The sequence below is a fragment of the Geotrypetes seraphini genome, chromosome 2, assembly GCF_902459505.1.
Source record: "Geotrypetes seraphini chromosome 2, aGeoSer1.1, whole genome shotgun sequence".
NCBI lineage: Eukaryota > Metazoa > Chordata > Amphibia > Gymnophiona > Dermophiidae > Geotrypetes > Geotrypetes seraphini.
This window is the reverse complement of record NC_047085.1, coordinates 27,394,926-27,467,014: the sequence shown is the minus strand read 5'-3', so window position 1 is coordinate 27,467,014 and position 72,089 is coordinate 27,394,926.

Sequence of the window (72,089 nt, the reverse complement as noted above, 5' to 3'; positions counted from 1 at the left end):
AATTTCATTATGTTAACCGCTTAGAAATTAGATTAAGCAGTCAAACAAATATTTTAATAAACTTGAAACTTGATCATAAATATCCTATCTATTCTGAATAATGATATCTTCATAGAAACATAGAAATAGATGGCAGATAAGGGCCATGGCCCACCTAGTCTGCCCACCCGAATGACCCTCCCCTACCTTTCTCTGTGAATAGATCCCACGTGTCTATCCCATTTGGCCTTAAAATCAGGCACGCTGCTGGCCTCAATAACCTGAAGTGGAAGACTATTCCAGCGATCAACCACCCATTCCAATTACAAATATTCTAAATCTATAAAATAATAAAATATAATTATAAATATTTCTATCGGTGAAAATGAAGTGATCAATGAAATAATTTGGCACAAGGCCCGATATCATTTTAAAGCAAAAGCATCCTAATATAAAGACTATCCATGAAATAGGCACCCATTACAGAATCCGGCCCTAAATGCTAACGCTCATTATACTCCTATGGGTATCTTAGCATATAGTATACTCTAAATTGATTAGCACACCTTGATGAATTCTCTCCTAAGTGGAAGAAGTGGTTCAAGAGACAATTGTGTCATGAAATAAGTAAGTTTGAGGGTACCTTTAAACTTTTTTTTTATGAAGGGCATTCCAGAGAAACGGACCTACTACACTGAAAACTCTTTTGAATGAACGTGTTCAAAACAGATGTTGCAATAAGAAGGGATCACCAGGTGGCTTCGATAAGAGGACCATAGGGTTAGAGATGGAGAATAAGATATAAACAAATTTCCAAAGATAAAGCGGTGTGTCAGAGGTATGGATTTTGCAGGCTAGAAGAAGACATTTGTATATAATATGATGAGAAATGAGATGGCTTACAAAAATCAAAATGATGCATCTGCACGGTTGGTATTGCTGAAAAAAAATGCACAAAAAATGTAAATCGTTATAAACTTCACAAGTGGATCTACAATTAGGCAAATGTTCTTACTGCTGCATACAGGGCTCCTTTTATTAAACCGCGGTAGAGCTTTTTACAGCAGGCCAGTGAGGTAGATTTAATTTCTATGAGCGTCAGAGCAATTACCTTGCGGGCCTGCAGTAAAAAGCTCTACTGCGGTTGGATAAAAGGAGCCCGCAGTGAGGTTCATTGCATCTAGAGATTTAATGACATAATGGCATCAAGAGGTGGGTGAGAAAAAAGTTTAGGACTAGAGAATGATACGGGGACAGAGTTATTTGTGTCAGTATACGCTATAATAAAACCCTTAGGGCGCATGCGCACTTGAATCTCCATGCGTTCGTGCTTTGTGCCTCCGCATGCGCAGTAGGAGCCTGCACGAACACAAGGAGTTTCAAGTGCGCATGTGCGCTAAGGGTTTTATTATCCCCATCGCAAGAAGGAGCCTTCAGCATTTTCCACCTTGCCCTCCCAGAGCCAGTGTAGATGGCTGCAGCCTGGCTGGAGGAGGACAAGGAGGAGCTGTGAGAGCTTCGCAGAGACAGGAGGTGCTGGATTCGGGGGAGGGAGTGGGAGAAGGGAGAGATGTTGGACTCAAGTGAGGAAAGGAGAGAGAGAGAGAGATGGATGAGAAGGACAGAGGGGCTACAAGAGGGACAGGGAGAGATCGTAGGGTATAGGGAGAGATAGACTTCAGGGAAGATGGAGGTGGCCGGAGAGAGAGAGAGATGGCTTTGGGGAAGGACGGAGGGGACAGGAAAGGGAAAGAGGGCAAAAGGGGTGAAACAGGGTCAGAGAGAGATGGTAGAGGGTGTGAAAGGGGGAAAGGGAGAGATAGAAATGGTAAGACTGCTGCTGCTTTGGGGCACTGAGGGAGGAGGGGTTGGTACGTCAGGACCGCTACTGCCGCCTCAGGTAAGTAATAAGGGTCCAGGAGGCCAGACCCACACGGAGCAAAAGGTGATAAATGCAATGGAGGATCTATGAGGACCAAAAGGGTACAAAGGAAATGGTGAAAGGTGAGGTGGTGGGATTGGGATCAGTGGGAGGCAGGGTCCAGGCATGTTAGAGGCGGGGTATGGGTGGGGTCAAGGTCAGGGTATAGGCAGGGCTATACTAGCATCCGTTACAGTAACGAATGTAACGGGCTAAAACACTAGTAAAAACATAAATAGGATGTGTTGGTTTGCATGCATATCATTAAAAATGTACATGGCATCTTTGATGTTAATTTATAAATAATATGTACATGAGAGTAAGTTATACTTAATAATAATAAAAGTAGACCCCTAAATCATGTCTACTGTTATTATGATTAAGTAAGGATAACTTATTTAAGTGAGAGAGAGTGGTTTTCTTGTGTATATTTATTTTTCTCACTTTTGCTTTGGTCAATTTTTCATAGAAGCATGCTAATGGAAACATTAATGCATGGCCATTAATACAAATAAATACAAAAAGGCCATTTTTACGCTTGTAGTAAAAATGGTTTTAGCACGCGGGGGAGAAAAAAAAACATGTTGGGGCATGTTAAGGCCATTTTTACCACAGCTAAGGGCTCCTTTTACGAAGGTGCGCTAGCGTTTTTAGTGCGCGCTAGCTGAAAAACTACCACCTGCTTAAAAGGAGGTGGTAGCAGCCAGCGCACCTTTGTAAAAGGAGCCCTAAATCTTAAACTTATATCAGGACCATTGCAGTTTGGAAAAGAGATGACCGAAAAGGGATATGATTTAGGACTAAAAAGAGTGGTGTAGAATAGAGGTCTGCACGGGAACGGGGATCGCGAGAATCCCGTGAGTCCCGCGGGAATCCTCCATAGCCCATGGGACTCCCATGGGGACCCCCCTCTGGCACATGGGACTCCCAAGGGGATGGAAGACTTTAGAAGCAGGATTCGTCCATATAATATAATGGTCACGTCAGCCTTAGTAAAAGAGGGGATTTATAAGTTAATTACCTGAACAGAAAACAAAAAAAGGGCTCCACCAAAGAGATTCCACAAGGAAAACAGCAGTGCAAACATAAAAAAAACTGTGGAATTGATGATCCTGTCAGAAGTAATTGCTGCTTTTTATGGGGACGGGCGGGGATGGAGATAATTCCTTGTGGGGATGGGTGGGGACGGAGAGGATCCTGGCAGAGATGGGTGGGGACGGAGAGGATCCTGGCGGGGTCGGGTGGGGACGGAGAGGATCCTGGCAGGGATGGGTGGGGACAGAGAGGATCCTGACGGGGACGGGTGGGGACGGAGAGAATCCTGATGGGGACGGGTGAGGACGGAGAGGATCCTGGCAGGGATGGGTGGGGACGGAGAGGATCCTGATGGGGACGGGTGGGGACGGAGAGGATCCTGGCAGGGACGGGTGGGGATGGAGAGGATCCTAGAAGAAACGGGTGGGGACGGAGAGGATCCTGATGGGGACGGGTGGGGATGGAGAGGATTCTGGCAGGGATGGGTGGGAATGGAGAGAATCCTGACGGGGACGGGTGGGGACGGAGAGGATCCTGGCGGGGACAGGTGGGGATGGAGAGGATCCTGGCGGAGACGGGTGGGGAAGAAGAGGATCCTGGTGGGGATGGTTGGGGATGGAGTGGATCCTGATGGGGACGGGTGGGGACGGAGAGGATCCTGGAGGGGACGGGTGAGGACGGAGAGGATCCTGGCAGGGATGGGTGGGGACGGAGAGGATCCTGGCGGGGACAGGTGGGGATGGAGAGGATCCTGACGGAGACGGGTGGGGATGGAGAGGATCCTGACGGAGACGGGTGGGGATGGAGAGGATCCTGGAAGAAATGGGTGGAGATGGAGAGGATCCTGACGGGGACGGGTGGGGATGGAGAGGATTCTGGCAGGGATGGGTGGGAATGGAGAGGATCCTGACGGGGACGGGTGGGGATGGAGAGGATCCTGGCGGGGACGGGTGGGGATGGAGAGGATCCTGGCGGAGACGGGTGGGGAAGAAGAGGATCCTGGCGGGGATGGGTGGGAATGGAGAGCATCCTGACGGAGACGGGTGGGGATGGAGAGGATCCTGGCGGGGATGGGTGGGGATGGAGAGGATTCTGGCAGGGATGGTTGGGGATGGAGAGGATCCTGGCGGGGTCGGGTGGGGACGGAGAGGATCCTGACGGGGACGGGTGGGGATGGAGAGGATCCTGCTGGGATGGGTGGGGACGGAGAGGATCCTGATGGGGATGGGTGGGGACGGAGAGGATCCTGCGGAGAAGGGTGGGAATGGAGAGGATCTTGGTGGGGATGGGTGTGGACGGAGAGGATCCTGACGGGGATGGGTGGGGACGGAGAGGATCCTGACGGGGATGGGTGGGGATGGAGAGGATCCTGATGGGGGACGGGTGGGGACGAATAGATCCTGGTATAGACGGGTGGGGATGGAGAGGATCCTGGCAGGGATGGGATAGGGAAGGAGAGGATCCTGAAGGGGATGGGTGGGGACAGAGAGGATTCTGGCAGGGACGGGTGGGGATGGAGAGGATCCTGACAGGGACGGGTAAGGATGGAGAGGATCCTGACAGGGATGGGTGGAGACGGAGAGAATCCTGGTGGAGACGGGTGGGGATAGAGAGGATCCTGGCAGGGATGGGTGGGGACGGATAGGATCCTGACGGGGATGGGTGGGGACGGAGAGGATCCTGACGGAGACGGGTGGGGATGGAGAGGATCCTGGTGTGGTCGGGTGGGGATGGAGAGGATCCTGGCGGGGACGGGTGGGGACGGAGAGGATCCTGACGGGGACGGGTGGGGATGGAGAGGATCCTGACGAGGATGGGTGGGGATGGAGAGGATCCTGCTGGGATGGGTGGGGACGGAGAGGATCCTGGCGGAGACGGGTGCGGATGGAGAGGATCCTGGTGGGGATTGGTGGGGACGGAGAGGATCCTGACGGAGACGGGTGGGGATGGAGAGGATACTGGCAGGGATGGGTGGGGACGGAGAGGATCCTGGCGGAGACGGGTGTGGATGGAGAGGATCCTAATGGGGACGGGTGGGGACGGAGAGGATCCTGGCGGAGACGGGTGGGGATGGAGAGGATCCTGATGGGGATGGGTGGGGAAGGAGAGGATCCTGGCGGGGACAGGTGGGGATGGAGAAGATCCTGGCAGAGACGGGTGGGGAAGGAGAGGATCCTGGCGGGGATGGGTGGGGACAAAGAGTATCCTGACGGAAACTGGTGGGGATGGAGAGGATCCTGGCGGGGATGGGTGGGGACAAAGAGTATCCTGACGGAAACTGGTGGGGATGGAGAGGATCCTGACGGGGATGGGTGGGAACGGAGAGGATCCTGGAAGAAACGGGTGGGGATGTAGAGGATCCTGACGGGGATGGGTGGGGATGGAGAGGATCCTGGCAGTGATGGGTGGGGATGGAGAGGATCCTGGCGGGGTCGGGTGGGGATGGAGAGGATCCTTGCTGGGATGGGTGGGCAAGGAGAGGATCCTGACGGGGATGGGTGGGGACGGAGAGGATCCTGGCGGAGAAGGGTGGGGATGGAAAGGTTCCTGATGGGGATGGGTGGGGACGGAGAGATCCTGACGGGGATGGGTGTGGATGGAGAGGATCCTGACGGGGATTGGTGGGAACGGAGAGGATCCTGACGGAGACGGATGGGGATGGAGAGGATACTGGCAGGGATGGGTGGGGACGGAGAGGATCCTTGCGGAGACGGGTGGGGATGGAGATGATCCTGATGGGGATGGGTGGGGACGGAGAGGATCCTTGCGGAGACAGGTGGGGATGGAGATGATTCTGATGGGGACGGGTGGGGACGGAGAGGATCCTGACGGAGACGGGTGGGGATGGAGAGGATCCTGGCAGGGATGGGTGGGGACGGAGTGGATCCTGGCAGAGACGGGTGGGGATGGAGAGGATCCTGGCGGGGATGGGTGGGGATGGAGAGGATCCTGGCAGGGACAGGTGGGGACAGAAAGGATCCTGGCAGGGATGGGTGGGGCGAAGAGGATCCTGGTATAGATGAGTGTGGATGGAGAGGATCCTGACGGGGACGGGTGGGGATGGAGAGGTTCCTGGCAGGGATGGGTGGGTACGGAGAGGATCCTGACGGGGATGGGTGGGGACGGAGAGGATCCTGGCAGAGACGAGTGGGGATGGAGAGGATCCTGGCGGGGATGAGTGGGGATGGAGAGGATTCTGATGGGGACAGGTGGGGATGGAGAGGATCTTGGCGGGGATGGGTGGGGATGGAGAGGATCCTGACGGGGACTGGTGGGAATGGAGAGGATCCTGGCGGGGACGGGTGGGATTTTTGTCCCCATGCAACTCTCTAGTGTAGAATTGGTAAAAGTTCTACCCTACTCAGGATTAATCTTTTCTGCTTACTCTTAACTTTTGCTCTTTCAACTAGGAAAATCCTCTCCAACCTAACTACTTTCACTTTGTGTCCGGATTATGGTTACCAGATTTTCCGGAACAAAAATCCGGACCCATTGCCCCGCCCCCAGGCCCGCCCAGTTCTGACCGACCCCTCCCCGCTCCACCCGAGTCACGCCCCACTCTGCCCCCTAGCTCCGCCCCCTCAACCTGTTCGCCTTTCAGGAGGGCATCTAGCGCATGCGGTGGTGCGATGCAATGACATCACGCACATACACGCATGCTCCTGATGTCACCGTGTTGCATTCACGCATGCGCAGATGCCATCCCAAAGTCGCTGCTAGCTGGAAGCTTTTCAAAACCTGGACAAAGCGCTGGGTTTTGAAAAGCCATCCAGACCTCCGGACATGCCCTCAAAATGGAGGATATGTTTGGAGAAATCTGGATGTATGGTAGCCCTATTCCGGATTATGGAATGAAATCCCGCCAACGATCAGATGGCTGACAGGAATTTTAAATTGCAGGAAAGCAGTGAAAACCCATCTTTTTTCTCAACACCGACAACAAAAATAGCTCCTACCCTAAACCAATGCTGACTAGACTCTCTCTATAAATTGACCAGAAATTCATCTCCACTGGTTTAAGAGTAATCGTTATGACTTTGTTGCTGTTATAAGTCCAAGCAAATTTGATAAATTTGTCCTGCTGTGTATGGAAATTATCCTGTCGCTGTAAGAAGTTAACATAGTAACATAGTAGATGACGGCGGATAAAGACCCAAATGGTCCATCCAGTCATAGAAACATAGAAACATAGAAGATGACGGCAGAAAAGGGATACAGCCCATCAAGTCTGCCCACTCTGCTTACCCACCCCCTGTCTATGCCCTAATGACCCAATTTCCTTAACTTGACCCTCGTAGGGATCCCACATGGGTATCCCATTTATTCTTAAAGTCTGGCACGCTGTCTGCCTCGATCGCCTGCACTGGAAGCTTGTTCCAATGATCAACCACTCTCTCTGTGAAGAAATACTTTCTGGTGTCGTCATGAAATTTTCCGCCCCTCAGTTTGAGCAGGTGCCCTCTTGTGGCCGAGGGTCCCTTGAGAAAGAAAATATCATCTTCCACTTCGACAGTACCGTGCAAGTCTGCCCAGTACTGGCCTTAGTTCAATATTTAATATTATTTTCTGATTCTAGACCCTCTGTGTTCATCCCACGCTTCTTTGAACTCTGTCAATTTTTTCCTCTCTACCATCTCTCTCAGGAGCGCATTCCAGGCATCCACCACCTTCTCTGTAAAGTAGAATTTCCTAACATTGCTCTTGAATCTACGCTATTCCCGGCACTCATAAAATTCCTATGAGCATTGGGAGCAGCGCCGAGAATTCAGTGTGCCAGCCTGTGCTAAAAAAAGCACTATTGCGGTTTTCTAAAAGAGGGGTTGGGGGTGTATCTTGAATATTGTGCGCAGTTCTGTTCACCACAACTCAGAAAAGATGTAGCAGAATTAGAAAAGGTACAGAGAAGCATGATCAAATCAAAATGATTAAGGGGATGGAATTATTCTTATATGAGGAAAATGTAAAGAGTTTAGAGGAGCATAATGAAAAATAAAAATTTTTAAGTCAGTTGTGAAGAAACATCTTTAGTTATGTTCAAATCAACATTAAAGGCCTTCTTATTCAAGGGTGCCTTCAATTTATAACCGTCCTATTAAGGAAACATAGAGAAACACAGAGTATAACGGCAGAAAACGGCTGACGGCCCAACAAATCTGCCCACTCAAGAAGCCTCCCTCCCTCGAGATTCCATCTATTAAGCATTCCTCTTGAACGACCCCACCTGTCTATCCCATCGTCCCTTGAAGTCTAGCTTGTTACTGGCCTCGACTACCTAACGTGGAAGACTATTCCATCAATCAATTATACTTCCGGTGAAGAAGTATTTCCTGGTGTCCCCATGAAACCTCCCCCCCCCCCCCCCCCCGAGTTTTAGCGGATGCCCTCTTGTCGCCGTGGGACCCGTAGGAAAAAAGATTTCATCCTCCACCTCAATGCGGCCCGTGATGTATTTGAATGTTTCTATCATGTCCCCCCTTTCTCTGCGCTCTTCGAGAGAATATAAGCGTATGTCTGCTCAGACGTTCTTCATATGGGAGATCTTTAAGTCCTGAGACCATCCTAGTGGCCATTCGCTGAATCGACTCCATCCTCTTCACGTTCTTTATATAATGTGGCCTGCCAAACTGAACACAGTACTCCAGGTGCGGTCTCAGCATGGATCTGTATAACGGCAGTATGACTTCAGGCTTTCGGCTGATAAAGCTCCTTCTGATGCAACCCAACATTTGTCTTGCCTTTGCTGAAGCTTTCTCCACCTGATTGGCAGCTTTCATATCTTCCCGGATGATTACTCCCAAGTCCCGTTCTGCTACAGTTCTTGTTAGGTTTTCACCATTCAGGGTGTATGTTCTGCATGGATTTCCGCTACCAAGGTGCATCACCTTACATTTTTTGGCATTAAAATTCAGTTGCCAAGTACTGGACCATGGTTCCAGCAAAAGCAGGTCCTGCTTCATAGTGTCGGGCATGGTTGCGCTATCTGGTTCTGCTGCGTTGCCCACAACATTGCATAGTTTAGCATCATCGGCAAATAATGTAGTTTTGCCACGAAGTCCCTGAGGCAGATCCCTTACGAAGATATTAAATAGTATCGGGCCCAAAACCGAGCCCTGTGGCACTCCACTGGTCACTTCCGATGTTTTTGAGGGAATACCGTTTACCATCACCCTTTGAAGTCCGCCGCTAAGCCAGGAAGCTCTGAGATTTAAATTTATATATTAGATCCATGACAAAGGAAACTTATCAATATTTTAATTGCCTTAACATTACAAATGATTCTCAACAATTGGAAATCCACTCATTTAGGGGGTCCTTTTAATAAGGTACGCTAACCGATTTAGCGCGTGCTAATCAATTTACTGTATGCTAATAATTAGGTGTGCTAAATGCTAACATGTCCATAGAATATAATGGGCGTGTTAGCATTTAGCTCGCTCTAATCGTTAGTGCGTACTAAATCAATTAGCGCACACTAAATCGTTTATCATGTTGGGCATGATAAAGAAGGGAATCACGAGAAGATCGGAGAGGGTTATAATGCCGCTTTATAGAGCAATGATCAGACCTCACTTGGAATATTGCGTCCAACACTGGTCTCCCAACCTAAAGAAGGATATAAAACTGCTGGAGAGGGTACAGATGCGAGCAACAAAGCTAGTAATGGGTATGGAGAAACTGGAATACGAGGATCGACTTATGAGACTGGGATTGTTCTCCCTTGAGAAGAGGAGACTGCGAGGGGATATGATCGAGACTTTCAAAATACTGAAAGGAATCGACAAAATAGAGCAGGAAAAACTATTTACATTGTCCAATTTGACACGGACAAGAGGACACGGAATGAAGCTGAGGGGGGACAAGTTCAGGACGAATATCAGGAAGTTCTGGTTCACGAAGAGAGTGATGGACACCTGGAATGCTCTCCCCGATGAGGTTATTGCGGAATCGACCGTCCTAGGATTTAAAAGCAAACTAGATGCACATCTCCTTATGAGGGGCATAGAAGGATATGGGTGACTACAAATTATGCCAGGTGTACACCTGGGAGGGCCTCCACGTGTGCGGATCGCCGGACTTGATGGACCGTAGGTCTGATCCGGAGATGGCACTTCTTATGTTCTTATGTTAGTAAAAGAGGGGGTTACTTAATAACACCTTTTGGTGGATGACAATTCTCATGATTCATAAATCTGAAATAAAATCTGCCGAAAATACTAATAGGAAATCTACTATCTCCAAAATCTGGGCCCTTCTCTCAAACTCTTTATCAAATAGTTGATATTTCAGGAATCATATTGGTCATATTTGTCATAATGCTATTATGATATTAATCTCATTTTAATTATTTTATTATTGGTGAAATGGCATTGTTATAATATGCTAATATCTACGGTTGTAGCTTTTATAAGTTTTTTTTAAACTACAAATGGTTGGTCTTTCTATTACTTTGACTCCATTGTAGATGGTTTTGGTAGCATATTTCCGCTTTAAAAATTTTTTTTCAATAAAATTTCATGAACTCAAAAAATACACAAGAACATCATTTAATGTGGGGGGGCAAAAGAATAAAAGGTACCAACTTTAGAATTTTGGATGAGAGTAATTTTAAAGCAGGAAAAGGAAGGGAAAAGACATCACATGGTATTGAGTCCCACACAAAGGGAGCAAGAATGCATTATAATGATTCATGCATTTAAAATATTTATAAACCACAATTTCACACTTCTCCAGGCAACATTCATCATCCATTAATAATTTAACATCTCAAGCACTTTAAATTTTGAACAGTGAAAGAAAACTATAATAATTATCTTTACTGGAAATAGATGAGTATTCAGAAGAAACCAAATATTGAAGTACTTAAAAAAAAAAATCTCCCCAATAAAATAGTTTTGATCTCATTTGGTTTAAGGTAGAACTAGAAAATTCTCTCTTAGATTTTAAGCACTTTGGGGTCCTTTTATGAAGCTGTGGTAACCGCAAATGTGCACTTACCACAGCTTTAAAATGGCTTTACATTGCTTTACAATTTACTTATATACCGCAGGACCATGAACTTCTATGCGGTTCACAAAATAAATGGAATAATGAGATGGATTAACTTAATTACCTATGGATTTGGCAAACAAATAAGTTTTCAGATGCTTCCTAAAATCAAAGTAATCCCCTCTTTTACTAAGGTGCGTTAATCGAATTAGCGCGCGCTAAACGATAACATGTCCATAGACTAACATGCATACATTAGTGTTTGGCGCACGCTAAATCAATTATTGCGTGCTAATCGGTTAGCGCACCTTAGTAAAAGAGGGCCTAAGTGCTAGAGTCATTTGGAATACTGTGTGCAATTCTGGAGGCCACACTACCGAAAAGATGTGCTGAGAGTAGAGTCGGTGCAACGGATGGCCACCAGGATGGTCTCGGGGCTCAAGGATCTATCGTACGAGGAAAGGCTGAAAAATTTGCGGCTGTACTCACTCGAGGAACGTAGGGAGAGAGGAGACACGATCGAGACGTTTAAGTATATTACCGGCCGTATCGAGATGGAAGAAGAGATCCTCTTTCTCAAAGGACCCTCAGCCACAAGAGGGCATCCGCTCAAACTCAGGGGCGGGAAATTTCCTGGCGACACTAGGAAATATTTCTTCACTGAGAGAGTGGTTGATCCTTGGAACGAGCTCCTGGTGCAAGTGATCGAGGCAAACAGCGTGCAAGAATTTAAGAGCAAATGGGATGCCCATGTGGGATCCCTTAGAGGATTAAGCCAAGGGAACCTGTCACCAGGAGTAGGAACCCTAGGATAGTAGACTTGGGGGTGGGTCAGTAGAGTGGGCAAACCTGATGGGCTATGGCCCTTATCTGCCGTCATCTTCTATGTTTCTATATTTAAATACCTACGTAATATAAATGCGCATGAGTCGAGTCTCTTTCATTTGAAAGGAAACTGCAATGAGAGAGCATAGGATGGAGTTAAGAGGTGATAGGCTCCGGAGTAATCTGAGGAAATACTTTTGTACAGAAAGTGTGATAGATGCGTGGAACAGTCTCCCGGAAGTGGTGGTGGAGACAGAGACTGTGTCTGAATTCTTGAGGGCCTGGGACAGGCACGTGGGATCTCTTGGAGAGAGAGAGAGTCTGCGGATGGGCAGACTACATGGGCCATTTGGCCTTTATCTGTCATCATGTTTCTATGTTTCTAAGTCATAATTAAGATATTTAAATCTTTGTCCCAGGACGCTGCCTGATAAGACTAAAGATGATGGTGGTACTTTTTGAATTTGCATCCTCTTACAGATGGAAAGATAAAATTGACATGGGAACTTCTAGTATGTTTATTAGTGGCGAATGAGGATGAATTTGTAAGATAACTGGGAGAAAGTCCAAACAGGATTTTGTAACAAAAGCATCCAAACTTAAACTTAATCCAAGCCTCCACTGGCAACCAATGCAATTCGCGGAAGAAAACAGTGACATGATTATACTTCCTCGGTCCGAAAATCAGCCTGACTGCTGCGTTCTGCACAATGCGCAACCTCTGCAGCTTTTTCTGTGTTCCTGCCAAGTGAGCATTATTACAGTAATCTAATTGGCTCATTACCAAGGACCGAACCAAAAGTCTAAGGGCTCCTTTTACTAAGGTGTGCTAGCGTTTTTAGCGCACGTACAAAATTACCGCGTGCTAAACCGCGTGGTACGCTTCTAGAATAACGCCAACTCAATGCTGGCGTTAAGGTCTAGTGCGCGCAGCAATTTAGCGCGTGCTATTCCAAATTTCAAGTTTCAAGTTTATTGAAATTTTGATATGAACGCAATATCAAGTATTTTCAATGCGTATAACAATAATAACAATTTGGGGGGACAGATAAAACCTTTTAAAACAATTAACATACAATTTTGAAACAATTAACATACAATTCCGCACGTTAAGACCCTAACGTACCTTAGTAAAAGGAGCCCTAAATGAATTAAGATCGAAATATGCTTTGATTGACCGGAGCTTCCATGTGTGGAATCCCCTTCTCACTAGGGCATCCACCTGGTTCCTCATCGTCAGAGTCTGGTCCAAGATTACACCTAAGATCTATATAACGGGGTCAATTGAATAGGTTTGGTTGTTTATAGTAAAAGATGTTTCTGAATTATTTTGACGTGGGGAGGCAAGGAAAAATTTAGGCCCAAATTCACTAAAGATAATGACTCAATCGTTGTTGGCCGATTTTCAAACAGCTTCTGCCAGTTTATTTATTTATTTTTTTAATGGCACAGATATTTTGTGAGTATTACACACGCAAAATATCTGCCCAATAAAAAAAAAAATATGAAAAAAGCCCCCACCTTTGACAAAGTACCCCTGCCTCACTGAACAAAAAAAAAAAATAGCAGGAGGGATGCCTATTCCCTCCTGCCACCAGACACTCCCCACGACACTCCCCTCCCCATGCGAATATGGCAGGAAGGATGCCCACTCCCTCCTGGCGTCGGGTCCCCCCCGCGCTAAACTGATATGGCAGGAGGGATGCCCACTTCCTCTTGCCACCAGTTGCTCCCCCGCATGCAAATATGGTAGGAGGGATGCCCACTCCCTCCTGCCATTGGCCCTGCCCCAGCCCCCTCCCCCTGCCAAACTGATATGGCAGGATAGATGCCCATTCCCTCCTGCCACCAGACGCTCCCCCAACACGAATATGGTAAGAGGGATACTCCCTCCCTCCTACTATCAAACTCCCCCCTCCCCCGCTGAAATGATATGGCAGGAGGGATGCCCACTCCTTCCTGGTGTCAGGCCCCCTTGCCATCGGGTCGGATCAGCCTCCCCCCCGCCATCCTACCCTTACCGTTGCCCCACCATACCTTTAAGTCAGAAGCAGGAGGGGTGCTCAGTCCCTTCTGCTCCTCCTGCCGGCCGCCGTCAGCAATGTGGGCCTCAGACCCCTCCCCGGTGCATCTTGTGATGTACGGGGAGGGGCCTTAGGCCCTGCTTGGCTCAGGCACCTTGGGCTCCTCCTTTGGGAGGGGCCTGAGGCACCTGAGCCAATCAGGGATTTCCTTAGGGAGGAGCCTAAGGAAGTCCCTGATTGGCCATTCAAACAAGAACGTTAGTGCTTGGCGTCTGCCTTACAGATTCTTAAGAACTCAGTAGCTCATATCCCATTATGATCACATATTACTCCCATCTTAAAAAAATTACATTGGTTACCAGTTTCATTTTGAATTCAATTTAAAATTGTACAACTTGGGTTCAACAGGGTGTTTAGGACAGCTTGACAGATTATCTGGCTAAATGCCTGGTACAGTGCAAACCACCAAGAGCTCTGAGATCTGAACATCGTTAGTTACTTGATATATAGAAATCGCAGTGTATGATACGTGCAAACTAAAAAAAAAATCCTGTTTTTCTACTGCTGGGCCCATTCTTTGCAATGCCATGAATGGTAATTTACGGTTTTGCGGAAATCCGTTGTAGTTTAGAAAACTGCTCAAAACTTATCTTTTTTGGCGCAGGCATTCATTTCTTTGCTAGATTTCTACTTTGCCATAATGATCATGTTACCTTTTCCAGAAGACTATGATATGGGGGGTGGGGAGGCCTCTTTTAAAAAGCAGCTGCTGCGCGGGAAAAGCCCCAAAGCCCTTTAAACCCCTATGGGCTTCGGGACAGTTACCGCAGTGCCAGCCGCTAGCGCAGCCGTGTAAGAGAGGGGGATGGTTTTTTGTGTTTTTTTTTTTGTAACCTTTACCATTTCTTCTTCCCCTGTTTTGTACTTGGTCTTGTGAAATTCCATGTATTTTAAGCTTTGTACGTAAATTGTGAGCCGCTTTGGATAAAAGTGGATTATAACTACTCACCATAAAAAAATACTTTGACGACACCTCATTCCGCCTTTTAGTACAATCCTCTATTCTCAGCATTCTTGACTACTGCAATATCATTTACTTGGGCTCCACAAAGAAAACCATCAGAAGACTGAAACTGATCCAGTACACCGCCGTCCGCCTTATATTTCGCTTGAACAAATGGGAACACATCACTCCTTTCTACCACAAACTACATTGGCTACCTTTTGAATCTAGAATCCTATTCAAGTTTGCGTGCTTTTGCTACAAAACTTTATTTGGTCTATCTCCGAGCTACCTCATCCCTCATTTCATCCTGAACTGCAACTAAAAGAACTCCCGCAGAATCAACCTATTCGCCTTTCCCTCCCCAAAACTATGTCACCTCAAAAGGTTCTTCGACAAAACTTTCACCTATCAGGCGGCCAAACAGAACCCATGGCTAGCCCAAATTATGCTTGAGGCCCCCACCTACCTCGATTTCAGAAAACTTCTCAAAACTCATTTATTCCACAGCCAGAATCCCTAATCCCCCCTTCTTCCACTTATCTCACCCCTCCCACCAACGATCTGAACGCTCCCTTTACTCCTTCTTATTGTTCTCTCCCAACCTAACTCCAATGACTTGTACAACCCCTTCATGCTTACCTCAGTGACTTTGTTGCTTGTAAATCTGATTAATTGTAATTCTTGTAAATCTGTTTAATTGATGTGAACCGCCTAGAACTCCCTGGGTATGGCGGTATACAAAAATAAAGTTGTTATTATTATTATTATTATTATAAATGTTTTAAATAAATAAATAAGATAGGTATTATGTTAGGATAATAACTTTCATTGAAAATCTGGCACTGTAACTTACTAATTCAACCTGTAAACTATATATTATGGAAATTGATATTAGTTCCCTAGTATGTGTTGAGTTAGGATAATAACTTTATATTATGTACTAGGTTAAAACTTGTACAGAAAACCTTGCACTGTGAGGATAACTATGGCAAACTGTAACCAGTAAAACTCTATATTATGCATATTAATAATTAGACCTCTAATATGTCCAATATTAGACCTCTAGTATGTGTCAGGTTAGGATAAAAACTTATGTTGTAAACTTGTATTTAAATTATGTATGTTAACCCATTCTGAGCTGTTTGGGGACAAAAGGATATAAAACAAAATTTAGAGAATGACATGGTGACAAAATTCATCACCATTCCCGTCCCCGTGGATAACCGCGGGAAATAATCCCATGTCATTTTTAGTGTCTTTTTCAGCCTCAGTCCTTCTACACCAGCATTCTTCAGAGCAAAGCTTGCGGGTCAGTGGTTGTGGCCATTCATACTCTGATTCTTATGTGAGCCAAGGATAATGTAGCCATTGTGACATCACTGATGTGATTGGCTCTTAGGCACTGGTGGAATGAGGCATTATGACATCACAATATCTGCTCTGGATACCAGAGACAGTCATTCTGTAGTGTCTGTTTCAACCTCAGACCTTCTACACCAGCATTCTTCAAAGCAAAGCTTGCGGGTCAGTGGCTGTGGCCATTCATACTCTGATTCTTCCCTCTCTCCTTAAAGAATGACATGAAGATGGTTTCCTGCGGTTATCCGCGGGGACGGGAACGGTGATGAATTTTGTCACCGTGTCATTCTCTAAAACAAATTAAATAAACATCGGCATCGATTAAGCCTATTGATCGATTAAGTTAAGCGCTTTGCTTTAGGTTAGTGGTCTCAAACTCAAACCCTTTGCAAGGCCACATTTTGGATTTGTAGGTACTTGGAGGGCCTCAGAAAAAAAATAGTCCTTGTCGGCGTTTGAAAAACTACTGACAGAGTAACGCTTGGCTAAAGTACTGTGCCTGACAACTGGCCCTGAAGCAGCGGATTAACTAACGTCCCGCGATATGTTGGCCGCGTCGGCTCCGATCCCGGTTCCGGCAGTTTGGATGACTCTGACCCTGGTTCTGGTGGTTTGATATGGCACAGGAAATGAGAAAATGAACTCTAAAAGCATTTAATATAAGTAATTTTTTTGTTGGCATTTTTCAAACCATTGGGATGGTCTATTGTCAAGTATTTATTACATGACTTTTACACTAATTAAGTTATAAATTATAAACTATAAAAAATTTTTAAAAGTACACTTAAAAAAATATAAAAAATGCATAAGATCAGGTTTTTGACCAATGATTGAATTGCGGAGTATCCATTCGGACTCTAACTATGCCGACAGTGCAAGTCAATGATAGACTGAGCGTAGAACTCCTAAACTCTGAGGCCTTTTCCTGAACCAATCAAGTTATTAGTTATCTGATATAGAGACTAATGTGATCACTGAGTATTGACCTCCCTAGAATGGATTACTTGTTATTGGGTGTATACTGGTTATTAAAGAAATGACAATTTTGCATGAGGTAAAACTCTTTATAGTTTATAAATCTTTCCTTTTGGCTAAGTCTTAATAATAATATTATTAAGTTAAAGAGACATATGATCAAGAAACTGTTTTATTTTACTTTTGTGATTATGATAAACATACCGAGGGCCTCAAAATAGTACCTGGAGGGCCGCGAGTTTGAGACCACTGCTTTAGGTGGACTTTATAGAATCAGGGCCTAAGGGATCACTTGGTAACACTGAGATAATCAGTTAGTATATGATCATGTAGCTGTGCTGATTAATGTAGACACACCCACTTTCTGCCACCAGATATACCCGCTCCGCATGAAATAAAAAAATAGTGCACACAGATTTTCAACTTACCGCAGGACGCCTGAGTGCATTATTTGTACCAAAGCTTAATAAAGGAGCTCCAAGGTCTTAGCTGTAAAAATGTTCTCCTTCTCAACTTGAGCCACATCAGGGGAAATGGTTATCTTCTGTCCACAAAAAAAGGAATATTTTTTTTATTTTAAAAAGAACAATTTCTAAATGGACATTTTATCCAATTCAAAATGAAAAATAAGTCAGCCCCAAGGTAAGAAATGCATCAGTTGCAAGGAGAGATACTTAATGAAGTGTTGGTACCAGCAGAGATGGTGGGATCACAGCCAGAAAACATAAAAAAGGCTAAATTGAAATGGCTATATGAGCCTTGGACAAGTGCTAATTAGAGTAGGAGGAAAATATAATAAGGTGTAAAAAAAAAAAACAACAACCCTCCAATGAATACATTTTAAAAAGACAACAAAAATTTTAGGAAGAGCTGTGCTGAATTAAAAGAACTGAATAACTAAACCATCTGTCTTCAGCCATATTCCTGCTTTCAAAGAAAGAACATAAGACTTGCCAGACTGGGACAGACCAAAGGTCCATCAAGCCCAGTATCCTGTTTCTAACAGTGGACAATCAAGGTCACAAGTACCTGGCAAGATCCCAAAGAGTAAAACAGATTCTATGCTGCTTATCCTGGGATGTCCCAAAATTTGCAATAATGGCCTAAGGACTTTTGTTTTAGGAAATTATCCAAACCTTTTTTTAAACACTGCTAAGCTAACTGATTTCACGTCATTCTCTGACAATGAATTCCAGAGTATAATTACAAGCTGACTGAAGAAATATTTTCTACGGTTTGTTTTAAATCTACTAGCATTTTTGGAAAGAGTGGGAGAGTGTGGCACAGTGGCTAAAGCTACAGCCTTAACACCATGAGGTTGTGGGTTCGAGCCCACCCTGCTCCTTGTGACCCTGGGCAAGTCACTTAATCCCCCCATTGCCCCAGGTAAATTAGATAGATTGTAAGCCCACTGGGACAGACAGAAAAATGCTTGAGTACCTAAATAAATTCATGTAAACTGTCCTGAGCTACCTTGAGAAAACAGTATAGAAAATTGAATAAATAAACAGTGTGGAAAGCTTCAGCCTCTGATAACCAGACCTGGTATTGTGACATCTGTTTGGCATTGGCCTCCATTCCCCCATGCTGGATTTGGGACACAGACTGGAGAAATATGTTCTACTGCCCTATGTCTGAAAGAGGTTTGATTGAATATTAATAATAATAATAATAATAATAACTTTATTTTTCTATACCGCCATAGTCAGGTGACTTCTAGGCGGTTCACACTGTAAGAAGGCTGGACATTCAGCGAATAACAAGGTCACAATACAATACAATAAGTCAACATACAATACAAGACAAGACAAAACAATACAATACAATACAATGAGTGTATACAACACAGTACAATATAATACAACGAGTCTAAATATAATACAATACAATAAGTCTAAAGACAACACCTTTCAAGTGTTATTAATACCTTTCAAGTACTTAAAGATCTGTATCCTATCGCTACATATTCAAGTCCTCCAATTTTTTCTCACACATCTTATGGCACAATCTTTGTAGCATTTTTGTCACCTTCCTCTGAACCGCCTCTTAATAAAGGTGGCTAATAAATCTCAATAAGTACATTCGTGAAGAGATAAGGCCTCCAAAACTGGACCTAGGGCTAGATTGACTAACCTGACTTCCGTGGATGATCCGTGGCCGATTCCAGCAGGCCCGACCAATTCACAACAGGATAAAATTCAGATGAGGGTGATCGGAGGAAAACCCTCCTCCGACCGCTCGGATCGCTATTGTACGATCCTGACGCATGCGCAGACTATCTGCTTTCCCTGCAGATGGTCTGTGTATGCGTTTTGTGTCCATTTTTTTTTTTTACGCGCCCCCAACTCTCCTGCTCTCCCCTTCCAGCCAAGCCCTGCTCTTGCCGCCCTTCCCCACAGTGCAGCCCCGCTTTAAAACCACGGGCTCGCATTGCGGGAAAGGGCGGCAGAGGGCAGGAGAGTCTGTCTGGCATCTGCACTACCGCTTGCACTGCTTTGGACCTGCCGAATGTGCTCCCATAACCCTGCTGCCGCTGCTGCAGTGACCACCGAGGACCCCTTCTAATTATTAACATGCCGGCTGCTTCTTAAGACAGCTTTCCAAGACGCTCCACTGCACTTGAGCCAGAAAATACTTTTTTTCCCCTCCCTCAGCGTAATATATTGTTTAGTCAATTTTAGAAATATGCTTCTGCTTTATGGACATCTGCCCAAATGAAGACCACTGTTCTTGCTTTTCTTTAGCGTTGTAGGCTGATTTTTTTTGCAAGTTCTATGGAAGGGGCAGAGAGCAGAGTGATGGGATTTCAGGTCGAAGACAGTGGGAAAGGACGTTTGCGACTGGTCCCCAGCGGTCGCTTCTTGTGTTGATCGGACCAACCCAGTCGGTTTCAAAAATCGCTTTGGTGAATCGCGTCCCTGCCTGCTTTGCATGCTGTTCCCCTCATTTGCATGCACAGATTGGAATCGGATTGGCACAGAGGTAAGTGAATCGGGCCGGAGTAAAATTGGGTCGCAAACTGACAGGTACACGATCGGTTTGCCTTGTGAATCTAGTCCCTAGTACCCCAAGTGGGTCCTCACCAATGACTTGTACAGGGTAATTAACGCCTCCTTTCTTCTATTTCAGAAATTTTTAACAGACTCTTCAATATAAATAAGGATAACAAGTCATGATTCCTGTGCCTTAATATCTTGTTTTTTCCTTGTATTATATAATCTTTTGTACACCGAATCAAGCCCCTATGTTGGGAAGAAATGGTATATAAGATCAAGGATTGGATTGGATTAATAAGTAGAACACTATCTTTGAAGAGGCATCGGGGGTATTACATGCCAACACGAATTCATGTTTCGGCCCATAACAGGCTGCTGCAAGGCAAATGCCCCCTCTGTTTTTTTTCACCCAAAGGGTCGTGGACACTTGGAATGCGCTACCGGAGGAAGTGATCAGGCAGAGTACGGTACAGGGATTCAAACAGGGATTGGACGGATTCCTGAGGGATAAAGGGATCGTGGGATACTGAGAGAGATGCTGGGATGTAACACAGGTATAGAAAGCTAACCAGGTAATAAGTATAGAAACCCAACAGGTCGTACATGTGCAAGACCGGAGGGTTAGGACTACGATGGGAAGATAGGACTTAAATGAGAAACCAAGGTGGCAAGGGAGCCCCTTCTGGTGATGCAGACAGGTCGTGACCTGTTTGGGCCGCCGCGGGAGCGGACTGCCGGGCAGGATGGACCTATGGTCTGACCCGGCGGAGGCACTGCTTATGTTCTTATGTTCTTATGTTCTGTAATGGCTCTACTGATCGGCTTAAAAATGCAAAACAATCTGACAAGGTGGTAGCCGTTGTCCAAAGAATGCTAGGCTACCACCTTGTCAGATTGTTTTGCATTTTGTAAGCCGATCAGTAGAGCCATTACAGAGGGGGCATTTGCCTTGCAGCAGCCTGTTATGGGCCGAAGCATGAATTCGTGTTGGCATCTGTGTTCCCTCTAAGCTGCGCTGGCGTGCGCTGGCGCACAAAATATTGCATCGCAGCGCACAAGTTTACGTCACAGCGCACGGCGTACGGAGATGGCAGGGCGGCGAGAGGAGAATCGGGCGAGTTGGCGCTGGCGCCCGATATTTGTAGCGCACAGCGAAAAAAATTTTGCCCACAACACCCGCCCGCTTAGAGGGAGCACTGGTTGGCATGTAATACCCCCGATGCCTCTTCAAAGATAGTGTTCTACTTATTAATCCAATCCAATCCTTGATCTTATATACCATTTCTTCCCAACATAGGGGCTTGATTCGGTGTACAAAAGATTATATAATACAAGGAAAAAACAAGATATTAAGGCACAGGAATCATTACTTGTTATCCTTATTTATATTGAAGAGTCTGTTAAAAATTTCTGAAATAGAAAAGTTTTTAAAGTATTCCGAAAAGTTGGTAAAGAGGGGAAGAGTCTAACTTCATCGGGAAGATTATTCCAGATTTTGTCTGTTTAATAACTAGAGCACTTATCTTTGAAGAGGCATCAATTGATTGATATAAACAAATGGACCGATGAAGAATTAAAGCTCATGCAGTAAGCTGTGCTGAGAAGTATACTTTTACGTATACTTCTGATGGTCCTGATTCATTAGAAGTTTGATCAAGACTTAACAATATGCACAAGTGATTGATTTGTAACATTGATGTGAGTGCATATATTTGGATAAGATTAGCTTAGAATAGTGAGTTGCATCTTTTTCAAAGTTTATTTCTTCTCTTGATGCTCTGCAGGGATTGCTCCTTGAGACGGCTAATTGGTGAAAAATTAATTTGTGTCAGAGCACCAAACAGTTCTAAAGATAGGTATATACTTTGATAAGAAGTTTAAAGTTATTTATATAATGAACAACAACAAAAATCTTGATGTGAGTGGAGAGTTGACCTATGAGGAGGCTAGCTACAGGATACCTGAACTAAACATACATAGAAACATGATGGCAGATAAAGGCCAAATGGCCCATCCAGTCTGCCCATCCGCAGTAACCATTATCTCTTCCTCTCTCTAAAAGATCCCACGTGCCTATCCTAGGCTCTCTTGAATTCAGGCACAGTCTCTGTCTCCACCACCTCTTCCGGGAGACTGTTCAACGCATCCATCACCCTTTCTGTAAAAAAGTATTCCCTTAGATTACTTCGGAGCCTATCACCTCTTAACTTCATCCTTTGTCCTCTTATTGCAGAGTTTCCTTTCAAATGAAAGAGACCCGACTCATGCGCATTTACATTATGTAGGTATTTAAACATCTCTATCATATCTCCTCTTTCCCGCCTTTCCTCCAAAGTATACAGATTGAGATCTTTAAGTCTGTCCCTTACGCCTTAGGACGAAGACCACACACCATTTTAGTAGCCTTCCTCTGGACCGACTCCATCCTTTTTATATCTTTTTGAAGGTGCGGCCTCCAGAATTGTACACGAAATTCTAAATGAGGTCTCACTAGAGTCATATACAGAGGCATCAATACCTCCTTTTTCCTACTGGCCAAAGCTCTCCCTATGCAACCTAGCATCCTTCTAGCTTTCACCGTCACCTTTTCAACCTGTTTGGCCACCTTAAGATCATCACATACAATCACACCGAAGTCTCGTTCTTCTGTCGTGCTCATAAATTCTTCACACCCTAAACTGTACCATTCCCTCGGGTTTTTGCAGTCCAAATGCATGACCTTGCATTTCTTAGCATTACATTTTAGCTGCCAAATTTCAGACCATTCTTCAAACTTCACCAGGTCTTTCTTCATGTTATTTACACCATCTGGCATATCTACTCTATTGTAGATTTTGGTATTATCCGCAAAGAGGCAAATCTTACCCAACAACCCTTCAACAATATCATTTATAAAAATGTTAAAAAGAACAGGCCCAAGAACGGAACCTTGAGGCACACCACTGGAAACATCCCTTTCTTCAGAGCGCTCTCCATTGATCACTAGAATGAAATATGTTGGTTCAGGTGTAGCCACTGAGGTCTTTCTCCAATCAAATGGCAGCTTAAGTTGTGAATAAGCTACATGAATATTTTTGAAAAGGATTGAGAAGAGGATATATTGGAGAAGAAATATTATCATATAAATACTATATAAGAAATATTTTGAACTATATAGAAGTGAAGTTATATATATTTTGTATATTTGAAGACATACGCTATGGCAGGGGTGTCCAACCTACGGCCCCGTGAAGTATTTTGTGCGGCCCCAGTCGAGGGTGATCTAGTGTTTTCCTCTGCTGCCCTCCTCTGTCTTGCTGCAGCGTTTGCGTGTTTGTGCGTCCCCAGAAAATTTTTTTCGGCCAATGCGGCCCAGGGAAGCCAAAATGTTGGACACTCCTGCGCTATGGGCTCCTTTTACTAAGCTGCAAAAGCGGTTTCTGTTTAAATCTTTATTGATTTTCAAACTTTGATCGTGCAATACAATTGGTAAATCATAAATACTGCATAGAACGCACTAATAACTATACAATTATTACATTAAATACTCATTTACTCCCATCCTCATCTTAATTATTGATACAATAATGCATATGATGTGATTTCAATATTATAATTAAATATTTTAACACCTCAATGTACATTTCCCTCCCCCCACCCACCCACCCTCCCTGGATGTGTAAAGAAATCTAATGAAAAGGGAAGAAACATGACCCTTACTGTAATGCAACAAAAGTAGTCAATGGACTCCAGACATCATTAAAGGACTTACTAGTCCCCAAACGTTCCGCCATCATTCTTTCATACTTATACGTGGTACACACATTTACCCACCCAAAAAGGTTAATTAATCCTGTCATGGTTCTTCCATTTATGTGTGATCAGTTGAACAGCTATTCCCGTCATGATCAGGAAAAGGTGACTTTTATACTTGTCTAAAATAGGCTTAACATGAAGTAACGTACCACATATTACCGCCTCATAGGATAAGGGGATAGATGACCAGATGATAGATGATAGATTTATTTAATTGGCTTCAAGAAACTAAGTATCAGTGGACAAAAATATAACAGATGATCCAAAGTCCCTGTATTAATATGACAATGCCAGCATCTATTACCGTATTTTCACGTAGATAACGCGCACCCGTGTAAAACGCGCACACGGGTATAGCGCGCGAAAAACACAAATTTATGTACAGAAATTTTTAAATACCGCGCACACCCATATACCACGCATGCTGCCCGACTCTCCTTTCGCCCGCCCCGACTCTCCTCTGGCCACCCCGACTCTCCTTTCGCCTGCCCCGACTCTCCTCTCCCCCTTGAAGTCCTGTCCCCACCCTGAAAGCCTGATGTCCCCCCGACGTCCGATTCACCTCCCCCCCCGCAGGACCGCTCGCACCACCACCCCGAAGGACCGCTCGCACGCACCCGCACCCCCACCCCGAAGGACCGCTCGCACGCGCTCCCACCCGCACCCCCACCCTGAAGGACCGCTCGCACCCCCACAGCCTCCCGACCCCCCCATCATGTAGAAGCTCCTACCGGTGTCCTGCTGCTTCCTCTTGGCGGTCCCGACTCCCCGACACGATCGGGGCAAGAGGGAGCTCAAGCCCTCTTGCCACAGCCAACCGCGGCACCCCCGACACAATCGGGGCAAGAGGGAGCTCAAGCCCTCTTGCCCCCCCGACTCGATCGGGGCAAAAGGGAGCCCAAGCCCTCTTGCCCCGCCGACTCCCCAACTCCCCGACAATATCGGGCCAGGAGGGAGCCCAAGTCCTCCTGGCCCTGGCGACCCCCCCCCCCCGCTAGTTGTTCGGGCCAGGAGGGAGCCCAAACCCTCCTGGCCACGGCGACCCCCTACCCCCACCCCGCACTACATTACGGGCAGGAGGGATCCCAGGCCCTCCTGCCCTCGACGCAAACCCCCCTCCCCCCAACGACCGCCCCCCCAAGAACCTCCGACCGACCTCCCAGGTTCTTGGGGGGGGACGGTCGTTGGGGGGAGGGGGGTTTGCGTCGAGGGCAGGAGGGCCTGGGATCCCTCCTGCCCGTAATGTAGTGCGGGGTGGGGGTAGGGGGTCGCCATTGCCAGGAGGGTTTGGGCTCCCTCCTGGCCCGAACAACTAGCGGGGGGGGGGGTCGCCAGGGCCAAGAGGACTTGGGCTCCCTCCTGGCCCGATATTGTCGGGGAGTTGGGGAGTCGGGGGGGCAAGAGGGCTTGAGCTCCCTCTTGCCCCGATCGTGTCGGGGGTGCCGCGGTTGGCTGGGGCAAGAGGGCTTGAGCTCCCTCTTGCCCCGATCGTGTCGGGTGTCAGGACCGCCAAGAGGAAGCAGCAGGACACCGGTAGGAGCTTCTACATGATGGGGGGGGGGGTTGGGAGGCTGTGGGGGGGCGAGCGGTCCTTCAGGGTGGGGGTGCGGGTGGGAGTGCGTGCGAGCGGTCCTTCGGGGTGCGGGTGCATGCGAGCGGTCCTGCGGGGGGGGGGGTGAATCGGACATTGGGGGGGAACTATGTAAAAAAAATTTTGTACAACGCGCTCACGCGTATAACGTGCAAGGGTATGCGCGGTACGTAAAAACCACGTATAACGCGCGCGTTATATACGAGAAAATACGGTAGATTTAGAATTATCTATTTTTTGCAATCGAACTGGGGGTCCAAAAAATCCTATGTAATAAAAATAACTATGGGGTCCTTTTATCAAGTTGCAGTAGGGGTTTAGCGCGCGGAATACCGCGCGTTAAACCGCCTGCCGTGCTTGTTGTTAACGCCTCCATTGATGAGGCTTTAGTTTTTTTGCTTGCCGCGGGGGTTAGTGCGTGATGAAATGTCCAACGCCCTAACCCCGCTAGCGCGGCTTGATAAAAGGACCCCCTTAGTCTCTGGAAATCAATTGGGGACAACTAAATCTCATTCTTGAAGCATCTATTCCCTTAACCTATGACGCTGTAATTTGCGGTACGTTACTACATGCGATAGTGGTTTTAGTGCACGCTTAGCGCACGTTGAACTGCCATGCACGCTAGACCTTAACGCCAGCATTGAGCTGCCGTTAGTTCTAGCCGCGTAGCGTGGGTATAGTGCGCGCTAAAATCCCACCTGTGCTAAAAACGCCATCACAGCTTAGTAAAATGAGCCCTAAGTTTGGTGCTTCTCATATTAGTATAGAACAGTGGTCTCAAACCTGCGGCCTGGGGGCCACATGCGGCCCGCCAGGTACTATTTTGCGGCCCGCGGTCTGTACTAGTGCTGTCCGCTCTTTGCAGCGTCCTCCGACTTTTCCCCGGCCTCCCGCTCTTACCTTCAGATAATTACCGCAGCCTGCAGAGAGGATTACCAGTGCTGTAGCGATCCTTGCAGGCTGACGTTGTCCTCAACAGCACGTTCCCTCTGCCGTGATCCTGCCCCTGACGTCAGAAGAGGTGCGGGACCGCGGCAGAGGGAGCATGCTGCATAGGCTGATGGCAGCCTGCAAGGAACGCTACAGCATTGGCGATCCTCTCTGCAGGCTGCGGTAAATCACCTGAAACTAAGGCCGGGGGGAAGCTGGAGGATGCTGCAAATAAAGGGGGAACATGAGGGCCTTCGAGGAGGAAGGGGAAGATTTATAATCTATAAAGAGTTTTTACCTGATGCAAAATTGTCATTTCTTTAATAAGACATTAACTATTTTTTTCTGCGGCCCTCCAAGGACCTACAAATCCAAAATGTGGCCCTGCAAAGGATTTGAGTTTGAGACCACTGGTATAGAACAACTTAAAACCAGTGTAGTGAATGGCCAAATGTTGGAAAATCACTGTCACCAATCCTGGTTGTTACTAGCACATTGACTCCACTAAGCTGCCCATTCGTGGCCGGGCGTTGCTTTTTGTGACTTAAATCACTATGGCAAACACCAAGCTCTTGACCGCATTTATTGTGAAGTTTTTGCAAACTTCCGTAGGGATTACACAAATTAGCCGTCCCTTAATTGCCAGTTGCGGAAAGTCTCCCCAGGAAGCTTATCTTACAGAGAGATTTAAAATTCCATTAGAAGCTATGACAGCATTGCAATTAAGCAGAAGAAAGGTTTGTCTGATCTTTGTCTGAGGTGTTCAGAATAATTGATAATAATCATAAAAATTAAGTGTATGATTGATACTAGCACTTTTTCTAATTACATCAGGCTTGCCCAGTTGAGACAGGTCATAAAACTTGCATATCTAGGCTTAAGAAGATGAGATAAATATCCACCATTTTAAATATAGGTATTAGACAATATGAGTGATGATGAACAGCTCTTTTTTTTCAAAAGCCATTCTGAAGAAATGTTTGTAGTTGTATTCACTTAGAAACAGAGAAAAATGAAGGCAAAAAAAGACCATGTGACCTATTCTAGGGATACCAGATGTCCAGGAAAACCCAGAATTGCCTTTTGCCCTTTGATCATGTACGTCCAGGGAAGATGGGGTGTTATTTTTATTTAGAGTGTAATTGTTGGGTATGTATAAAGGGAGAGGTTGATATATGTATTTGTCATAAATATAATTGATAGAATTTAAGGGCTCCTTTTACGAAGCCGCGGTAGCGCGCGCTAAACCGCCGGACGCACTAGCCGCTACCGCCTCCTCTTGAGCAGGAGTTAGTTTTTCGGCTAGCGCAGGGGTAGCATGTGATTAAAAGTTGCGCGCGCCAAAGCCGCTAATGCGGCTTTGTAAAAGGAGCCCCGAGTGTTGTTAAAGTGAAAAATGTCTGTAAAATATGTTGCACTTATTTTTGGTTTTAAAATTAATAAAGATATTTAAAAAAAAAAAAAAGAGGGCTCCCAGATGGACTTTCCAAAACCCGGCATTTGTCCGGGTTTTGGAAAGCCCCAACGAGCTCCGGTTGCCTCTGGAGGGCCTCTGAGCATGCATGAATGACATCACACACATAAGCGCATGCTCCAGGCCCTCCAGACGTGGCTGGAGCTCATCCGGAAGAAGAGAGGAGGCTTTCTGGGGGGGGGGAGGGGCTGGGAATAGAAGGGGGCGGGGCCCTGTGTCCGGGGTTTCCCAGAGAAAATATGGTAATCCTAGCCTATCCAGTCTGCCCAACCATGCTATCTACTATCCCTTCCTCTCCTTTAGAGATCCTATGTACTTCCCTCAAACAATCTTGAACTTGGATACATTCTTCATGTCTACCACCTCTACTAGGAAACTTCCATGAATTCATCACCCTTTCCGTAAAGAAGTTTTTTTTTTTTTTTTAGATTACTCATAAATCTATTCTTTCACCTTCACTAAGAACAAAAGCCGATGGCGCCTGCACTGTTTAGCCTTAGGACAGCTTCTGGTGCTCAATAATACCCAAAATCAAGCATAAAAGTATTTGCAGATTTAAACAAACAAATATCATTGGACCCTATGTAAAATTAATGCAGGATCAGATGTCACATGTAATATAATCTCCTTCGAAAACCCAAAAAACTCTGTGGAGTGACGATGTTCCTAAATGGACTTTATTTGAAAGTGTCAAAGTTCCATAGGTACACTGAAATCATCCACATAAAATAATTTCATCCATATAACAATAAATCATCCACATAAGAGCCTTAAAGGACCTAATCCGCTAGGGATACAGGACCCAACACAGTCCACGTTTTGACAAAAAGTCTTCTTCAGGGGTCCCTGGGGGTCCTATAAAGGTGAATACGTGGGAAACAATTGTGTGGTGAACTAATGTATGTGTGTACGTTTTGAAATGTACTTGCTATCAAAGCTTATTTTTTATGGTTTTTATTTAAGTTAATTATTGTAAACCGAGTCGAACTCTCTTAGAATGATGACTCGGTATATAAAGCCAAGCCTTAGATTAGATTAGGTTAATGAGGAGGAAAAAGCCTCAGATCCCTCCCTTTCCCCTACAGAGATTGGGTAAAAGATTTAATAGACTAGTGAACCTCACTGGCATAAAAAAAAATCCTCCTCTGTTAGCAAAAGATAGGTGTTTGCACCGCAAGGAGCTAAGTCAAAACAAATTGTACTTAGCTTTGTCGCACAGTGGGTCCCAGTCCAAGGGCAGGCGACCTCGTCGGGCACTAATCACAGTTCTGGCATGCCTTCAAGAGTTGAAAGCCCTGTTCTGGTGATAACCTTTATGCTGGCAATGCTCAAAAGAGAAATAAGACCACCAATTAGTCACTGGTAAAATGGAGTGGTCATTTATTCAGTACTCAGTAACCTTAAAAACATTTAAACTAAAAAAGATAGTTTCAGTTCACTTGCTTAGCTCCCTCAGCTTCCTATATCCCAGTTTCTTATATGCCAGGGCATCACAGTTCCCCCCTCACAGGTTGTAGCAGAGACATAAAATAAAGCAAAAATCAAAACAGTTCACCTGTTCTTGGGGTTATAACGCAGCTCCTCAGGCTGCCGGGTCAGCACATGGCTTGCTACACCCTTCATTCATGGAAAGCTCAAAAATTAAACTTCTGGCATTCCTCAATCAAAAGATCAAAACAAAATCATGTATTCACATAGCAGCTCATATAGTCCAAAACACTCTCTTGTAAACCTCACTGGGCCTGTCTGAATACAGTCAGGCTCACCACCAACTCTAGTGAGTTGGGGGAGGGGAGAATTGCTGAATCCACTGAAGTAATTGGACTTTCAGGCCCCACAATCCCAAACCCTTGGATTTATTGTGGATTCTGCCCCAAACAATCCCCACCACAGCAATGAGTGGCTTGTGAAAACCAAACAAGGTGTAAAGCAAAGAGAAAAACAAAACACCAAGTTCCACAAACAGCACTGGTAATTCCTTCCTGTGCTTCGTGGTGCTAATATACAGCAATCTTTGCAGACCCTGTAAGAACATAAGAATTGCCGCTGCTGGGTCAGACCAGTGGTTCATTATGCCCAGCAGTCCGCACACGCGACGGCCCTCTGGTCAAAGACCAGCACCCTAACTGAGACTAGCCCTACTAATGCACATTCTTGTTCAGCAGGAACTTGTCTAACTTTGTCTTGAATCCCTGTATTTTCTTTCAAAAAAAAACAAAACCCACAGAACAAATAATTCTTCCTGTGCTGGATTAACTTTCCCCTTCAGTTGCCTTATAAACTCCAAAAATGGCTCCTGGCTGCTAGGTTCACAGGCAACCAGCAAACACACAGTTCCTTTCACAAAAACACATGGCAGTTATCAGTTTCCTCAGAAAAACAAAAAAAGAAAATCTCAACTTACATCCATGCTCTCACAAACAGGTTGCACTATAATGTTTCAGAATGCCTCTTATCTCAGGCATTCTGACAGGTTTAAAGGTATAAATTCCTCCCAATCATGCATTTCTATCTCATTATCTGGCCTTAGCTCTGGAACACTCAGCCATTGATCTATCTTTTCTGCTTGACCAACTCCCTCTGCCTCTGGTTTGCACTGCTGTAGCTGACTTTCTTTGAGAGTGCCACACCCAAACCTATGTGGGCTGCCAAATACCTCCTGCTGGAAACCCCTCCCAGACATCTCCTGGCAGGAGGGATGCCCAGTCCCTCCTGCTGGAACCCCTAGCCCTGAAGCATGCCCCCCAACCCCTCCAAGCCCATCCAGACCCCACCAGTACCTATTTTCGTTGACCGGCCGGAGGGATGCTTACTATCTCCGGCCAAAATAAATAAAGGGGAACCAAAAAACATTGGTGCTGTATCTCTATGAGTGATTAAAGTGAGTATGACAAAAATGATACAAAATCACTCTTTGGTACATTAAACAAACTTCTTTTGCAAATAGAGCTACAACAACGTAGCAATTTTTAGCGCAGGGAGCTGCGCTGAATGCCCAGGGCTGCTCTCGATGCTCATAGGCTCCCTGCGCTAAAAACCGCTATTGTGGTTTAGTAAAAAGGGAGGCCATAGTGCAAAATATAGACAGCAGATATAAATTCAGACACATTTTGATCACTAAATTTAAAATAAAATCATTTTTCCTACCTTGTTGTCTGGTGATTTCATGAGTCTCTGGTTGCACTTTCTTCTTCTGACTGTGCATCCAATCTTTCTTCCCTTCTTTCAGCCTGTATGCTTCCTCTCCTCCAGACCTCATTCCCTCCCCCAACTTTTTCTTCCTCTCTCCTTGCCCTTTCTTTCTCCCTGCCTCCCTTTCTTTTTTCTCTCTTCATGTCCCCTTTCTTTTTTTCTGTTTCCGTTCTATCTCCCTGCCTGCCCCCTTGCTTTCTTTCTCCCTGCCCTCTACAAACCACTGCTGCCACCATCGGGGAACAGGCCCCCAAGCCGCCACCATCGGGTAACAGGCCCAAAGCTGCTGCCGCCCCAAGCTCTCCCTGCTTCCCTGTGTTGGACTGACCAGCATTTCTCTCCCCGACGTCAATTCTGCCTTCGGAGAGGAAGTTCTGGCCCAGCCAGGCAGCGATTGGCTGGCCCGAACTTCCTCTCCGACAGCAGAATTGACGTCGGGGAGCGGAAGGCTGATCGGCCCAGTAGAATTTTCCGGACCTGGCCGGCTGTGCATCCCCCCTAAGGCTGCACCCGGGGCAGACTTCCCCCCCACCCCCTCTTGGTATGCCACTGGTGACCAGATCCCTTAGGCCACTCTCATGGGGAGCCTTAAGGATCTGGCCAATCAAAGTCAGGCTACTCCCAGTGCATCTGGGATGCACAGAGGTTGACCCTAAGGCTCTGACTGGTTCAAATGCCTAAGGCCCCTCCCATTGTGGGCCAGAATGCACTGGGAAGGAGGTCTAAGACTCCAGTTGGCCCAGGTGCCTAAGGCCCCTCTTATAGGGGAGAGCAGAGATTGTGATGTCAAAATGCCTTATTCCACCAATAAGAGCCAACCTCATCAGTGATGTCACAATGGCTTGATTGTTCAATACTTGGCTCACTTTTATTACATACTTGAGGAGATGCTGAAAAGTTCTCAGCCCAACCAACCAAATTCCTAAATTCTGAGTGTTATTTTGCCATGGTAGCTGAAAAGAGTGTTATCTTATTTCCTTAAGTGCCAATTTGCAGAAACAAAATTCTGTTTTGACATTGTTTCAGATTATTGCTTGAACCACATCTACGTCATTCTCTTCTTGGTTGGCCTGAGACCCTTCCAGCACCCCTTCGTAAGTATAGTACATAAAAGTGAAAAAAAATCCCCATCAGCATTTACACTTTCTCCGAATAATGTGCAAGATGTGATTTCACTGTTTCTTTGGATTTAAGGTTTCAAGGAGTGAGTGAAAGGATAATTGCATTTCACATCTGACCTTCTAAAGTCTCTTAACAAAACAAAAATGTGAGATTTTGAACTGTGTTTTTAATTGGCAGGTGCGATGTTGCAAAATCTGATACTGAAAGGTGTATTTATTCGTATGCATGTTATCCCAAATGAAGCCAGTCATTTTTGCACTTGTGTGCAAGCTTTCTGTAAATTGGAAGTTATGAATATGATAATTTGAACACTCCTTTTCATAGAAACATAGAAATGGCAGATAAAGACCAAATGGCCTATCTAGTCTGCCCATCCGCAGTAACCATTATCTCTTTCGCTCCCTATTGGCTATGACTCAACACTTGCATTGTGATGTCATAGAACTTTCTGATTACAGAAACATAGAAACATGATGGCAGGTAAAGGCCAAATGGCCCATCTAGTTTGCCCATCCGCAGTAACCATTATCTCTTTCTCTCTCCGAGAGATCTCACGTGCCTATCCCAGGCCCTCTTGAATTCAGACACAGTCTCTGTTTCTACCACCTCTTCCGGGAGACTGTTCCACGCATGTACCACCCTTTCTGTCATAGAATCACACCCAAGTCCCGCTCTTCCGTCATGCACATAAGTTTTTCACCCCCTAAACTGTTCCCTAAGGGTTTTTTTGCAATCCAAATGCATGACCTTGCATTTCTTAGCATTAAATTTTAGCTGCTAAATTTCAGACCATTCTTCAAGCTTCACCAGGTCTTTCTTCATGTTATTCACACCATCTGGCGTGTCTACTTTATTGCAGATTTTGGTATCATCCGCAAAGAGGCAAATCTTACCTGACCGACCTTCAGCAATATTGTTTATAAAAAAGTTAAAAAGATCAGGCCCAAGAACAGAACCTTGAGGCACACCACTGGAAACATCCCTTTCCTCAGAGTGATCTCCATTGATCACTACCCTCTGTCGCCTTCCACTCAACCAGTTCCTGACCCAGCCCGTCACTGTGCAGATAGTATAACTAGCACGTCTTGTGTTAGGCCATTTTCCCTGCATTATAAACCACTTAGGTCAGTAAAATGCAGGGTTCATAGACAGTAACGCGGAAGACAAAGGCGCGCGCCGACAAAGAAAAAGACTGTTTTTAGGGGCTGCGACAGGGGGTTTTGTTGGGGAGCCCCCCCACTTTACTTAATACAGATCGCGGCGGCGTTGTGAGGGGTTTGGGGGGTTGTAACCCCCCACATTTTAGTGAAAACGTAACTTTTTCCCTAAAAACAGGGAAAAAGTTAAGTTTTCAGTAAAATGTGGGGGGTTACAACCCCCAAACCACCCACAACGCACCCACCAGACGCGGCGCGATCTGTATAAAGTAAAGTGGGGGGGGGGGGTTCCCTCCCACCCACAGCCCATCGTAGCCCCTAAAAAGTCTTATTGCTTCGGCGCGCGCCTCCGCGCTGTGCTCAGTTTGTCTGCTCATGCCTTTGTCCCGGCGCGCTTTTGACCTGACACCAAAATGCAGGAGCGGTATATCAAATCTTAAATATAACATAAACATATTAGCGCTTAGTAAAAGGGACTCTTAATACTTTTTTTTTTTTTTTAAAAGGTCTAGCCCTATATGCTTATAAATTTCATACAGAATACAAATACTCATGTCACCCCTCTCCTTAGGTCACTTCACTGGCTCCCTATCTACCATCGCATACAGTTCAAGATCCTATTGCTGACCTACAAGTGGGTTCGTTCTGCTGCCCCTCAATATCTCTCCTCACTTCTCTCTCCTTATTCACCTCCACAGAGAACTCTGTTCCTCGGTTCATAGACAGTGGAGCGCAAGACGTCAGCGCGCCGACAATTCAGCGCAAGACAGAACTGCGGCGGGGGAAAAAAGTAATTTTTAAAGAGCTCCGTACCGGGGGTTTGGGATGGCGCCCCCCCTCCACACTTTATGCTTAGTGTATCGCGCTGCTGTTGGAGGGGGGTTCGGGGGGTTGGAAACCTCCATTATAGCGAAAACGGAACTTTTTCTGATTTTTTTCAGGAAAAGTTCCATTTTCTCTATAATTGTGGGGGTTTCACCCCCCACGGCCCCCTCTCCGCAACGGCAGCGCGAACACTAACCATATAAAGTGGGGGTTGCCAACCCAAACCCCCAGTCTGATTAAAAATTATTTTTTCCCCCGCGCACTTTTGTCTGGCGCTGGATATGTCGGCGCGCTGGGCGTTTGGCGCGCGATTATCCCGTCACCTCTGTTCCTCAGATAAAGTCACTCTTAATGTTACCCTTCTCCTCCACTGCCAATTCCAGACTTCATTCCTGTCATCTAGCTGCCCCCTATGCCTGGAATAAATTACCCAAATTTGTCCACTAAGCCCCTTTGCTTCCCTTTTTGATATAGCTTTCAATCCATAACCCTCCTCCCCAATGATAGTTCTGTTCACCCACTAGTGCTGCCTGATTCAGGGAAAAAAAATTTCAATTCGATTCAGCCTATTTGATTTGATTTGATTCGATTTTCCTGGCCAATTGGGATTTTTTTTTCCCAAACATCCTGGTGGGTTATCTTATAGCTTCATCACCCCTTTTATAGCGATACAGAGGCATTATAATATTCTTAGTATGTTTACATTACATTAGAGATTTCTATTCCGCCATTGCCTTGCGGTTCAAGGTGGATTTACCATCCCTTTCTAATAATTCTTAGCATCATTTGCTTTTTTTTAGACAACGCCACACATTGAGAGGAAGGATTTCACGCATATTTTTCACGATGAACACCAGATCAAACACACCTGGGATCACCACGATCGACAAGTTCGACAACTGGGATCTACCACAATGCACCCATCAGAACCGTTGGGTGCACTGCAGCCTGCATGGCTCCAGATATCTCTAGCAACCATCTTACTTGAGTCATTCCCACAGCGTCTAGCTGCCATTCCGTGCTGTATTCAAATGTGTCACAACTGCTAAAGAATCTTTAAAAAATCTCCAAGAGCACAGGCAAAAGGGGGGTGGGGGGAAAGAATTATTATTATTACTAAACTGTGGCTGGTCAAAACCATTCAGGGAGCAAAACATTAAGGCAGTGAGCACCCTTAAAACATTAGGTACATTAGAAGCTAAAATATACCAGCTTCCGCTATTGTAGCAGTCAGAGTCTAAGAGAAAGGGCAGGGGAGGAAAAACAAGTTAATGAAATAGGGAGCAGATAAAGGGAGAGAGGATGAAGGGCAAGCAAGGGATATTGGAGGGAATGTGGGAGGTGTGGGGGAGAATCCTAAAAAGTCATGAGCAAAAGAGAAAGTAAATGGGCCATAATATCCATATATAGAGTCATAGAAACATACGGCAGATAAGGGCCACGGCCCATCCAGTCTGCCCACCCCAATAACCCTCCCCTACCTTTCTCTGTGAAGAAATCCCACGTGACGATCCCATTTAGTCTTAAAATCAGGCACGCTGCTGGCCTCAATTACCTGAAGTGGAAGACTATTCCAGTGATCCACCACCCTTTCGGTGAAGAAGTATTTCCTGGTGTCACCGTGCAGTTTCCCGCCCCTGATTTTCCACGGATGCCCTCTTGTTGCCGTGGGACCTTTGAAAAAGAAGATATCCTCTTCCACCTCGATACGGCCCGTGATATATTTGAACGTCTCGATCATGTCACTCCTCTCTCTGCGTTCCTCGAGTGAGTATAGCTGCAATTTATCCAGCCGTTCCTCATACGGGAGATCCTTGAGTCCCGAGACCATCCGGGTGGCCATTCGCTGGACCGACTCAAGTCTCAGCACATCTTTGCGGTAATGCGCCTCCAGAATTGTACACAGTATTCCAGATGGGGTCTCACCATGGATCTATACAATGGGCATAATGACTTCGGCTTACGGCTGACAAATACTCCTACACCCAGAACCAAAGAAGCCTATTCTGGGAAGACGTGCAAATGGATCTGGCGTAAAAAAAAAAAAAAGAGAGGGGGGGAGACAGCTCTACTTAGAAATCAGCCATCTATACTAAAAGCTTGATATAGATATCAGACAAAGTAAAAAGTTCTCGGCCCACTGCGTTTGTCTATTCCTCCTTCATTTTTCTTGGAAATCAATGATTAAAAAAAAAAAGAACAGGGTAGAAAAGGAGAAGCCACGAGGGAATATTAGGGATAAGACACGTGTCGCTTAGGAAACAAAACATGCATCTAAAGCTACAGAAGAACAAGTATTTTGATTTTTTTTTGCTTGAAGACTATAATAAAAGCTCATCATAACATCGACATTTTCACTTTCTTTTACACTCGTAGCAAGTTTCCCATAAATCAGTTCATTATTTTTCTCAGTTTCTCCAAGCGATCGACCATCCAAGCGATCGACAAGTATATCTGTTGGGTTGTACATCTCCCAGAAATGGTTGCATGTGGCACCTTAACAGACAGAAAACCACAGTAATTAAAATAAATTTGTGTGTGTGTATGTGTGTGTTGGTGGTTGGGTCATTTGATAGCATCAAAACAACACAAAGATTTGTGGAACAGAAGATCGGAAGTACCACTTTGTAGTTTAATAAGCATCCAAAAACTTAAAACCAATAATCTTAAAAACAATCCACAAAGGGTACATGCAGTCACAAGTGACCCACAGGATAAAAACCAAAAATGACCCAACACGGGCTGTGTTTCGGCAAAATAAAAATGTCTACGGATCTAGGCCTCGGCAAAGCCTCAGGCCCACTGTGTGAGACAAAGGCACTGCATGCAAACCAGCACGTGCCCGCAGCCATCACCATTTAATTTCTCCCAAGTCCTGACCCTCCACATGTCCGACTCACCTGCCCGAACCTCCTCCAACTCATTCGCGCATCGCAGCACTTCCCCAACTGCACAAACCTCGCACTTTCGCAGCAACCTCCCTCTTCAAGCAAGAGCGCAGCGGAGCAACAGACACAACCGGATTGGCATGGGATAGAAGATGAGTTACACCACTGGCATACCATTAAGCACTCTGCACTGCCTAAATTTAACCGCATCTGGAGACAATTTGAATCTTAGGAGGCCTGAAGGCATGGGGAGAGGGTCGGTCACCGAATCGGTGAGCCTGATTTAAAAAAAAAAAAAAACAACCAACCCGAATCGATTTGAATCAATTCAACCCAAAGTGAATAGGTGAATCGATTTGAATCGTGAATCGGGCAGCACTCTACTCCCCACTGCCCTCCAAACCCAGCCAGCAGATTGACCGCTCCCCTTAACTGTATCCATGACATCCTGCTTGTCTGTCTTGGCTGTTTAGATTGTAAGCTCTTTTGAGCAGGGACTATGTTCTTTGTGACTCTGTACATGCTGTGTACATCTGGTAGTGCTATAAGAAATAATTCGTAGTAGTAGTGTGAAGAGTTTCAGTCTTTGGGAAGATTGTGATGTCATAACGCCTCATTCCACCAATAAGAGCCAACCTCATCAGTGATGCCACAATGGCTTGAATGTCCTGTACTCCCCTCTGCCCTCCAACCCAGCCAGCTAATTAACCATTCCCCTTAACTGTAATCATGACATCCCTGTTTGATGTCTTGGCTGTTTAGATTGTAAGCTCTTTGGAGCAGGGACTCCAAAGAGCTTACTTCTTCTTCTTTGCGACTCTGCAGCGCTGTGTGCGTCTGGTAGCACTATAGAAATAGTAGTAGTAGTGGTAAATAGCATGTCCTTCTTCATGGTCCTATAGAAAGGCCGCCTCGATCTGTGCTCTCTACACTGAAAAGAAAGAAGGTTCACACAAAATCTGAATTTACTCACCTACTTGAAATTATAGACACCTCCAGGGCTGGTACAATGAAAGAGCTGTGAGATTTATGTTCTTAGTTAGCTGTCAGCCCCGAGCTGCCATTTTTAGTGTTAAATGGATGAGTACGTTGAGGTTTTAATTGACTCCTGATCTTTTCCTTGTTGTCGGGGCACCATCGCCTCTTTGGATCCTATCTATTTGAAGATAAATTGTTCTCCGGAACAGAGGAAAGTACAACTTGTTACAAATCATTCTATTTTGGGTTTGTTTTAAATCACGCCCGATGCATCTATTTGAAGCCTTCAATATTGTTACCTCTCGGTGAGCAAGTGAATAGGTGGTTGGCAGGAAAGAATTCTGCTTGCAATTAAATGTGAAGTGGACATCTCCTGCAACTTCAGGAGGTCTCCTCAGGGAAAAGAAAAAAAAAGACAGATCCTAATTTATCTCAACCTCCCATGTTCACATGAAGGATAGGTTTAACTCTTTTTTTTTTTTTTTTTTCCTTATTCTAGAAACACTGAAAGGCCCTGAAATTATCTGATCATGAAAGTGAATGATTTATCTCTCCCTCATGGCACTGAGCAAGATTTGCTTTCCACCATTCCTTTCTCAGTTTATAATTGGAGTTCAAATGAAACCCCTGTTAGGGCGATGGACTCGGTTTAACCTGTTATGACAGATTTAGGCAAAGCGTTACGAGGCGGTGCTGAAAAGTTCTCAGCCCTGCCAAGAAGAGAATGACGTGGATATGGTTCATTCAATGATCTGAAACAATGTCAGAGAGAAAGAATTTTGTTTCTGCAAATTGGCACTTAATGAAATAACACTCTTTTCAGCTACAGTGGCAAAATAACGCTCAGAATTTAGGAAGTTGGTTGGTTTGGCTGAGAACTTTTCAGCACCCTCTTGTACTATTTGGGTTTCTGCCAGGTTCTTATAACCTGGATAGGTCACGGTTGGAGACAGGATACTGGGCTAGATGGACCATTGGTCAGACCCAGTGTGGCTATTGTTTTTATGTGAGCCAAGTATAGAACAATCAAGCCATTGTGACATCACTGATGAAGTTGACTCTTAGGCAGTGATGGAATCAGACATTATGACATAACAATTTCAATTCTGGAATGTTGCTATGAGGGGCCCAACCAAGAAGAGAATGACATGGATATGGTTTGATCAATGTTCTGAAACAATATCAAAATATGGAATTTCGTTTAGAGTAGCCCGAGAGCCCGTCTAGAAGGGGTAAGATAACACGGAGGCTGGGAGCCTCGTGACGCCGCAGAGTAGAGGTGAGGGGTTTGAGGGGCAGGGAAAGAGAAGGCAGGGTTTGCTAGGGGCGCACAAGAAACACGGTGCGCGATTGGAGAAGAGAGGAGGGGGTGGGGAAAAGGGGAGTTTTTAAAGCCGGGACTCTGGAGGACTGAAGTTTTTTCTGGTCCTCCAGGGCGGCTTTTCCCGCCCACCCGCCCTCTATTAGTGGCTCTTGTAGCTCGGGTAGGCGGATCTCCCGAGCTACTGGGTGCTGGGGCTCATCCGGCGATGAGCGGAGGACCGGCTGGGAGCCGTGTCTGGGGGATATTGACATGGTTTAAAGGGGCATGAGGTCATGCCACCCCTCAGACTCTTGCTGTTTATGGCGGGGTTGGGGCCATTTATGATGGTCACACTGGGTAGCTCGGGAGGAGCTGACAAAATTTGTTATATGAAGTTACTGTGTTAAAGATGTTAATTTATGCACATAAGTTTGTTATATTATATATTTTCTATTAAATTGAGCTGCGGCTAAATTCCAAACTGGTGTGGCTTCATTCATTGTTGAGGGGTTGGGGGTTTGGAGGAAGGCAGAAGGGGCTATCCAGATCCCGCTGTTACTGCAAATTGGCACTTCACAAAATAAGATAATGCTCTTTTCAGCTACAATGGCAAAATAACGCTCAGAATTTAAGAAGTTGATTGGTTGCGCTGAGAATTATACAGCACCCCCTTGTACTGTTTGGGTTTCTGCAGGTTCTTATAACTTGGATAGGTCACGGTTGGAGACAGGATACTGGGCTAGATGGACCATTGGTTCTGACCCAGTGTGGCTATTGTTTTTATGTGAGCCAAATATAGAACAATCAAGCCATTGTGACATCATTGATGAAGTCGACTCCTAGGCAGTGGTGGAAGAGGCATTATGACATCACAATCTCAGCTCTTGAATGTTGCTATGAAAAGATCTCAGCCCAACCAAGAAGAGAATGACGTGGATATGGTTCAATCAATCATCTGAAACAATGTCAAAACATAGAATTTTGTTTCTGCAAATTGGCACTTACTGAAATAAGGTAGCACCCTTTTCAGCTACAGTGCCATGATAAGGCTCAAAATTTAGGAAGATGGTTGTTTGGGCTGATAATTTTTCAGCACCCCCACCCCCCTCGTAGCTAAATCATAGCAAAATAGAGATGGATTTATTGTTATTATCGAGATAGAATGTATTATATATAAAAGCAATCATTCAGTGCACTAAAACTTACCAAGATAATCAGTAGTGCGATTCAATGGAGAACAGGTAGTGATGGCCTAGTTGTCAGCAGCACGGGACGAGGCCCTGGTGTATTTTGAGATGACTGCTTTCAGTATCTGAGCAACTCACCGAACTCCTTTAGTATATATCGTCTGGAGTATGCCCCAGGGATTGTAGCACACTTCCTTTATTTGTCAAATAAAATTGATCTTTATTCTTCTTTTTACTGATATTTCAATAGTCTGTCATGAAACCTCAATGAGGATAGAGTATATTTTAATGTCATCACACAATTTCTTCTTTTTTGTATATTTCTCCTAGAGAGTTGCACGGGGACAGAAATCCCACCAATCCCCGCCCGTCCCTGCCAGGATCCTCTCCGTCCCCACCCATCCCCGTCAGGATCCTCTCCGTCCCCACCCGTCCCCACCCGTCCCCGTCAGGATCCTCTCCGTCCCCACAAGGAATTATCTCCATCCCCACCCATCCCCATAAAAAGCAGCAATTACTTCTGACAGGATCATCAACTCCACAGTTTCTTTTGTGTTTGCGCTGCTGTTTTCCTTGTGGAATCTCTTTGGTGGAACCCTTTTTTTGTTTCCTGTTCAGGTAATTAACTTATAAACCCTCTCTTTTACTAAGGCTGACGTGTCAATTATATTATATGGACGAACCCTGCTTCCAAAGCCTTCCATCCCCGTGGGAGTCCCATCGGCTAGAGGAGGGTCCCCGTGGGAGTCCTGTGGGCCAGAGGGGGGTCCCCATGGAGTCCCGTGAGTTAGGGGGGATTCCCGCGATCCCACGCAGACCTCTAGTTTCTCCTTCCTAAATGGTTTACAAAGATCCTCCACCGTTCCTGAAGTCTAACCTGTTGCTAGAACTGCTGGACATGGTCTATTTCAGGGGTAAAAAAAATACAAAAAAAATCTCAATCCAAGTGGTTAATGTATATAATATACCAGTACAAAAATAAACTCACTTAATAAGATCAGTGCATATCTATTTTTTTCTTTTTTTTCAAAAATTATTTTTATAGATTTTTCCACTAATTCGGGAAAAGGCCTCAGAAAAGGAGCCTACGCACCGTCTTATCATAGACCACAATATTCTGCGTAGTTTTTTTAAAGCTCAACGCTCCAGTCATAGGCCAGAAAAACCTGAATGTATTTATTCAAAATTCTTCATATGTAGAATTCTCTTTATTATTTTTATATTTTTCATTTAAAATTATTACTTCAATATTACTCTCACGTCTAGATTGTTATTCAGTTAGTTCCCAACCAGACAAGCAAAATTTGAAATGCACTTCACTTTAATTTTGAGAAAATTGATAGTTTTACTTATCTTAATTTTCGCTTCTTAAGTAGCTGTTATTTCTCGTGTTTATGTCATCTATGCCGACGCAGGCCAGCGTTTCGCGGAATTAAACTTCTTTCCGCTGCGTCAGGGCCAGAAATATATCATCAGAACATCTAAAGGCAGAAACATAGCAATGCTTAGCTAGATATACATAATTCATCAGCCATAACAGCTGTAGTGTACTTACAATTCTCTTTGCCGCTATCATAGATTCTCAAACAACCATAAAATGGCGGCAAATAAATACATTCAGGTTTTTCTGGCCTATGACTGGAGCGTGGAGCTTTAAAAAAACTACTCAGAATATTGTGGTCTATGATAAGAGGGTGCGTAGGCTCCTTTTCTGAGGCCTTTTCCTAAATTAGTGGAAAAATCTATAAAAATAATTTTTGAAAAAAAGAAAAAAATAGATATGCACTGATCTTATTAAGTGAGTTTATTTTTGTGCTGGTATTCTATTTCAGGGGTAGGCAGGTCAGGTTTTCAGGATCTCCACCATGAATATGTATGAGATGGATCTGCATGCACTGCCTCATTGAGATGCAAATCTATCTCATGCATATTTATTGTGGATATCTTGAAAACCTGACCTCCCTGTGGCTCTCGAGGACCGGAATTGCCTATCCCTGGTCTAGTGTAAGGTGATGCATCTCGGCAGCAGAAATCCATGCAGAACATACACCTTGAATGGAGAAACACTAGCTACGACCTCAGAAGAACGGGACTTGGGAGTAATCATCAGTGCAGACATGAAGGCTGCCAAACAAGTAGAGAAGGCCTCATCCAGGGCAAGGCGGATGATGGGATGTATCAATAGAAGCTTCGTCAGCCGTAAACCTGAAGTCATAATGCCACTGTACAGAACCATGGTGAGACCTCATCTGGAGTACTGTGTGCAATTCTGGAGGCCACATTACCGTAAAGATGTACTTCGAGCTGAGTCAGTCCAGCGAATGGCCACTAGGATGGTCTCCGGACTCAAGGGTCTCTCATACGAGGAGAGATTGGGCAAGTTGCAGCTGTACTCTCTAGAGGAGCGCAGGGAGAGGGGTGACATGATTGAGACATTTAAGTACGTCACAGGTCGTGTCGAGGTGGAAAACGACATATTCTTTCCTAAGGGACCTTCAGTCACAAGGGGGCACCCGCTCAAACTCAGAGGAGGGAGATTTGGTGGTGACACCAGGAAGTATTTCTTTACAGAAAGGGTGGTGGATCACTGGAACAAACTACCGGTGCTGGTGATCAAGGCCACTAGCGTGCTCGACTTTAAGAATAAATGGGACATCCACGTGTGATCTCTACGTGGGTCGAGCAGCACTCTGACTTAATGGGGTGGGACAGTAGAGTGGGCAGACTTGATGGGCTATAGCCCTTTTCTGCCGTCATCTTTCTATGTTCTATGTTCTATTTGGACTTCAGCAAAGCCTTTCACACAATTCCTTATAGGAGGCTTGTGAAATAAGCTGGCCGAATTTAGGACATAAATTGGTGAACCGGATTAGAAACTGGTTGACTGACAGACGTCAGAGAGTGGTAGTGAATGGAATTTACTTGGAGGAAAAAAAAAGTGAGCGGTGATGTGCTCCAAAGATCGGTATTTGTGAGTGACATCACTAAAGGGTTGGAAGTGAAAGTTTGCCTTTTTGCAGATGACACGAAGGCAGATGGTTGAAAATTTGCAGAAGTGAGCACGAAATTATTAGAGAAATAACATGTGCAAAAAACTTAGATAACATTTGTCAAACTGATTGATTTTTCATAGGTACCACGCCTACCTCCAGGTTGTCAGCCAATTAGAATTGAGGACCTGCCCAAGCCACAACTAATCTCTACCCAAATCACGTGGAGGACCGGATGGTATACATCCCAGGGTACTAAAAAAACTCAAACATGAAATTGCAGACCTGCTGTTAGTGATCTTTAACCTGTCGCTAAAATCATCTATAGTATCTGAAGATTGGAGGGTGGCCAATGTTATGCCAATTTTTAAAAAGGCTCCAGGGGAGATCCGGGAAATTATAGACTGGTAAACCTCACTTTGGTGCCAGGCAAAATGGTAGAAACGATTATAAAATAAAATTGTGGAACACGCAGACAAACATGATTTCATGAAAAGGAGTCAGCATGGGTTCAGCCGAGGGAGATCTTGCTTCAGAAATTTGCTTGACTTTGAAGGTGTGAATAAACATGTGGATAAAGGTGAGCCGGTTGATATAGTGTATCTAGATTTTCAGAAAGCTTTTGATAAAGTTCCTCATGAGAGGCTCCTGAGAAAATTAAAGAGTTATGGGATAGGTGGCAAAGTTCAGTTGTGGATTAGGAATTGGTTGTTGGATAGAAAACAGAGGGTAGGGTTAAATGGTCATTTTTCTCAATGGAGGAGAGTAAACAGTGGAGTGCCACAGGCGTCTGTACTGGGACAGGTGCTGTTTAACTTATTTAGAAATGATCTGGAAAATGGAGCAATGAATGAGGTGATTAAATTTGCAGATGAAACCAAACTGTTCAAAGTTGTTAAAACGCATGAGGATTGTGAAAAATTGCAGGCGGACCTTAGGAAATTGGAAGACTGGGCGTCCAAATGACAGATGAAATTTAATGTGGACAAATGCAAAGTGATGCACATTGGGAAGAACAACCTCAATCACAGTTACCGGATGCTAGGGTCCACCTTTGGGGGGTTAGCGCAAAGAAAAGGATCTGGGTTTCATTGTAGACAATACGATGAAACCTTCCGCCCAATGTGTGGCGGCAACCAAAAAAGCAAACAGGATGCCGGGAATTATTTAAAAAGGGATGGTTAACAAGACTAAGAATGTCATAATGCCCCTGTATCTATCGTTCCTTGGTGCGACCTCATCTAGAGTATTGCGTTCAATTCTGGTCTTCTTATCTCAAGAAAGATATAGTTGCACTAGAAAAGGTTCAAAGAAGAGCGACCAAGATGGTAAAGAAGGATGGAACTCCTCTCATATGAGGAAAGACTAAAACGGTTAGGGCTCTTCAGCTTGGAAAAGAGACTGCTGAGGAGAGATATGATTGAAGTCTACAAAATCCTGAGTGGAGTAGAATGGATACAAGTGGATTGATTTTTCATGCTGTCTTAAATTACAAAGATTAGGGGTCACTCGGTGAAATTACAGGAAAATACTTTTAAAACCAATAGGAGGAAATTTTTTTCACTCAGAGAATCGTTAAGTTCTGGAACATGTTGGCAGGGGATATGGTAAGAGCAGATAGCGTAGCTGGTTTTAAGAAAGGTTTGGACAAGTTTCTGGAGGAAAAGTCCATAGTCTGTTATTGAGAAAAACATGGAGGAAGCCACTACTTGCCCTGGATCGGTAGCATGGAATGTTGCTATTATTTGGGGTTCTAGAATGTTGCTGCTCTTTGGGAATCTAGAATCTTGTTACTCTCTGGGATTCCGGAATCTTGCTATTCTTTAAGATTCTATATGGAATGTTGCTACTCCTTGGGTTTTGGCCAGGTACTAGTGACCTGGATTGGCCACCGTGAGAACGGGCTACTGGGCTTGATGGACCATTGATCTGACCCAGTATGGCTATTCTTATGTTCTTAGTGCTTGTTAAACCAGTTATTTGAAGTTTACAAAATCAATGAAAGCTTTCTTTCTTCAAAAATTATTAATGTAAACTTTATACTGTTAGCTGATTTATTGTATTTCTAATTTGCTAGATATTGTTAGTTACTGTGCTGAGCTGGCTTGGTTTGGAGTGGGATATGATTTTTAATTGTATTGTATAGTGTTGTATAAAATAAGGCAGCGCCTTATAAAATTAAGCATGCTCATTTTGGGCTCCTTTTCCGAAGGTGCACCGGATTAGCGTGCGCTGTAGAGTGCGCTATCTGAAAAACTACCGCCTGCTCAAGAGGAGGCGGTAGCGGCTAGCGCGTGCAGCATTTTAGCGCACTCTATTCCGCGCATTAAGGCCCTAACGCGCCTTCGTAAAAGGAGCCCTTTGGAAAAGCGACGACTTAGAGGAGACATGATAGAAACCTTCAAGATCATGAAGGGCATAGAAAAAGTGGACAGGGACAGATTTTTCAAACTATGGGGAACCACAAGTACAAGGGGGCACTCGGAGAAATTGAGAGGGGAAAGGTTTAGAACAAACGCCAGGAAGTTCTTTTTCACTCAGAGGGTGGTGGATACATGGAACGCGCTACCGGAGGATGTGATAGGCAGAAGCACACTACAGGGCTTCAAAGAAGGTCTGGACAGATACCTGGAGGACAAAGGGATTGAGGGGTACAGATAAGAGTAGAGGTAAGGTTAGAGGGATAGGATTAGAGGTAATTTGCAAAATTAGTCAGAGACCACTGTTCAGGCAGTGGGCCTGGTGGGCCGCCGCGAGAGCGGACCGCTGGGCGAGATGGACCTCTGGTCTGACTCAGCGGAGGTAACTTCTTATGTTCTTATGATAACGGCAATATGAACTTAAAAAATTCAAATCAGGCCTGTGAGATATTTGGAGTTTAGAGATACAAGTTAATATTTCAGAAACTCAATGGCCTAAGCTTTGGGATCATAGAGTGAGATCTCCAGCCTCAGCTTCAATGAATCAGACTTTATACTATTTAATGAAGAGACCATTTTGGACTCCAGTGAGATTAGAAAAACCAGACTCAAATACACGTTCAAATAGGTGCTAGCATTGCCAGATAGGAACTGGAACGTTAGATCATCTTGTATTTCACTGTCCTTTAATAAACGGATTCTGGAGGTCCATATGGAATAAAATAATTTTGACTCTTGAAGTCCCAATTCCATTATCATGTGGAATTATAATGTTTGGTACCTCAGTTATGAAAAACAGCCCTCTAAATAATTCCAAAGATAAACTTCTCCTCATCATGACAGGTGTGGCTTTGCAAATAATTACTAGGAACTGGAAACAATGGGATAGGTTAAATATGCAGTTTTGGTGGGAGAACCTATGGGGCTCAAAATAAAAAAAACCCAAAACGTCTAATAATTGGCCTAAGTGGCTACTTGGACGATCAAAAAGCCTGATCGTCCAAGTACCCATAATCAAAGCTGGTTTTAGACGTATCTAAAACCAGCTTAGGCCTTTACCCTGCCACTAAACGCACAGAGAGAAAAGAGGCGGTTTTAGAGGAGGGGAAAGGGCGGGAGGTGGGCCGACCTACACCTAGGCGTACAGCAGGTATAACCAAACGTTTTGACAGGTTGCCTAGTCGTCACTTATACGTTTTGACTTAGACCAAGTCAAAACAGGGGAAAAAGGGGACGCTGAGCTGATGGCGGCTGGCACGATCAGCTCAGCGGCCCTGCAACCTACCCACCCCCCCCCACCGCAACCATCGTGGCAGGAGAGATGACTCATCTCCCCTACCGCGATAGCGATACCACCAAGTGCCGCCAAATGTCTTACAAGATTTAGTTTATGTCGTCTGATTAGTTGTCCCCAAATTTTGTAATTTTACTGATTAGTACATCGCTTAGAACTTTGAATAAGCGATCAATCAAATTTATATTAAACTTGAAACTTATTACAAATCCAGAGAAGTGGGAGGGGAGGGGAAGGGATTGTTTATTTTGTATTCATGTATGGTACATAAGTGCTTTTCAAGAATGTTATTGATGAATAATCTGTTACACTTATGGCCTCTTTTTCAAAGCCACGCTAACAGCTGCGATACGCTAACGGCCCCGAAGCCCATACAGATTTAAAGGGCTTCTGGGCTGTTGCCGTGCGGCAGCTGCTGGCGCGGCTTTATAAAAGAGGCCATTACTGTAAGATGGTTTTTAATAAAATCAATAAACAATTTTAAAAAAGGAAAAAAGATAGATAGACATGGCTTAATGAGATTAATTCTTACTACTTACTAAATTTGAAGTGAAATTCAAGCAAAAAAAAAAATCATCCAATTCAATTACTCCAGTAAAGCTGGTTGAAACAAAATATAAATAAACATATTTTATTTTGTATTAATTAGCATCTTCAGATTGCTGTTGGAGTATATTACTCCATTACAGCCATTTCCTTCACTGATCGTGCATTTTTTCATCTCTTTTTCTTACTGCTTTAAGTCTAATATAATAAAGCCCTAAGCGTGCATGCACACTCCCACCTGCGTGCTCCCGTTTTCCGTGCGCTGTAGGTCCCCACAGGTAGGAGTGAGCATGCGCGCTTAGCTGTAGCAGTGGCCGACTGACAGAGGCAGAAAACACGCCGTGACTCCCCCCTCCCGCCCTCACTCACCCACCACCAGAGAAACATCGCTATGGCTGACCACATTGAACCGCAAGGAGGTCATTGGGAGTAATGGCGGCGGACATGTGCACAGAATTGGCGCTCGGGGGCAAGTAAAATGGTAACATAGAAACATAGAAATAGACGGCAGATAAGGGCCACGGCCCATCAAGTCTGCCCACTCCAATGACCCTCCCTATCTATCTTTGCGGATAGATCCCACATGTTTGTCCCATTTGGCCTTAAAATCTGGCACGCTTCTGGCCTCAATAACCTGAAGTGGAAGACTATTCCAGCGATCAACCACCCTTTCGGTGAAGAAGAACTTCCTAGTGTCACCGTGCAGTTTCCCGCCCCTGATTTTCCACTGATGCCCCCTTGTTGCCGCGGGACCTCTTCCACCTCGATGCGACCTGTGAGGTATTTGAATGTCTCGATCATATCTCCCCTCTCTCTACGATCCTCGAGTGAGTAGAGCTGCAACTTCCCTAACCACTCCTCGTATGGGAGCTCCTTGAGTCCCGAGACCATCCTGGTGGCCATTCTCTGGACCGATTCCAGTCTCAGTACATCCTTGCAGAAATGTGGCTTCCAAAATTGCACACAGTACTCCAGGTGCGGTCTCACCATGGATCTATACAGTGGCATAATGACTTCAGGTTTATGGCTGACGAAACTCCTGCGTATGCAACCTATGATTTGCCTTGCTTTGGATGAAGCTTGCTCAACTTGATTTGCAGACTTCATGTGTTCCCTGACAATCACCCCTAAGTCTCTTTCTGCTTCAGTTTTTGTCAAGATCTCGCCATTTAGGGTGTAAATCTTGCATGGATTTCGGCTTCCCAGGTGCATGACTTTGCATTTTTTGGCATTGAAACTGAGTTGCCAAGACCTAGACCAGTGCTCCAGTAGAAGTAGGTCATGCATCATATCATCTGCCATTGAATTATTGTCTGTTGTGCTCTTGTTCACTACATTGCTTAGCTTGGCATCATCGGCGAATAATGTTATTCTTCCTCGGAGCCCTTCTGTCAAGTCTCTTATGTAGATGTTGAACAAGATCGGGCCCAGGACGGAGCCCTGTGGCACTCCACTTATCACCTCTGACATTTCGGAGGGGGTGCCATTCACCACTACCCTCTGAAGCCTACCTCCAAGCCAGCTCCCAACCCAATTTGTCAATGTGTCGCCCAAAGCTAAAGAACTCATCTTGCTTAGCAACCTGCGGTGTGGTACGCTATCAAATGCTTTGCTGAAATCCAGGTAGACGAGGTCCAGGGACTCACCAGCATCCAGCTTCCTCATCACCCAGTCAAAGAAGCTGATCAGATTGGATTGGCAGGATCTCCCCTTAGTAAATCCATGTTGGCGGGGATCCCGTAGTTTCTCCTCGTCCATGATTCTATCCAATTGGTGTTTGATTAGGGTTTCCATTAGTTTGCTCACTATCGACGGATTATACCTGGTGGTCACAAAACAAATTGGAAACCGCTGGCCTCCCTGCTCTCCACCCCGCACAAACCTAAATCCAGGAAAAACGGCACTACCGGTAGAAGTTTATTTTTAAGATCAAAGGTGCTGCGGCAGCTCCTCTCACGAGCCGCACCTGCGTCGGAGAAGGCTTCCGATGCAGGCAGCGATTGTGAGAGGAGCCGCGGCGGCAACTTTAAACTTAAAAATAAACTTCTATCGGTAGTGCCGTTTTTCCTGCTGTGCCCTCTCGATCTCCTTTATCACAGTGGGTACGATGGTAGGGCAGACCGCGGGAAGCAGAGGGGGGGGGTTTGGGGGAAATGCTGCTGCACAGGGACCTGTAGGGGAAGGTAGATAACGCTGCTGCTGCTCAGAGAAGTGGACGGAGAGGGAAATACTGCTGCTGTTGCTGCACAGGGAAGTGTGGTAGGGGGAGGGAAATGCTGCTGCACAGGGAAATGAAGGGGGAGGGAATGTTACATATAGAGCAAGGAGAGAGACAGATAGAAATAAAGACAGACAGCGGGAGGGAGGGAGACAGAAAGAAAAGAAGAAAGACACAGGGGCAGGAAGAGGGACAGGGAGAGAGAAATACAGCAGGAGACAGAAAGAAAGAAAGAAAGAGAGAAAGAAAGAAAGAAAGAAAGACAGACATCTATTCTAGCATCCATTAATGTAATGGGCTTAAAGACTAGTTATTATATGAAACATGAAGAACCTTCAATATGTTATGAAGAAAATGTATTTTATCTGCTTTTTTTTTTTTTTACCAATAAAAAAGATTGAACTTGGAGAACCTTCATGTACTAACATTGAAGTGTGCATACTTGTGGGCATCGCAGTAGTCTTGCATGTTGGAGTACTTCTTAAAGTCCTTGATTGCAGTAGAAGTCGGATGGGCACTTTATGTAGTCTATGACCCCTGGAAGAGATGAAAAGTGTGTCATTTCATAACACTGGTCATTGTTCGCTGCTTGTGTGCAGTGTGAGAAAGACCATGAGGAACTGCAGGATACATCCCAGAATTGTTTAAAAAATAATATACTTAGGGCTCCTTTTACGAAGGAGATAATACACAATACAGATAATACACAATACAGATAATACACAAGGAGATAATATACAATACAGGGGAATAAAGGATAGCCGAAGGCAGAGCTAGGTAGACAAAGATAACATCAAGCCCACAACAAAAAAAATCTCAAATACAAATGAAAATTCAACTCCATGCTCATTTTCTTGGGAGTGAAAACTTGGAACGACCTCACAGAAACAGTCAGAACAGAATCAAACTACACCACATTTATGAAGAAACTGAAAACGCTTCTTTTTGGTACCTGAATTTTACATGAATCTAAGACCAAATTATTTGACTTAAGTAATGCTCTCCCTCAGAGTAATGGTTTTAAGAAAGTTCCTGGAGGAAAAGTCCATAGTCTGTCATTGAGAAAGACATGGGGAAGCCACTGCTTGCCATGAATAGATAGCATGGAATATTGCTACTCCTTGGGTTTTGGCCAGCTACTAGTGACCTGGATTGGCCACCGTGAGAACGGGCTACTGGGCTTGATGGACTATTGGTCTGAGCCATTATGGCAGTGCCAAGTATAGGACAATCAAGCCCTTGTAATATCACTGATAAAGTTGATTCTGAGGCACTGTGGAATGAGGCATTATGACTTCACAATCTCAGCTCTGGAATGTTGCTCTCATTGGGGTTCCGGAATCTTGCTATTCTTTGAGATGTTGAAATGTTGCTACTCTTTGGGATTTGGCCAGGTACTAATGACCTGGATTGGCCACCGTGAGAACAGGCTACTGGGCTTGAAGGACCATTGGTCTGACCCAGTAAGGCTATTCTTATGTTCTTATTAAGAATCCTCAAACTGTAGGTCTAAGCCTGGTCCTAATCATATTCTCCTGCTTATTCCCTCTTCCCTTCTTGTTCCTCTTGCGTTTAAATTTCTTCCCTCGCTGTAAATCGCCTAGAGCCTATTCAGGAATTGCCTGATGCACAAATGCTAGATTAGATCAGATTAGATTCACAATCAGATCTTCTCCAGTCACTACAAAAATAAGCATGCCCAAAAGACATGTGAAGTCAGTATTTGTGTTCTACAACAGTCTTAAATGTTGAGCTTTACTGTAAATGCTCTGCCATGCATGTCGTTGTCCTATACAAAATCTTTTTTTTTTTTTTTTTTGCCACATGTAATGTTCTGTCCATACCATTCACACACCACACCTTTTTTATATATGGAGATATCAGAACTTCGCTAGCAAATCCACATTTTCAGCCTTTCTAAAACAGTGCTTTGCACGTGAAAATCATAAATGCAATGGGTACCCCTCTCCAATCCCTCCTACAGATACTCATCTGGCACCATTTTAAATTTCAATCCATAATGATAAATAGTTCCGCCCTGGGTCAATTTGAAACATGCACCCGAGGGACAAGATTCTTCCTTCACCTGTGGCACCCAGAGATAGGAAGATGCAAGTAGGAACGTCAGGGGAGGAGAAAGGAAAAAGAATCTCAGAGAAAGGCTTCTTAGTTTAGGTACCTGTAAATTAGCATACATCAAATAAAAGGGGGAAAAAAATGAGCACAAATAAAATGACCGCTCCACCCAAAATAAAATAAAATCCTGCATTCAGCGAGCAACCAATATACCTTCAGCATACTTTGACCTTTTGTCTACTCTTGGACAAGTTACTTAAGGGCAAATTCTATAAGAAGCGTCCAAACGTTAGGCACTGACGTAGGCACGTTCAGCGCGATTCAAGTAAAATTGGGCGCCGTTTAGTGAATCACGCTGAGCGGCACCTATTTGGGAGGCGCCCAATAAATAGGCCAGCTCTAGGCGCAACTAAAAGTTAGGCGCCCATGCGAACACTTAAGCATGCTTAAGAGCAGCGATTCTGTAATAAGGCGCCAAACACGAAGCCACGCCTGTGCCTAACATGCATAGCGCGTATGTTTTTGAAGGCTGCCTACATTTTTAGAGGTGCTTTGTTACAGAATCACTCTTTCTTGAAGGGCGCCTATGTTTCAATTATTGCTGATTAAAAAGCTTAATTGAACTTGTTATTCAGTTTTGATAGGCGCCTATCCAGTTGGGTGCCTCCAAAATAGGTGCCCAACATTAGACGCTGGTTACAGAATTTGGGCCTTAATCCTTCATTGTCCCAGGTATAAGTTTGGACAACGTCTACTTGAGCTACAACTCAAAAATGCCTCTGCAAGATCCGAAATCCCTTCCCTTTCCACCTTCCCTCTGTTCCAAATGACTTGGTTTATCCAAAATATCATAATGAAATGTTGGCATGTAAAGATGGAACTTAATGATGCATGCTGAAAACTCTGGGCAAGTTTAAATATCTATGTAAAGAAAGTTCGACTTTTCCAGATAATCAGGACCTCTCCGTAGTCTCATCAAGTGCACGATGCAATCATTTTTCAATCAGTTGACTCATCACTTTTCGGCCGCTCTTGTTTCCACGTCCAGGAAGCAGGAACCAAACTGTGTGTGCCTTCTGGATGCCATGAAAGAATTTAAGTGAATCGAGTCAGCATTCTGTGCTTAAGTGGGGGGGGGGGATCTTTATTGAATAAACTCTGGTGCATTCACAAAGGAAGATTAGAGAAAGGGTCTGCAAAATAATGAAGACGCACGCCAAGTAGCAAGAAAAGTGCTTCAGCCATCAACACATTTTCTTTTTGCTGTGTAAATCTTTTCTTTTGAATGAATGCAGATGTTCTCCATTATGCTACGATAATTTCAAAGACGTAGGTTTATACTGATTTACCATTGTACTTAGATGCTTTCACATTTGATAAGTCCTAAGCGATGCTTTATGAAATTTAAAAATGTGTTATCGCTGTAATTTTATTTCTGCAGAGTGCTCTTGAAAAACAAAATTGTATTAACCCCTCTCCGCAACACCACTGGCTTCGAATATCCTACTTTAAACTATTCAGAGTTTTCCATTTGAACTCGCAGTCACCCTCAATCATTGCGAACTGTTGGCTCCCGTCAACATTCCCGCTAATTTTGACTGGCACACCTGTGCAAGAAAAACATTTTGCACGCAAGCTTTCCACCTCAACTCCACCAGCAATAAATTAATAAAAATGTGCACAGTTGCTAGGGCATGTGCACACCCTTTCTGACCCGTGCGCAAGGCTTAGAGGGAACACTGGTTGACCGCTGCTGTATTTCATATAAGAATCAATTGTATGTTTCTTGATATTATGTGGGCAAATATTGTCTGAATTTTACCTGTGAGTTTATTTTATTTATTCAGTTTTCTGTACCATTCTCCCGGTACAGTTTACATGAATTTATTCAGGTACTCAAGCATTTTTTCCCGTCTATCCTGGCGGGCTCACAATCTATCTAATGCACCTGGGGCAATGGGGTTATTAAGCGACTTGTTCAGGGTCACAAGGAGCAGCATGGGTTTGAACATACAACCTCAGGGTGCTGAGGCTGTACCTAGAGAATGACACGGGGAAAAATTTTTCCCCGTCCCCACGGGAACTCATTCTCCCGTCTCGGAGAGTTCTTTTCCTGCCCCTGCCCCATTCCTGCAAGCTCTGCCCTCATCTGCACAAGCCTCAAACACTAAAATTGTGGCTTGTGCGGTTAACGCAGAGCTTAGAGGAATGGGGCAAGGACAAGGACAGTGACAAAACTCACCGGGACGAGACGGGAAAATTGAATTCCTGTGGAGATGGGTAAAGGTTTGTCCCCGTGTCATTCTCTATCTATAATCACTGCGCCACTCTAGAAATCAAAGTGTAGTAAAAGTGATCCAGGTATAGGACAATCAAACCACTGTGACATCATTGATGAGGTTGGCTCTTAGGCATTGGTGGAATGAGGCATTATGATGTCACAATACCAGTTCTGGTTATCAGAGGCTGAAGCTATTCACACTATTTAATTATTCAATTTTCTATACTGTTCTCCCAGGGGAGCTCAGAACTGCTTGCATGAATTTATTCATGTATTCAAGCATTTTTCCCTGTCTGTCCTGGCAGGCTCACAATTTATCTAATGGACCTGGGGCAATGGGGGATTAAGTGACTTGCCCAGGGTCAGAAGGAACAGCATGGGTTTGAACCCACCACCTAAGGGTGCCGTGGCTGTAACTTTAACCAGTGTGCCACTCTAGAAATGAAAACATAATAAAAGTGAGCCAAGTATAGGACAATGAAGCCATTGTGACATCACTGATGAGGTTGGCTCTTAGGCATTGGTGGAATGAGGCATTATGATGTCACAATGCCAGCTCTGGTTATGAGGTTGAAGCTTTACACACTATTTAATTATTCAATTTTATATACCATTCTCCCAGGTGAGGGACCTCGAGAGATTCATCGAGGAGGCCTATAGGAGGAAGGTGGAGGAACAGGACCATCAGCTGCACAGACATATGTTGGCAGACGAGACCCAGGATCCACAAGGCGACACCGGGGAAGGACCTAGCGGAGGAATCACGCAAGAGGAGGAGACCGTGACCCACCGGGACCCCGAGGGAGAGACACCACATTACACTGAGGACACAGACCTGAGACAGAGGAGGTTGCTGAGGAAAGGGAAGTCTGCTATTGTGGTGGGAGACTCGATCTTGAGAGAGGTAGATAGTCACGTAGCTGGAGGAAGGGAGGACCGGCTGGTGACTTGTCTCCCAGGGGCCAAGACACGAGATGTCACTGATAGGATCGAGAGGATCCTGGACGGAGCAGAGACAGAGGAGACTGCGGTGATAATCCACATCGGAACGAATGATGTGAGCCGGAGGAACTTCAGCATGGCCACACTGACTGACCAGTTCAGGGTCCTGGGACGAAAGCTGAAGCGGAGTACCCGGAGGATAGCATTCTCGGAGATCCTGCCTGTACCGAGAGCAGATGCAAAGAGGCAGGCAGACCTCCAGGCTGTGAATGCATGGTTGAGGAGATGGTGCCAGGAGGAGGGCTTCCACTTTGTGAGGAACTGGACGTCCTTCTGGGGAAAGAGCAAGCTCTACCGGCGGGACGGCCTGCACCTGAGCACAGCGGGAACTAGACTACTGGCAGCCAATGTGAGGAAGGAGATTGAGAGGGCTTTAAACTGAGGAGAGGGGGAAAGCCGACAGCTGATCTGATGTTGACGCTTCGGACAACAGCATCCAGAACAGATGCTGAACGGGCTGACTGCAAGGAGGAAGTAGAGAGACCGGTGGATCTTATGATCAGACAGCGAGGGAAACATCAGGTAAAGGGAGCTTGCTGGGAAGAGACTAAGGGGCATAGAGACACAGGGGGACTGGGTGGCACGAGGGCGAAAACTGAGGGCAATATAGGGGTGCCACAAGGCGAGGGGGATCAAACAGAGCCTCAAGGGATGATAGCCCAGGAGGAGACCGGTAGGGCTAGAAAACCCAGAGGAGAAGCTGGGGAGAGGGGTGGCGGAAATGTGGGGAAACCGAAAGCTGCGAGAGCAAAGGCTAAGGGCAAAGCAGAAGCACAGGGAACAGGAGAACTGCCCGAAATTCAAGGGGAGGCGGCCCAGGTAAATAAGGAGGTGGAGGAAAAACGACAGGACCTGCGGTGCTTATACGCCAATGCAAGAAGCCTCATGGCCAAGATGGGTGAACTAGAGGTCGTAGCCAAGGGGGAGGACCTGGATATAATTGGAATTACAGAAACATGGTGGACAGAGGAAAATCAATGGGATGTGGCGCTGCCAGGGTACAAGCTCTACAGGAGGGACAGGACCCACAAGAAGGGGGGAGGCATAGCACTATATATAAAGAACTCTATCTACTCGGTCGGGATGGATATGGCAAAGAAGGCAGAGGGGCTGGAATCGCTATGGGTCAAATTGCCGGGAAACAAGGGTACAGACATAAAACTGGGGCTGTACTATCGCCCACCTGGTACGTCGGAGGAAATCGGACACGACTTGGAAGCTGAACTGAGACAAGAATGCAGGACTGGAAGTGTAACAGTGATGGGGGACTTCAACTACCCGGGGATTGACTGGAGTACGGGTCACTCCAACTGCACTAAGGAAACAGGATTTGTAGAAGCTGTGAGGGACTGCTTCATGGAGCAACTAGTCAAGGAACCAACACGAGAGAGTGCTATTCTTGACCTCATCTTAAACGGATTAGGGGGGCCTGCAAGAGGGGTAGAAGTGGGAGGACCACTAGGCAACAGTGACCACAACGCGATCCGATTCACATTAGAAAGGGGGACACCCACAGTAAAGAGGACCGCAACAACTGCGCTCAACTTCAGGAAAGGGAACTATGTTGCTATGAGGGAAATGGTGGGGAGGAAGCTCAAAAACGTCCTTAAGATGGAGACTGTAGGAAGCGCCTGGACCCTATTCAGGGACACCCTGCAGGAAGCACAAAGAATGTACATCCCAAGTTTCAGGAAAGGTGGAAAGAACAAGCGGTCAAAGGACCCGGTTTGGATCTCAACAGAAGTAAAGAGGGCAATAAACGACAAGAAAGTGTCCTTCCGGAGATGGAAAAAGGACCCAACGGAGGAAAATCACCAGGAGCACAGGAAATGCCAAAAGGAATGCCACCGAGAGGTTAGAAAAGCAAAAGGGAAATATGAAGAGGGGCTGGCCAAGGAGGCGAAAAACTTCAAGGCATTCTTCAGTTACGTAAAGGGGAAGCGACCAGCGAGAGAGGAGGTGGGGCCGTTGGACGATGGGGATAGGAAGGGAGTGATCAAGGAGGATAAAGAGGTAGCTGAGAGGTTGAACACGTTCTTCTCGTCGGTTTTCACGAGAGAAGACACATCTAATATACCAGACTCAGAGGAGCTCATGAGTGGGGAACAGGCTGAAAAATTAGAACACATAGAGGTAAGTAAGGAGGATGTCCTCAAGCAGATAGACAGGTTAAAATGCGGCAAATCGCCGGGCCCGGATGGGATCCACCCAAGGGTTCTGAAAGAACTAAGACAAGAAATAGCGGGCACAATCCAGCATGTTTGCAACCTATCCTTGAAAACTGGAGAGGTACCAGAGGACTGGAAATTGGCAAATGTCACACCTATCTTCAAGAAGGGATCGAGGGGTGACCCCGGAAACTACAGGCCGGTGAGCCTGACTTCAATTATAGGGAAGATGGTGGAAGCTATGATCAAGGATGGTATTTGCGAGCATATCGAGAGATATGGCCTACTGAGAACAAGCCAGCATGGATTCTGTAAGGGAAGGTCATGCTTAACGAACCTTCTGCACTTCTTTGAGGGAATAAGCAGTCGGGTGGACAATGGGGAACCTATAGACATCATTTACCTTGATTTTCAAAAGGCTTTCGACAAGGTGCCACATGAAAGGCTGCTCAGGAAACTGTGGAACCACGGGGTGGGAGGGGATGTGCACAGATGGATCGAGCACTGGTTGTCGGGTAGACTGCAGAGGGTCGGAGTAAAGGGACAATACTCTGACTGGCGGGGAGTCACGAGCGGTGTGCCACAGGGATCGGTGCTGGGGCCGTTACTCTTCAACATATTTATCAATGACCTGGAAAAAGAGGCAAAGTGCGAGGTTATAAAATTTGCAGACGATACCAAACTGTGCGGCAGAGTTAGGTCTAGGGAGGAGTGTGAGGACCTGCAAAGGGACCTGGACAAGCTGGAAGACTGGGCAAACAAATGGCAAATGCGCTTTAACGTGGAAAAATGCAAGGTCATGCATATAGGTAAAAAGAACCCGCTGTTCAAATACAAATTGGGGGGGGCATTATTGGGAGACAGCAGTCTTGAGAGAGACTTGGGTGTGCTGGTAGATGCATCACTGAAGCCATCTGCACAGTGCGCAGCAGCCTCGAAAAAAGCCAACAGAATGCTGGGCATCATAAAGAGGGGCATAACAACCAGGACGCGGGAAGTCATCATGCCATTGTATAGAGCTATGGTGCGTCCACATCTGGAATACTGCGTTCAATATTGGTCGCCGTACCTCAAGAAGGACATGGCGGTGCTTGAGAGAGTCCAAAGGAGAGCAACGAAACTGGTAAGAGGGCTGGAACACTGCCCATATGCCGAGAGGTTGGATAGGCTGGGGCTCTTCTCTCTGGAAAAAAGGAGGCTCAGGGGAGATATGATAGAGACCTTCAAGATCATGAGGGGCATAGAGAGGGTGGATAGGGACAGATTCTTCAGGCTGAAGGGGTCAACAGGCACGAGGGGGCACTCGGAGAAACTGAAGGGAGATAGGTTCAGAACAAATGCAAGGAAGTTTTTCTTCACCCAAAGGGTCGTGGACACTTGGAATGCGCTACCGGAGGAAGTGATCAGGCAGAGTACGGTACAGGGATTCAAACAAGGATTGGACGGATTCCTGAGGGATAGGGGGATCGTGGGATACTGAGAGAGGTGCTGGGATGTAACACAGGTATAGAAAGCAAACCAAGTAATAAGTATAGAAATCCGACCAGGTCGTGCATGTGCAAGACCGGAGGGTTAGGACTTCGATGGGAAGATAAAACTCAATGGGAAACCAAGGTGGCAAGGGGGCCCCTTCTGGTGTCTCAGACAGGCCGTGACCTGTTCGGGCCGCCGCGGGAGCGGACTGCTGGGCAGGATGGACCTGAGGTCTGACCCAGCGGAGGCACTGCTTATGTTCTTATGTTCTAGAACTGTTTGCATGAATTTATTCAGGTACTCAAGCATTTTTCCCTGTCTGTCCTGGCAGGCTCACAATTTATCTAATGGACCTGGGGCAATGGGGGATTAAGTGACTTGCCCAGGGTCCCAGGTACATTAGATAGATTGTGAGCCCACCGGGACAGATAGGGAAACATGCTCGAGTACCTGAATAAATTCATGTAAACCATTCTGAGCTCCCCTGGGAGAACAGTATAGAAAATTGAATGAATTAAATAAATCATACAAAAAGCAAGGCAGATCAAACAAAATTTGCGTACAGAAAATATTCAAATTTAGGTACAGATATTTTACTGTGGGGATATACAGCAAAGTGAAATAGGATAAGAAAACTTAGCAGTATTTTAAACATGTAAAAATCATAGACAAAGGGCTCCTTTTACGAAGCCGCGTTAGCGGCTTTATCGCATGCACATTTTTAGTGTGCGCTAACCCCCCACGCTATCTGAAAAACTACCGCCTGCTCAAGAGGAGGCGGTAGCGGCTAGCGCAGCCGGCAAATTAGCGTGTGTGCTATTACGCGCTTTAAACCGCTAACATGGCTTCATAAAAGGAGCCCAAAGTCTTAAATTGCAAATGAAATACGACAGGAAGCCACTGCAAATCCAGCAAAGCAAGTGTTGTTGATCCATCCTACTTAAACCTACAATAATCCCAGCAGCAACGATGACAGGCATATGTTACATTAAATTATATAAGACACTGATGAACTGAAAAGATGGATTATTAGATGAGAATCAGATGGTTCAAGAAGATGAAACAATCTTATCAAAAAGCAACTTAAAAGATTGGAGAAACTGGGCCTCTTCTCCCTGGAGAAGTGAAGGGCTTAGAGGGGACACGATAGAGACTTACAAGATCATGAAGGGCATGGAGAAAGTAGAGAGGGACTGATTTTTCAAACTTTCAAAAACTACAAGAATGAGAAGGCATTCGAAAAAAATTAAGAGGGGACAGATTCAGAACCAATGCTAGGACGTTCTTCATTCAAAGGGTGGTAGACATCTGGAATGCGCTTCCAGAGGGCGTGATATGACAAAGTACGCTACTGGGTTTCAAGAAGGATGATTTCCTGAAGGAAAAGGGGATTGAAAGGTACAGATAAAGGATTACTATGCAGGTCCTGGACCTGATGAGCCGCCGCGTGGGCGGACTGCTGGGCGTGATGGACCTCTGGTCTGACCCAGCAGACGTATTGCTTATGTTATTTCAAGCCACCATCAACAAGATATGGAAGAACCGAGAAGGTGAATTATAAAATGAAAATCAGATAGTTTGAGAAGATGAAACAATATTCATGTCAAAAATAACTTAAAAATGTATTTCAATCTCCAACCAGCCGTGATCCCAAGAAAAGCAATCTCATGTATTAAAATCTCTTGTCTGCCTAAGAAAGCACTCTTAGATAGCTTGTAAACCTGGTCCAGAGATACGAGCAATGTTTCACTTTTCCTACAATAGCCAGTCAATTCTCAGAACACCAGTCAATGAAAGTTAACAGGATTTAGAGAATGAGCATTACTCGTTGTTGCCTAATCAATAAGTTGCCTATGCAATAACTATGCAATAAGTTACCTATGCAATAACTCTACAACCTATTCCTGTGTCCACTAAGGGCTGGATTTTATAAACGGTGCCGTTGTCGTTGGCTGCCTAAAAAATGGCCGCCAATTGCATGTCAATCACACAACAGTGCCGTATATAGAATCACAGCTTCGTAAAAGGAAGGTACCGGAAATGTAGGCCAGGATTTTAAAGGCCTACATTTCCGGCCCCTACCTTTCACGTGAATCATGGCTGCAGAGGTTCTTTACAATGCCTAATACCACTTCCGGCGTTAGCTACACCTGCAGTGTGTCACAAGCCCAGCACTACAGCCAGCCTTGTTCCAGCCAGAAAGCAGAGAGAATTCTCTGAGGCTGAGGAGAGCTGATCAATGCACCAGCTCTCCAACTAACATGGAGCAAGACCCTGTTTCTGGAGAGATTTCCCAAGAGCAGGAGCCCTGGGAGGAATGGGAGCAGGATGAAGACAAACACTCCTTTAAACCTAGACTGGGCACTAGTAAGACACAGCTTAGGAAACAGGCTCCAAGTCCTTTAGTCGCACACCTGCTGAAACTGATTGAAGAGCAGGAGAGAGCTCAGGGAAAGCGGAAGCCTGCCCATCCCCCACACAGGCTGGGGCATGGCTCTCACAGAGCAAGTCAGGTGGAGCAGTGCAAGCCAGGGAGAGAGAGGGCTGAACGAGCAGAGGAAGCAGACCTATGGCTGGGTGCTCCGGAGGTCAGGCAAGGGAATGAAGTGGAAATGCAGGATTCAGAGGAATCCTTACTGATAAACCAGCCAGACTGCCTGAGGCCGGAGGAAGCCATGGACATTTCAATAGAACCAGTTGATGACCAAATGGATGAAAGTTAAATTTTCTTTTTGCTTTCAACTGCACTGTGTTGTTAGAAGAAGGAACTGTTTGCTGGCTGTTTGAGAATTTAAAAGCACATTGCATGGAAAAGCTGCCCTGCCTGAAAAGGACTTTGGACTATGTTTTTTTTTTTTCTGTTTTGGGAAGTTAAGCCACTGATTGCTACAGTGGGGATTGTGAGGCAGAATCCACATTAGATCCACAGGGTTGGGATTGTGGGGCCAATTAGGCTATTTTTGAGAGTGGATTCAGCAATTCCCCAACCCCACCAACTTACTCAGATTGGTAGGGGGAAGCCTGACTAAGTTTAGGCATAAGAACATAAGAATTGCCACTGCTGAGTCAGACCAGTGGTCCATCATGCCCGGCAGTCTGCTCACGCGGCGGCCCTCTGGTCTAAGACCAGCACCCTAACTGATACTAGCAGGCACAGTGTACTTTACAAGGACAAGTTGGTTATTTGTTGGACTGTGCAATACTCACCAATTTTTGAAGGTTTTTCTTTTTGCTTGAAAGAAGCCAGTGAGGGACTTCCAGGACTTACCCTGAGGCAAGGGTGTGGCCAGCCTTGTGTTGACCTGGCAGTCAGAAGGACTGCAGGGCTACTAGCCAGAACAGATGAACTGTTTGAGTTGGTTTTTTTTTCCTTATTTTGGATATATTTTGAATATTGTCTGCATTACTAAATAAAGCCTTCCTTATTTGAATAGTGGCTGAACGGTAACCTTATTGTGTTGGGAAAACAGTTGCCATTCTGACCATTATTTTCCCAGAACATTATTTTACCAGCAGGGCTTTCACCTTTTGAGGGCACGCCAGTATCAGTGTTTGCGCTCTGCCCGGTACTCGCCTCAGGACCTGGTACCGGGAGTGCGACCAGTGGCATTAGGCATCCTAAAGCACCTCCATAGCTGCGATGAAGGATCTATTTTTTAAAGAAACTTAAGGTGCCTTTTATAGAATACTAGCTGATGCCCCGGCGTTGCACGGGTATTTAATTATAGCAATAACACTGTAAATGGATTCAAATAAAGATACCTTATAGTGGTGAATGAAATTATTTTTTTACAGCTTTATAAAAAGTACAATATTCAAATTATAATGTGAAATATTTGACAAAATGAATACAATACAACTAACACAAAACTTGATTACAAACAACATTTTTAGTTTCACCTCTAGGAGCAAGAACATATAAATTCTTGGGTGAACCCACCCTTGAGCAAGCAACATAGAGTTGTCCATGGGAAAAACAGGGGGATCTTAAATCCACTCCACAGTATGTAATAGTCTGTCCCAGTGATTTGTTGATTGTGATAGAGAATGCAAGTCTCACTGGAATTTGCAATCTCTTAAACTGAAAAGGAAGATATGTTGGAATAAGTGGCATCCAAAAGTTTCAGTATTGATTTAAAAAACTCAATATGTGGAAACTCAGGTTGCAAAGAAACTCCATGCAGTTTTTTCCCGGTTCAGAATGGAACCTGTGTTCCTAGTTCAGCATATGTGAGTACTCATGTAATGTAATAACATTATGAACTGGGGTGCATGAAGGAAACAGTTACAAACACAGTTAGAACATACAAACTCTATATGTATGGTGTCCGTGGTAGAATAGAAACGATGTCCCTAGTGGTTATAGTGTCATAGAAAGTGTTTTATAGTTGGAATTACTGTGAGAATGGCAGTTTTAGACCCCCAGAACATATCATCCCAGGTAGTGAGGGATCTGCATACCAAGTTTCGTTCAAATTGGTCAAGCCGTTTTTGCGTGATCGCGGCACATACACACACACATACATACCTCCGATTTTATATATATAGATGGGCCTAAGTGTGGCAACTAAATATTAGGGTAGACTCTATCAAATGCAGCTGCCAGATTCAGAGGAGTGATATGTATTGGGCTATCAACCAGGGAAACCCAGTTCAAATAACACTGCTGTACCTTGTGATTTTGGACAAGCCATTTTAACTTTCCATTGCCTCAGGTACAAAAATCAATTGCAATCCCTCTGGGGGCAGGGCAAGAAGTAGATGTTAGGTGTTATCAATTTGTGTTCAAGTTCGAGTTTGGGTATTTTCATAGTTTATCGTGATCCACACAGTCAAAAGCTTTGCTGTAGGTCAGGGGTAGGGAACTCCGGTCCTCGAGAGCCGTATTCCATTCGGGTTTTCAGGATTTCCTCAATGAATATGCATTGAAAGCAGTGCATGCCCATACGCTGAGAGGTTGGATAGGCTGGGGCTCTTCTCTCTGGAAAAAAGGAGGCTCAGGGGAGATATGATAGAGACCTTCAAGATCATGAGGGGCATAGAGAGGGTGGATAGGGACAGATTCTTCAGACTGAGGGGGACAACAGGTACGAGGGGGCATTCGGAGAAACTGAAGGGAGATAGGTTCAAAACAAATGCAAGGAAGTTTTTCTTCACCCAAAGGGTCGTGAACACTTGGAATGCGCTACCGGAGGAAGTGATCAGGCAGAGTAGGGTACATGGATTCAAACAGGGATTGGACGGATTCCTGAGGGATAAAGGGATCGTGGGATACTGAGAGAGGTGCTGGGATGTAACACAAGTATAGAAAGCTAACCAGGTAATAAGTATAGAAAGCCAACCAGGTCGTGCATGGGCAAGACCGAAGGGTGAGGACTTTGATGGGAAGATAGGACTTTAATGAGAAACCAAGGTAGCAAGGGGCCCCTTCTGGTGATTCAGACAGGTCGTGACCTGTTTGGGCCGCCGCGGGAGCGGACTGCTGGGCAGGATGGACCTATGGTCTGACCCGGCAGAGGCACTGCTTATGTTCTTATGTTTAGATCTTATGCATATTCATTGGGGAAATCCTGAAAACCCGACTGGAATACAGCTGTAGGTGATGAAGCAAAAGTATAGGGTCTTTTGGTATTCTTTGTTTTTTTCAAATATCCATCTAACATTGGCAATAATGTCTCTTGTTCCTCGACCTTTTCTGAAACCAGCCTGAGCTTCGGGTAGTTTTTTTTCAATGTATGATTGTAACCTTCATTGTATTATTTTCAACAATATTTTGCTGACGTGTGGAATTAATGCAATCTATAGTTGTTACAACCCTTGGCGTCACCTTCCTTCTGTATAGGTATGAACAGTGATCTTCTCCAATCAGTTGGCCATGAGAGGTAAAAAAAAACCCTTAAAACTAAGGGATAAACCAGATAACCCAAGAGAATCCAAACAAGACAGTAAAATACCATTATCCACAAGGTCAAATTGCTAACAGAGTGAGTTGAATTCCAGAAAACTAATTAGGTGAAGTTGACTTGAGGATAGGAACCATCTATTGTGTTCGGGGAAAACTGCAAAAAAATTATGACTTAGCCTATAACCATAGATTGACCTGATTTGATGAGAGGTAGAATGGAAAGGACTCCAGACAGCTTCTGCAGAGGTCAGAGAGGCAAGGCAGAGAGCAGAGACAACACTGATCTTCCATAAGCTGGTAGCTGCTAAAGGTGCCTCTTTGACTCTCATTATCATTCTCTATTCTATACCCTACTGCATACATTCATAGCTGAAAGAGGCCTCTGACACATGAAAAAAAAATAGTGTTTCTGGTTAAGGTAACTTTATCACCATAAGGTATCACTATCAAAATTAGCATTTATCCTCTATAATAAAACCCTATGCGCGCATGCGCACTTAGGATTTTGTGATCCCTGCCACCGTGTTGTGTCCATCCATGCCAAATTCAATTTCTGGTGCATGGGGCGGCTTGCTACGGCTATTTCAGCGGCAGTTTGACTCCTGTGCTGCCGGGATGCCTCTTCTCATCCCCTGACCAGCAAACGCAACAAACGCGGAGCATTTGCTAGGCCGGCCCACTTCGATAGGGAGATGGGCTGCTGCTGGACAGGGGGAGCAGGGAAGGGGTGCTGCTAGACAGGGGGGAGGTAAAACGAAGGAAGACGGGCTACTGTTGGACAGGGGGTGCAGGCAACGGGTGGTGGTGGACAGCCAAGGAAAGAGAGAAAAAAAGAAAGACAGAAAGCGGCCAAGGAGAGAGAGAGAGAAAGAAAGAAAGAAAGACACACACATCTATTCTAGCACCCGTTAATGTAACGGGCATAAAGACTAGTCTGTTATCTATATATATAAAATCGGAGGTATGTATGTGTGTATGAATGTGTGTGTGTATGTGTGTATGTGCCGCAATCACGCAAAAACGGCTTGACCGATTTGAACGAAACTTGGTATGCATATCCCTCACTACCTGGGATGATATGTTCTGGGGGTCTCGCGGCCCACCTGCACAAGAGGGCGGAGCTACAAACATAAAATCAGATTTCACCCATTCATGTCAATGGAAAAAATGTAAAAAGCTGCCATTCTCACAGTAATTCAAAAACGGCTTGACCGATTTGAACGAAACTTGGTATGCAGATCCCTCACTACCTGGGGTGATATGTTCTGGGGGTCTCGCGGCCCACCTGCTCACGTGGGCGGAGCTACAAACAGAAAATCAGATTTCACCCATTCATGTCAATGGAAAAAATGTTAACAGCTGCCATTCTCACAGTAAATCAAAAACGGCTTGACCGATTTGAACGAAACTTGGTATGCAGATCCCTCACTACCTGGGGTGATATGTTCTGGGGGTCTCGCGGCCCACCTGCACACATGGGCGGAGCTACAAACATAAAATCAGATTTCACCCATTCATGTCAATGGAAAAAATGTAAACAGCTGCCATTCTCACAGTAAATCAAAAACGGCTTGGCCGATTTGAACGAAACTTGGTATGCAGATCCCTCACTACCTGTGGTGATATGTTCTGGGGGTCTAGCGGCCCACCTGCACATGTGGGCGGAGCTACAAACAGAACATCAGATTTCACCCATTCATGTCAATGGTAAAAATGTAAAAAGCTGCCATTCTCACAGTAATTCAAAAACGGCTTGACCGATTTGAACGAACCTTGGCATAAAGACTAGTCTGTTATCTATATATATAAAATCGGAGGTATGTATGTGTGTATGTATGTGTTTGTGTATGTGTGTATGTGCCGCGATCACGCAAAAACGGCTTGACCGATTTGAACGAAACTTGGTATGCAGATCCCTCACTACCTGGGATGATATGTTCTGGGGGTCTCGCGGCCCACCTGCACAAGTGGGCGGAGCTACAAACATAAAATCAGATTTCACCCATTCATGTCAATGGAAAAAATGTAAAAAGCTGCCATTCTCACAGTAAATCAAAAACGGCTTGACCGATTTGAACGAAACTTGGTATGCAGATCCCTCACTACCTGTGGTGATATGTTCTGGGGGTCTAGCGGCCCACCTGCACACGTGGGCGGAGCTACAAACAGAACATCAGATTTCACCCATTCATGTCAATGGTAAAAATGTAAAAAGCTGCCATTCTCACAGTAATTCAAAAACGGCTTGACCGATTTGAACGAACCTTGGTATGCAGATCCCTCACTACCTGGGGTGATATGTTCTGGGGGTCTCGCGGCCCACCTGCACACGTGGGCGGAGCTACAAACAGAAAATGAGATTTCACCCATTCATGTCAATGGAAAAAATGTAAACAGCTGCCATTCTCACAGTAAATCAAAAACGGCTTGACCGATTTGAACGAAACTTGGTATGCAGATCCCTCACTACCTGGGGTGATATGTTCTGGGGTCTCTTCACCCAAGAATTTATATGTTCAAAAAAATGTAAACAGCTGCCATTCTCACAGTAAATCAAAAATGGCTTGACCGATTTGAACGAAACTTGGTATGCAGATCCCTCACTACCTGGGGTGATATGTTCTGGGGTCTCTTCACCCAAGAATTTATATGTTCAAAAAAATGTAAACAGCTGCCATTCTCACAGTAAATCAAAAACGGCTTGACCGATTTGAACTAAACTTGGTATGCAGATCCCTCACTACCTGGGGTGATATGTTCTGGGGGTCTCGCGGCCCACCTGCACACGTGGGCGGAGCTACAAACAGAACATCATATTTCACCCATTCATGTCAATGGTAAAATTGTAAAAAGCTGCCATTCTCACAGTACTTCAAATACGGCTTGACCGAATTGAACGAAACTTGGTATGCAGATCCCTCACTACCTGGGGTGATATGTTCTGGGGGTCTCGCGGCCCACCTGCACACGTGGGCGGAGCTACAAACAGAAAATGAGATTTCACCCATTCATGTCAATGGAAAGGATGTAAAAAGCTGCCATTCTCATAGTAATTCCAACTATAAAACACTTTCTATGACACTATAACCACTAGGGACATCGTTTCTATTCTACCACGGACACCATACATATAGAGTTTGTATGTTCTAACTGTGTTTGTAACTGTTTCCTTCATGCACCCCAGTTCATAATGTTATTACATTACATGAGTACTCACATATGCTGAACTAGGAACACAGGTTCCAATCTGAACCGGGAAAAAACTGCATGGAGTTTCTTTTCAACCTGAGTTTCCACATATTGAGTTGTTTAAATCAATACTGAAACTTTTGGATGCCACTTATTCCAACATATCTTCCTTTTCAGTTTAAGAGATTGCAAATTCCAGTGAGACTTGCATTCTCTATCACAATCAACAAATCACAGGGACAGACTATTACATACTGTGGAGTGGATTTAAGATCCCCCTGTTTTTCCCATGGACAACTCTATGTTGCTTGCTCAAGGGTGGGTTCACCCAATAATTTATATGTTCTTGCTCCTGGAGGTGAAACTAAAAATGTTGTTTATAATCAAGTTTTGTGTTAGTTGTATTGTATTCATTTTGTCAAATTTTTCACATTATAATTTGAATATTGTACTTTTTATAAAGCTGTTAAAAAATAATTTCATTCACCACTATAAGGTATCTTTATTTGAATCCATTTACAGTGTTATTGCTATAATTAAATACCCGTGCAACGCCGGGGCATCAGCTAGTAATCTTATATAAGAGCATAAGAATAACCTTACTGGATCAGACCAAAGGTCCATCAAGCCTAGTAGCCGTTCTCATTGTGTCCAATTCAGGTCCCTAGTACCTGGCCAAAACCCAAGGAGTTGCAAGTTTCCAGCATCTCAAAGAATAGCAAGATTCCGGAAACCCAATAAGAGCAACTTTCCAGAGCTGAAATTGTAATGTCATAATGCCTCATTCCACAGGGACTCAGAGCCAGCCTCTAAAGTAATGTTACAATGGCTTGATTGTCCTATATTTGGCACACTTAAGAGTATAAGAATAGCCATACTGGGTCAGACTAATTGTCCATCAAGCCCAGTAACCCGTTCTCACAGTGGCCAATCCAGGACCCTAGTACCTGGCCAAAACCAAAAGAGTAGCAACATTCCATGCTACCAATCCAGGGCAAGTAGCGGCCTCCCCATGTATTTCTCAACAACAGACTATGGACATTTCATCCAGGAAATTGTCCAAACCTTTCTTAAAACCAGCTACGCTCTCCAGTCTTACCACAACCATTTTCCCCCTTCTCACCCCTTTGCATAGAGAAAATGTTTGTTGTTCTCATATAGCAAAGCTCACTCAGTAGGAAAGTAACTTCAATCTCAAACTCTGTTGACGTTGTAGTCACTAACACTTGGAAAAAAAAATCACAAACACTGCTCACAAAGATTGCAGAAAAAGCATCATGAAGATGAAATTCCACATGCAGGTATGTCTGAAAGTTATTTTACATAAAATCTGTCTTTTTTTTAACTAGAAAGTATTGTGCATATTATTCTAGTGAATTATCTATCCATATTTGTTTTTAAAATTGTGAATACATTGTGGAGAACAAAGGGATGAAACCTAAACTGTATTTCCTGTTTTCGATGTCATATTTTGTCTTTGAGCGCTCCTAAAGTCAGATTCTCAGGAAAAATAAATGTTGTAAGTCTTGAACCGAGGAAAGAATAATGGTGCATGCTATCTCTTTGTATTCAGGCAAAAGCCCTATCCTTTTTATTTTCCATCTTTTATTCATTAGGCAATGGAAGTGGTTTACATCTTCACTTTGTTTCAGATCATCTGTCACTCTTGCTTGGTTGTGTACTTAGCTCCCTCAGGAACAGTAGTTTCAGCAAACACCTGTTCTACCATGTATTATATCTTAAGATAAAACTGCCTAACCAACTGGTCTTTCCATCTGCTCAATCTCAATGGGAAGTCCGGCGTATCTAAGTAAAGAATCTTCTCTAGAGCGCTTTAAAACATTTACCCTTGAAGAACTATCCTCTAGTCAAAGACGTATGCGTGCATTATTTCTTACAGTAGGAAACTGGAACGCTCTTCCGGAGTCTGTTATAGGGGAAAACACCCTCCAGGGATTCAAGACAAAGTTGGACAAGTTCCTGCTAAACTGGAACGTACGCAGGTGAGGCTGGACTCATTTAGAGCACTGGTCTTTGACCTGGGGGCCGCCGCGTGAGCGGACTGCTGGGCACGATGGACCACCTGTCTGACCCAGTAGCGGCAATTCTTATGTTTTTATATAATGAATCTGGGGTGCCAAAACCATTAAGCACTTAGCAATGAGGACAATTAGAGCAAACAATTAGTGCATTAAAAAAAGAGTACGGAATAATCATCTCCAATGGCCTGAAAGTTGTTAGCAGGGGAAAAAAAAATCATCAAGAAAAGTTGCTAGGGGGGAGACACAGGCACTAAGGTGTAATTACCTGCTGGACTTGTTATTTGCACAGGACTGCAGCGCTTTTACTGCCATCTAAGCTGGGACCGGGTTGCTGAATCCCTGCAGGCACCTGCGGAGACAGACACCCGACGTCACGCGGGTCCTTTCTCCGAGGTAGAAAGGGACGCCGCGTCTGCGGCGCGCGGCCGCAGGGCGCGGCCGCAGGGCGTGGCCAAAGGGGCACGTTTTGCCCCTTGGGAGCCCCTTGGAGACACTGGGAGAAACGGGAGAAACGTATGTAACTTTAACTTTAACTACAATATGGGAAAAAGAAAAGGGAAAGCAAAAGTGTCTACGCCTATTTTAATGGGTCCCATAGATAGACATTTAGTTCCATCCAGTGTACTCAGCCATAGCCAAGGAGCGAGTTCACTATCAGGAGCATCTCTTAGTCCTCCAGGTAGAACTCCACCACCTCCACCAGGTATTCCTGGTGAATTGGAGCCAAATCCGGGCTCCATTTTTCAGCCAGAGGAAATCTCTGAGCAACAGACATCACCCTTATTGTCTTATGGGGTGATGCCGAAAGCCTTATCTTTTCAAGATGAGGCTTTGGCTCCTAGAGATCCTAAGGCTGAACCTCAGGAAGTTACTTTAAAAGATGTATGGTTAATTAATACTCGAATGGAGGGGTTATTAAAATCTGTGGTGACACAGAATGAAAAATTTTCAAAGGAAGTGATTGATAAGTTTGTGAATGTTGATTCAAACTTAAAGATTATAGAAAAATCTATTAGGTCAACAGAGTCCCAAATGTTTACCTTACAAGCAGTCTCCTCATCAGCTGTTAAGGATTTTCATATTACTCATTTGAAATTTGAAAAAATGGAGAACTTGCAGAGAGCAAAAAATCTACGTCTAGTCAATTTTCCCAAAACTCATTTGATTTCCCCTGAAATATTGGTCAAGAAATATTTTAAGGAAGTTTTGGGAATGGCTGACATAGAAAATTTGCCTTTAACAAATTTATATTATATTCCTCAGAAGAAAAAAGTTTCCATAGAACCGGGTATAGATCAGTTGGAACAGATTGATTTTGATTTAACTGGTTTCTTAGAGCAGTGGTTCCCAACCCTGTCCTGGAGGAACACCAGGCCAATCGGGTTTTCAGGCTAGCCCTAATGAATATGCATGAAGCAAATTTGCATGCCTATCACTTCCATCATATGCAAATCTCTCTCATGCATATTCATTAGGGCTAGCCTGAAAACCCGATTGGCCTGGTGCTCCTCCAGGACAGGGTTGGGAATCACTGTCTTAGAAGACTCACAGGATATAATCCAAACTAGATCTACACTCTTAATAACATGTACGAGAGAAATAGATAAATCCTTAATAATGAAAGCTTATTTTCAGAATAAACAAACAAAATTTTGTGGAGACAATGTATTAATATTTCCAGATGTGGCCCAAGCAACACAATTAAGAAGAAAATCTTTTTTGGTTTTGAAATCTAGGGTATTAGCTTTAGGAGCCACATTCTATTTAAAGTTTCCCTGTAAATGTTTGATTAAATTTCAGGAAAATGAATATGTTTATTGGGACTCAATGCAGTTAGAACAATTTTTACAACGTCATGAAACAAGTTCACCTTCTTCTCTCACCACATAATTAATAATTTGGAGTTTTGATTTGTATTTATACACCAGAATGATTGA